The 72,089-nt window shown below is 34.2% G+C and overlaps 1 protein-coding gene across 3 annotated transcripts; it reads right to left on the bottom strand.

Moving 5' to 3' along the window:
* Window positions 1-34,611: 34,611 nt before the first annotated feature.
* LOC131053477 (cytokinin riboside 5'-monophosphate phosphoribohydrolase LOG8) lies at window positions 34,612-37,849 on the bottom strand. Of its 3 annotated transcripts, none has more exons than XM_057988099.2 (7): window positions 37,379-37,849; window positions 36,083-36,180; window positions 35,910-35,940; window positions 35,607-35,706; window positions 35,393-35,463; window positions 35,120-35,263; window positions 34,612-34,832 (listed from the first exon to the last, which is right to left on the bottom strand). In XM_057988099.2, the coding sequence occupies exons 1-7, from the start codon at window positions 37,544-37,546 to the stop codon at window positions 34,737-34,739; spliced, it is 708 nt and encodes a 235-aa protein (XP_057844082.2). In that variant the 5' UTR covers window positions 37,547-37,849; the 3' UTR covers window positions 34,612-34,736. The 3 variants fall into 3 exon arrangements, with proteins under 3 accessions (XP_057844082.2, XP_057844083.1, XP_057844084.1); XM_057988100.2 differs by lacking the exon at window positions 37,379-37,849 and adding an exon at window positions 36,389-37,322; XM_057988101.1 differs by lacking the exon at window positions 37,379-37,849 and adding an exon at window positions 36,284-36,306.
* Between the last annotated feature and the right edge of the window lie 34,240 nt (window positions 37,850-72,089).

Raw genomic sequence — 72,089 nt, 5'->3', positions numbered from 1 at the left:
AAGATGTTGCTTGCAACTTGTTTGTTCAAACTCTTCAAGGTTCAACATCACAATGGTATGTTAGTCTTTCTCCTAGCTTGATTTGTTCATGGAATGAATTTGAATTCCTTTTCTTAAGTCAATTGGATCCTTTCACAAGATTGGAAGATGTACTAATTAAATTTGCAAATGTGAAAAGAGTATCTAGTGAATCAATTGCTCAATTCAATCATATATTCTTGCTTATGTATCAAAGAGTTCAATCTACAAGCAGAGTAATAGATGCAAGATTTTTGAAAGGTCATTACTTTTTGGGTACTGGTAATACATTTGTAGAAAAGATTAAAAGTTTTGGTGAGGTCAATGATGTACATCAAACACTTGGAATAGCCTTAATCTTAGCACAATCTAGGTATGACATTGTGAATAATATTTTTTACCATTTTAATGAAATTGTGTTAGGGGGTTGTTCGTATGTGCAAACATGTGCTCAGGCACACCATGCCTATCCAACACCAAGCATTCAAAAACTATAATGTCCCAAATCTGCCCACTATGACTTCAAATAACACAATAGATTAGCCAAACTACAATCACCAAATGCAACTGTCAAATGTGAATGAAAATACTACACCTGCTAATGAAGTTTTTATGGCTGTAAATTATTTCTTTGGTCATGATTCAGGAAGAAAAATAATAGATCGGAATGAAGTTGTTGCTAAAGTTAATGATCAACTATACCACATGAACCGATTGCTCGAAAATGAGGAAGAAGTGGCTGCAAATTCTGATTACAAACATAAAATCAGATTTGGAAGAGATTCAACGACTTGTTTGGAAGAAAGTTGTAAGGAATTTGAAATATCGACAATGCTTCCCCAACATTGTTACAATGGAGAATCAACAAGTCAAAAGTTTCATGTACATTCTCATTATGATTTCCATAGTAACCAGTCACAGAACAAAGTTGAGAAATTTTTTTATTCCTTCAAAGACATTCTATTTGCACATAGTATCTTGAATCAGTGTCTGAAAGAAATGGGTGTTTCCAAGTGTGTGGTTGACAATGCATTATTAGATAGCTGTAGAATACATCTCACAAACAAGCACTATGAAGCTAATTGTTTATTTTTCCTTGAAAGAATGGACCTATGCTTGAAGGAGGAAAATAAATTTGTAAAAGTATTCACTCCATTGGAAGACCATTGGGACCTTACAGATGAATTCAAAGAGAAATTCCTATTTTACATATCACAAGAAGACTCACAACTAGACCCCCATAAGGAGTTGATTGACAAAGACCAACATGATAGAGAAATCACTATAAGCAAGGACAAAGTTGGTATGTTAATGACTGACTCTTCTTATCCTAATCAAATGAGTATTGAATTAGTTCCACGTGACAAGGTTGAACTCGATTTGCGTATGTATTCGATATGTAAAGAAGTTGATTCAATAAAGGATGATTTCTTGGACAAAGTTATGAATGATAATATTTCATGTTTAGAGGTTGATAATGTTGATCTTGGTATGGACTTCATAAGAAAGGAATGTGATTTTAGAGTAGATTTGAAAGTGATTGAAAATAATGATGATGAGTTTGCTTGTTTAGACAACGGTGATGTGTTTGAGAATTTTTTCATGACCAAGGATGATATGAGTTGCTCATTGGAATGTAAAAGTTGTGTTGATTTGGTCGAAGAGAGTGTTAATGACGGAAGGGAATTTAGTATATTCTTGGACGAAGTAGTGGAAGACATCTTCTCTTTTCATAACAATGACTCAGATGTTGAGACTTTTGATGCAAATGTGGAAACAAGTCAAAACCTCATTCAAACTTGCCAAAGACTTTTTGATGAATGTCTGGATAAAATTTGTGCTAGTCATGAGAGAGTTAGAAGTTGTGATAAATAACAATGAAAACCCATACATACATGAGACTGACCTCTTATTGAAACAAAGTGTTTGTGATATGTTCTAGGTTGAAGGAGTGCGGGGAAGTGCAAAGTGTATGCAAGAGACAAAGTCAAAAATGGAAGTGCTTCACCAAGACCAACAACATAAAATAGGGAACTCTTCATTTGATTTCACACATTCTAATGAACTTTCAGGAGAAATAACTTATTCATCAATTATTCATAACCTTGGTAATGAAATTGCTCATGTTGATGATTTTATTAAAGGAATTGATGTTGTACCTCATGAAGAGGAGATTCAAACTTTGCAAGTAAAAGATAGCATGTAGCCTACCTCAATAGAAGAAATGGAAAGTACAATGAATCTCATGTCGAAATTGGTCATAGAGATGAGTAGTTGTAGCTGCTTACGCAACATGTTAGATTTTGCAACATGTGATTCATGTAGGATTAATCCTTTGGAATCACATTTCGAGGTAAGTTGTCCAGACTTTGTAATGTCTTGGGAGATTGCCATGGTAGATAACGTTGAAGGTAAACATTTTGATTTTAATAATCTAGAGAATGATGAACTTAAAGATTTTCACTTACTAGAAGAGGGGTTTGAAGTAAATAGTCCATTGGAAGTTAAGTGTCCCAATTCACTGCTTGGTGTTGGTCTTCATGATAATGATGTCTTGAAAGTTAAAGTTAATGTTGATGACCAACATATCACATTGCTAATGGATGTTGTTTCTCTTGACATGTATGAACTTGAGCGGGAATACAAGTTGCTCCTTGAGCTGGGACCTCATAAGGACAAAGTCACTATGCGAGAGCATGCACCTACAACACAATCAAATCAGGTGGCTTCCTTCCTTTTCCCTCCATGTGTTGATTACTTTATATTTGAATATGAGGTGGGGGGAATACCAACATGTTTGTGGGTAGATCATGGTCATAATGAAGACCCACAGTTGTTGATCTTTAAAGTTTTGTGCACTCAAAATGAATTGAAATTGCTAAAATTTTACATTTCTGAGTACAAAAATGAATTTGCTAGACTTAGGACTTGGCCAAGTAAGTTGTTACTGTTGAACATAATGAAGAATCAATCAAGAAGTGGTCAAAATTTTTGTCATCCCATTTTGTTAAGATCAAGTCTTAAGTTGGTCTAGTGTTAGTTTAGGCCAGCTAGGTAGGATTAGTTTAATTTTATTTTTGTTTTCGTTGCTTTTCCTTCTTGTTTGGTCTTTCCTGTCTTTTGGTCTTCTTTTTTTGTCGGTGTTGCTTTTCCTTGTTAGTTGGCCTTTCCTATATTTACTTAAATATTTATGCATGTTATGATGTGCCTGCTTCCAGAGCACCATTTTGGAAATGAACCTTGAGTACCAGTTTAGTAGTAATTAATAAGAGTTCAAAGGAAGAGACTTGCATGTCAAATGCGACTCCTCTCTTTTTGTAATCCTTAATTTAGGCATGATGCCTTCCTAGAATGTAGGGTAAAACCCTATAAATTGTAGAATTTGGGCCATTTTGAGGGTCCGCAAATTCATGATTTGAGGTCCATTTTAGAGATTCCATTAGAGATTTTATGCAAATTTTCATAAGTTTAGAAGATTTTGTGTTACTTTTTGAAGTTTAATACAAAAAGCAACTTTTGGATTGCCAGATCCACTTGTGTTTTCTATATGGTTGTGTTCTTCGTGATCTGGTAACTTCTATCATCTGAATCAATGACTACTTCTTTTGGATGCTTTATTATTTGATGAATCATATTGTGCATGTAAATGGTATATGAGGATTAAATTGATAGGGCAATTATTGGTTGGGTGATATTCATTTCTGTTGGTGTGTAAAGTTGTTTGACTTTATATATTTTCCAGAGTTCATTATTTGAATGTTGATTTAGTGGTATTCATAATATTTGGATTACGAAATTCTAACCGTGTGGATCATTCAATTGTTATTGTATCAATTTCATTGTTATTTCCTGGTTCCCCTGGTCTATCTTTTGTTGTTTATTTTTTAGAAGGTGAAAATCAGAAAATACAAAAAAAAGGATTTTGTTTGTTTTGTTTCAACCAATAGGCCCCTTGAAAGGTACAATCCCATCAACCACTGAGTTTCCCATCACCGTCAAGACCTGACTATAGAGACCTTGGAGTGGTTAGTTTCCCAAAACTTACTGCTTTTCAGGAGAGGTGGTGAGTGTTCACATAAACTACCTAACTACTAGTAATTGTGTCAAAACACCTGTCAATAGGACTAGACTCGCAAATAATATGTTATCTTAATGTACATAAGTTCGTAAACAATTGTGATGGTGTAAATGTGGGACTTGTTGGACCGTGCAAGAGAAACCATCAAACATGTCATACCACAAAAATGATGCCCCAATATACACCAAACAAAGCATACCAAGATATAGGATGATCAAGGCAACCCTAAATATGGATAGGCATGGACACAAAATTAAAATCAAAGCGATAAGATCAAGCATGCAAATGACTTGCATGGCCAACAAACATCTCCTGCTAAGAGTAGGATGTGGATTTCGATAAATTGCCAGACATGAGAAGGATACATCCCGATGAGTAGGATGATAGATTTGGATAAATTGCCAAACATGGGAAGGATGCATCCTAATGGGTCTGATAGATTGATAGACGACAAAATATAAGTTGGTTGTGTGGGGTCTACAGATGGACGGATTTTCACTTGGATTTGGTTAACACATTGTGGATGGGTTTATGGATTACGGCAAACCAATATAAGCTCAAATAGATGGGAAAAAATCAGTTTTCTAGGGAGAAAGATCAATGTGATGGGGATCATAAATGGATTGGATAGGATGGGAGGAGGATAAATAATTAGATATGATAGGATTGGATTGTGGATATAGGATAAATGGATTGGGACCAATGACAAGGGAGAACCAAGGCATGGTAAAAAGGATGGAATGGATGTCCAAAGAGATTTCTTGGATAGAAGATGACAAGATTAAGGAGATGGATAGTGATAGGATATGGAGGACTAATGGATGAAGGATAGGAGAATGGAGATCCAAGGACTATGTTTCAAAGGAGTGAAATTCCAAATAGTAGAGATGCTGCAATTAAGGATGGAAGGATTGTGGATAAAGGTGTATGAGATGGAAGGATAATGTGTAATAGATATGGATGGAGGAGGAATTTAGTCTTGTATTTTCTAAAGCATGCATGGATATTATTTTGCCTTTATCTTGATCAAGATAAAACATATGAATGGAAGATGGATTTGAATAGGATGAGGGATATGAGATGGAGTATATGGATAGGATAGTCAATATCAAAGATAGGAAATGAGGATGGGCTTAGATAGGATGTGGATAGAGGATAAGGGATATAAAAGATGTGAATGGTAGGATGGTATAGATTAAGATTTCCCCCAAGTGTAGTGTTGGGGATTCAAATTTCCAAATAATTTCAAGCACCCTACTATTAAAAATGGTGGTCACTTCATGGAAATGACACATAATGGATGATTAATGATTTGAACAACTAAAGTAAAGGAGGATATGAATAAATTAATTCCAATGGACCCCATGAAAGACTAGTGTTTTTTATCTATAGAAAAGATGATATGAATGGAGTATTAAAATGAATGAAAAATGAAAACATAAGAAATACCCATTTAAGAAAATCAAGTTTCTAAGCTCTAGTATAAATATTAGATCTGTACAATGTGTTTTTGGCTATAGACCATACAAAAGACCGTAAGAAGGCTGAAAAGCCTGTTATTTCGACCTGCATGAAAGAAGATGTCGACTTGGAATGAAAATGTATGAAAATGTCAAATATGATGAAGGCCTATTTTAGAAGTGGATGTTTCCTACCACCATAAAATATTTCAGATTCGTATCTAAAGTTTAAGGCTGCCGACCAAACGAAAAACCCGAAAGATAGCTCAAAGCAAGGTTATTGACTACCTAGTTTGTATATTAATTTCAAAGGGTTTTGTTAATTTTAATGTAAAATGGTGACTTTTCACCCCAAAAGGGGTATGGTGCCCATTCAACCACCTATATAAGTGGCTAAAAAATGTAAATTAGAAGGGAAAGAAGAGGAAATAGAAGAGAAATATAATATAAAGTCTGGATAATACTGTATTATTTTTTAACCATCAATTCAATCAGTTGTTTTCCTTCGCATATGTGCTGTGGATTATCTCATTTTCTGTAGGCAGTTGTTTGTGATATTATCTAAAGGAGATAAGGTTATTTGTATTCTTACAGTGAAGTCTATGTTTCTATGTTATAAATTTGGATTAAAAATATCTACTCGTGGAATGCAATTGTTCCTTGTAGTTCTTCCTTGAATGGTCCTTTAAGGTTAGGGTTAAATTCATTCAGGCAGTTTATGATATAAACATTTAGCAGATCTCATAAGAAATAGTAACTGACAAATTTACCAAAGGGGGTAAGTTTAGAAACTGTCTCACAAATCATATATTAAGTCCTAGAGAAATATAAGATTTTGTAGCCCAAATAACAAGAAAGGCACTGGTCATTCACAAATCATAACTTTTTACCATATCAATTACCTTTACTTTAAAGAAATAGGAATAGTTGAGTAGGGAATATAGAATAAACTAGCAATAGTGTAAATATATAAATTTCTAGTGCAAATATCGAATAGCTTTCACAAATAACCATCTTGAACTTATCTAAAAGCTACCTATCCTAGGAACCTATGCCATTCTGAGACAGGGAAGAACTTAGATCAAGACACTCAATCTACTATAAAAAGAACTAGTCATCGAAAGCCACTAGTGAATAGGTATACCTGTCTAGGTCTTGCAGAGCCTAAAGTGAGAGAGTTAGTAACGAAATAGGTTCACTCTATAAGTTGGCCAAGTCAAATTGGAGGGTTTTATCATAGGAGTTGGCATTTCCTTAGAACCTATCCAATTTGTTGATTTGAGATCCAACATGTAGAGTGCAAGAGGATGATGGATTACACATGATACTTGTTTACCAAGTTTTCATCATGGTACTTACCAAGGCACCACAAAAGTGGTTTTCATCATTGGATGGATTTTTTCTCTTTACTTTTTTCTTTTTCTTTTTCTTTTTTTTTTTCATTTTTGAAATTGTTTAGGATAGTTGGGATGGGTAAGGATGAGGATAAGTGGATGTGGATAAGTGGATTTGTAGGATAGTGGATGTCTGAAAGAAGGATGGAGGAAGGACTCAAACATCGAGTTCCATAGATAGTATCCCTTAAAGACTCGTTACAATAGACCAAGGTATTTTGGAGGTATGCTCATAGACATTGGTAGAAATGAATGGGGAGATGGAGGAGGATAATAATGTTAGCAATAGTAAAGAAGGAAGATTGAGAGGGGGGGTGAATCAGTCTTCACCAGAATAGAAAACTTAATCACAAAATAAAGATCTGATAAAATGAAGTAATAACAAAGATAAGAAAATTGAAAGCACAACACACAACACCAAGATTTGATGTGAAAAACCTGGTTAATAGAAAAACCACGGTGGGAACCTACCCAAAGTAAGATGATACTCTTTAGTAGTATGTGAAAATATTGCAATAGGGAATGCACATGCATTCAGGAACACTCCCTAGAGTTCATTGCTCAAAAGATAATGGCTTGGAAGGATTCAACCCTCAGAGAAGTCTCACTGACTTACAACAAGATTCAGACTACAATCTAGAAGAAATGAACTGAAGGAATATCATCTCCAAATGTCCAATTATCGGTTAAGCACAAATGTCTAGCCTGCAATACCAAACTCTCGTCAATTACAACATCAAAGGATGAATCACTTGTTGACACATGAATCTCTTTCAAATAATGCAGACATAACATGAACACCAAATTACATGAATATGTCACCTATATATACAAATCATCAACCTCGATAACAAGGTCGACTAAACCCTCAAACCTCAATTACAAAATTACAACACACGATACAAAGATTGACCACCGGACAAATATAATGGTTTTCATAGCATAACATGGTCCTAAAACAAATTCCCAAATGCTCAATTCCACCAGAAACCACGCCAAGATCAACCGCAACATGCTACACCACCAGGAAAACCACATAACATAAAAATCATCACTGGTTCATAGAAACCACCAATAACTCTCACAACAATCAATGTAGATCACCAAAATAAATAAGGCACAACTAGGAAACAATAACAAGCATGCTAGAATCATCAAGAACGGCTGCACCAACACCACTTATCAAATCTTCATCAATCAATGTCTGAAAGCTCAAGAACACAACCAATCAACACCTGTAACGAAGAAAGATAACTTGTGGAGCACAAAATCACAATCCATCTAAATTAGAGATACACAAGAGCATTCCAAGCAATATCCCAAAAACTCAGCACAAGATCTGATCACACCTGAATATACCAGAGTAAATACTGAGCTCTGCAAAGTAGTGATCAACAAACCAAAACAACAAACCTGATCATAAGATCTTGCCAATCTACAATCATCGGAGCAGTACATAGGAATATGTTGACATCAATGACAACAACATATCTTAGCAGCAACAATGACTAGCTATATCCAACAATCTCCCCCTTTGGCATTGATGACAACATATGAATGTGAAAAAACAATCAACGCAAAGAAAGAAGATATCTCTAGCAAACTCCCCCTAAGATCAGGACATATAAAGCAATTTTTCACATGATATCTCTCCCCCTTTGACAACAATGCCAAATATTTAAAAACATAAAACCAAGCTTACTTTCCCTTGGAATAAGAAACATGAATCTCTCTCCCCAAAATAGAGATTACTCCAACAGAGGAGCAACACCAACTCACCAATTTGGATAAAAGGATAAGACTATGAAGTCCACCGAATTGATACAACTCAATGCATCTAGTTCTCATTAGGAGGGGTGGATACCCCTAACTTGTCTCTCAAATAGACAAATGTATCTATAGGCAAAGGCTTAGTGAAAATATCAGCTATTTATTCCTTTGTAGATACATACTTCACCTTCATCTTCTCTTCATTGACTTGCTCTCTCAAGTAATGATATTTGATTGACACATGCTTAGTCTTTGAATGTTGCACTGAATTATTCGACATGTTAATAGCAATGGAAATATCACATTATATAATAGTAGGCTCATTATAAATAACTCTGATATCCTTCAAAATTTGCTTCATCCAGACTACTTGAGTGAAATTACTAGCACCAGCAATGTACTCAGCTTTAGGAGTAGATAAGGACACTGAATCTTATTTCTTACTAGCCCATGAAACCAACTTCTTACCAAAAAAAAATGCTCCACTGATAGTTCTCTTCTGGTCATCAACATCACCAACCCAATCTGTATCAGTGTAGGCAAATAGCAAGAAATCATCATTCCTTGAATACCATAAGCCATAATTCACAGTTCCTTTCAAGTATTTGAATATCCTCTTCACAATAGTGACATGATTCTCTTTCGAATCAACTTGATATCTAGCAACCATGCACACAACATGCATAATGTCTGGCCTATTCTGAGTAAGGTATAGCAGTCCACCAACCATAGATCTATACAAACTCTGATTAGCTTTAGGAGATTCATCATTCTTAGACAATTTACAACTAGTCACCATAGGAGTTCCAACAGGTTTGGAGTCATCTAACCCAAACTTATTCAACAATTCCTTCACATACTTAGTTTGAGATATGAATATACCTTTTCCAGTCTGTGAAATCTGCAAACCTAGGAAAAATTTCATCTCGCCTATCATAGACATCTCAAATTCTTTCTACATATCACCGACAAACTTCATGCTCAAGTTATCATCACCTCTAAAGATAATATCATCAACAAAGACTTCAACAATCAGGATGTTATTATTTTCTATCTTAAAGTATAAATTACTATCAGCAATAGCTTTGCTAAATCCCAATTTCAACACATATTTATCTAATCTAGCATACCAGGCTCTAGGGGCTTGCTTCAGTCCATAGAGAGATTTATTCAACTTACATACCATATCTCCATCATCTGATAGTGAAAATCCATCAGGTTGCTAAATGTAGACTTCTTCCTCAAGATCGCCATTCAAAAAGGTAGATTTGACATCCATCTGATATACCTTGAAATCTTTATAAGTAGCATAAGAAAGCAACAGTCTAACAGCTTCAAGTCTAGCCACCGGAGCAAAGGTCTCCTCATAATAAATTCCTTCTTTCTGGGAATATCCTTTGCAAACCAATCTATCTTTATTTCTGACAACTTTACTGGCTTCATTCAATTTGTTCCCGAACACCCATTTAGTACCAATAACATTCTTATCTTTAGGTCTAGGCACAAGTTCCCAAGTATTATACTTTTCAATTTGATTTAGTTCTTCTTCCATATCTCTCATCCAATTTTCATCTTTGCAAGCTTCAACAACATCTTTAGGTTCAACTTTAGAAATCAAGCATACTTATTCAACAACTAACCTTCTTCTAGTCATTACACCTTTATTCTTATCACCAATAATCTGATTTTTTAGAATGATTTAGCCTTACATACCTTAGAGTCTTCTGATTGTTCTGATTATCAGGTTCTTGTACTTCTTCACCGACAACAACAACATCTATATTAATTGTCTCTATTGGATCATTCTCCTTGGGCTCTTTAGTTTGAATAGGTGTTAAAACAATATGTTGTCCATCATCATAACCACATGCTCTGATCTCTTTTCCAAGGTTCTCATCCATCTTCACATTTGTACTCTCCACTATCTTTCTCAGTCTCTTGTTGTAGCACCGGTAGACTTTTCTCTTTGTTGAATATCCCAAAAAAAATCCTTCATCACTTCTAGCATCAAACTTTCCTATATCCTCATCTCTCTTGATATAACATTTTCTATCGAATACTCTGAAATATCTCATAGCAGGAACATGACCAACCAAAGCTCATAAGGGTTCTTACCGATATCACCTTTGATGTGAAATTTGTTGAATGTATAAACAACAATGCTAATGGATTCTTTCCAGTAGATCTTCGAAACATTTCCTTCAATCAACATAGTCCTTGCAGCATCCAAGATAGTTTTGTTCTTCCTCTCAACAACTCCATTCTGCTGAGGGGTTCTAGGAGCAGATAATTATCTTCTAATCCCATGCTTCTCATAGAAAGAATTGAACTAACTAGAACAAAATTCTTCACCTCTATCAAATCTCAGACACTTCACCTTCAATCCAGACTCAGTCTCAACCTTTGCTTTGAATATCTTGAATTTGTCCAATGCTTCTAATTTATCCTTCAAAAAGACAACCCACATCATCCTAAAATAATCATCAATTAGTAGCATAAAATATCTATCACCCTGCATACTTCTAACATTTGTAGGTCCACATAGGTCAGTATGCACAAGATCTAGCAATCCATCTAATGTATACTATTTGATTTTGAAAGAAATCCTTGTTTGCTTACCCAATTGACATTCCTTACATACCAGATTGGCAGGCTTATAAAATCTTAGGCAGATCTCTAACAACATGTGTAGAACTGATCTTAATCATTGAATCAAAATTTACATGACACATTATCCTATGCCACAACTAACTATCATCTATCTGAGCAATCAAACAACTTTTCTCACTAGCATTCAAATGAAAAATGTTACCTTCATTCTTAGTTCCAGATGCAATCTCTATACCAGAGGAATTTAAGATCTTGCATTTTCCATCCTTGAATTGTAGATCATAACCTTTATCAACCATCTTCCCATCACTCAAAAGATTATGCTTCAAACCTTCAAAATACAATGCATCATCAGTGTTATTCTTACCATCAAAAGAAATAGAACCTCTCCCACGGATCACACAAGCTTTGTCATCTCCAAATCTAACTATTCCACCATAATATCTTTCCATTCTCAAAATATTTCTTTTATCACTGGTCATATGATGTGAACAACTATTGTCAATTACCCATTCATCTTTCTCTTCAACTTTAGCAGCTAAATATTTCTCCTCAATAATACAGCTAGTGAAGTCAATAGGTATAGGTTCATCTTCCTAAATGGAAAGAAATACAACTTCATCTCCTTCTGATTCTTCATCTGTAGTACCTTCATTAGAAAGTTCTTCTGATTTCTATACTTCTGGTTAGGCTTGTCATACATCTCATGTTTTTCATATCTATCATTCCTATCATGCTTATCAAACTTATCATGCCTGTCATACTAAGCCATTCTCTTCAGACATCTAGAAGCAAAATGTCCTATCTTATTACAAGAGAAACATTTCAAAGGCAACTTTCCATCATACTTACCATCTCCTTTAGGCAATCTTCGAGCAATCAATGCTTCAATTTCATCCACCTCCCTTTCTTTCTCTTCCATCTCTTTTCTCTCTCTTTCATATCTAGATATTGTGCACTCATCAAGATCATATTTCTGCTTACTAGATATAGATACAGATTCTTTGAATGCAACCTCAGACTTTCCATTTGATTCTCCAAACTCACTTAGCTTAAATGCAACAATATTTCCAACCAACATATCTCTTGTCACTGTAGTCACACTTTGGCTCATCAATAGCAACAACCTTATTTTTAGAAGCAGGAGGCAAAGATCTCAACACCTTAACAACAATTTCATCTTCCTCAATGGTTCCACCAACACATTTGATACCTAGGACAAGATCATTCACCATAGCCATGAAAGGGTACATATGTTCTCATCATCTCCCATCTTCAACATCTCATACTTTCCTTCAAACTCTACAACTTAGCAACCTTCACCTATTTATCACCTTGATACAAAATTTTAAGCTTCACCCAGATCTCATGTGTGGTTTGAAGTCCCATTGCATTTTTCATCTTTGAATTAGTCAGGGCACTAAGCAATTCTTCCTTCGCTCTAATCTTATGTTCATCTTCCTTGATCTCATCAGAAGTAGATGGTCCATTCAGAGGAACAATATAGGCATTCTTTGTAATCTTCCAATAATCTTCACCAAGACATTTCAAGTGCCCTTCCATTCGGTCTTTCCATATAGCATAGTTACTCCCATCAAATCTCAAACTATCCTTCTTAAAGATAACACCTTGAGCTGCCATCCCAGATCTCCTCAAGCGATTAAGCTTTTATTGGAGGATCTAGCTCTGATACCAATTGTTGGCAGAAGTCAGGAAAGAAGACTGAGAGGGGGGCTAAATCAGTCTTCACTGGAATAGAAAACCTAATCAGAAAACATAGATTTGATAAACTACAGTAATAAAAAAGATAATCAAATTGAAAGCACAACACACAACACAAATATTTTGACGTGGAAAACCCGATTAAGGGAAAAACCATGGTGGGAACCTACCCACAGTAAGATGATACTCTGTAGTAGTATGTGAAAATATGACAATGGGGAATGCACATGCATTCAGGCACACTGCCTAGAGATCACTTCTCTAAAAATAATGGCCTAGAAGGCTACAACCCTCAAGGAAGTCGCACCGACTTACAACAAGATTCAAACTACAATCTAGAAGAAATGAACTGAAGGAATAGAATCTCTGAATGCCTAATTATAGTTCTAGTTAAGCACAGATGTCTTCCCTGCAACACCAAACTCTCCCCAATCTCAACATCAAATAATGAATCACTTGTTCGCACATGAATCTCTCTCTGATAATGCAGACATAACATCAACACCAAATTACATGAATATGTCACCTATATATACAAATCATCAACCTTGATAACAAGGTCGACTAAACCCTCAACCCTCAATTACAAAATTACAACACATGATACAAAGATCAACCACTGGACCAAAATAATGGTTTACATAGCATAACATGGTCCTAAAACAAATTCCCAAATTCTCAACTCCACCGGAAACCACGCCAAGATCAACTGCAACACGCTACACCACTAGGAAAACCACATAACACAAAAATCATCACTGGTTCATATAAACCATCAATAACTCGCACAACGATCAATGTGGATCACCAAAACAAATAAGACACAACTAGGAAACACTATCAAGAATGTTAGAATCATCAAGAACAGCTGCACCAATACCACTTATCAAATCTTCATCAGTCAACATCTGAAAGCTCAAGAACACAACCAATCAGCAACTGTCACAAAGAAAGATAACTCGTGGAGCACTAAATCATGATACATCTAAAATGAAGATACACAAGACCATCCTAAGCAATATCCCAAAAAATCAACACAAGATCTAATCACACCGTAATATACCGGAGGAAATACTAAGCTCTGCAAAGCAGTGATCAACAAACCAAAACAACAAACCAGATCATAAGATCTTCCCAATCTGCAATCACCAGAGAAATACACAGGAATATGTTGACATCAATGACAACAACATTCCTAGCAGCAACAATGACCAATAATATCCAACAAATAATTTATGCAAAGGATTGGATTAAAGGAATGAGATTATGGAAAATGGATGTTGGACCATAAATGGGGTTTTGAAAGACTTGTGGATAAATGGATGGGGATGTTGGGAACATCAACATTGGCACACACCTTGAGGGATGGTGGAGTTGTGGAGTAGAGGATTTTGAATTGGATGAAGTGTCAAATGTGGATTTTGGGAAAGGAGGACCCAAAATAGATGAAGGGGATGATGGCCTTGGGATGGTGGATTTTGGGACATAAGGATCCAAACAGGATTATGACGATGGGGGATTGGAGGACTTATGAGTGGAGGAAGCTTTTGGATTAGCAATTTTGGATTCCAATTTGGATTGTACTTTGAGATACATTTATTCTATGAGTAGTTCGAGAATCCACCTAGTTTTTTTTTTCTTTTTGGGCCTTTGTAGCCTTTTGGATTTTTCTTTCTTTTGGATCATATTTTTATTTTTTTGAGAATGCCTTTTTGATGGGACATGTTGATCCTTAGATTTTTGGCTTTATGCATTTTCAATTTGGCATCTACTTTGTTTCCAATAGCAATGACACGGGTACATGAGGATGGATGATTTAGATATTTAATGGATGGTATTATGGAGGGAGAATGTTGGAAGAAATTCAAGGATGTGTGCCTTGGTTGATCTTTATTAGTGATTATTTTAGGTGATGGAGTGGTGGATGGAGGGATGTAAGGACCCAAGATGGATGGAAGGGATGAAGGGTCTAGCTTTGCAACATAAGGACCCAAACTAGATGTGGATGAGCTTGATTAATGTAGGAGCATCTAGGAGGCAATAAAAATATTCTACATAACAAGGAGATAAATGAAAACAATAGGTGGAAATTCACTGTGAAGAAACAAAATGACTACTTTGAAACTGAGAGCTAAATCGACTTGGAATAGTCAATCATAATGAGGATGAAACCTCATTTTGCAAAGAAAACAAGGGTTCAACAGTAGAAGGATGCAACAAAAAAAGAGGAGAATTAGCATTAGGAAATAAAGATAATAAACAATAAGATTAGAAAAATATAACAATAGAGAAAAACAAGCATATAAACTACCATGCACAAGGAATCCAAGGTTGATTTTTGACAATTTATTGAAAAGAAAAAATGATAGGGCAAAATAGAAGGAAATAACAAAATACCTCTAAAGGAAGAATGTGTTGAAGAAGAAGTTGAAATGTGTGTTGAAGAAGAAGTTAAAATGTGTGTTGAAGAAGAAGTTGAAATGTGTGTTGAAGAAGAAGTTAAAACGTGTGTTGAAGAAGAAGTTGAAATGACATATTTAAAGAAAAATGGTAGAGCAAGTAGAATAAGGAGGGGCATAGTTTTGAGGAGCAAGCTCATGGTCTATGTGAGTAACTTAGAAGTTGCACAAGCTTTAAAGATGATGAGAAGACAAATAACATATGCAATATTAATTAGAAAAGATTATAAAATAGGGTGGAAAATATCATTGAGGAGCTTTGGCCTACGTGTGGGTGTTGGTATTTTGATGATGATTAATTGTGATTGTCATTGACGGACACACATTTATTTGATGTATGAGTTATTCTCAACTGGTAGTTGTTCCAACTGGTATTGTATGTCATTAAATGTATAATCTTTATTTGTTGAAGGCTATCGGTGTTTTGCAGAAGATGCTTACCGGTCACAACATGACCGAAGACCCCAAGCGGTATGAAGATCTCAAGTGGAACGAAGACCCCGAGCGATAGTTAATCTTTTGATCGGAACACTATGTTCTAGTTTTCCGGTCTTCGTTTGTCAACCAGTAATCGGTATATTGTATTTAACCGGTATAATTGTAATGTGTGATGAGTTATCATCCACTGACACTTTGGCGGTGTTTCTATACCATGTTACCAAATGTGTCTAGATGCACTATACCTAGGAAATTGTAGTCTAATCTTATTGGACCGACATGAAATCAGGTACCCATATGAGGAGATCATGTCTAAGGTTTTAATGTTGTTGTTTTTGTTGTTGTGTGTGAGCGTTGGAGAGAAGATTAGGTTTGTGCAAGAAAAGGTATCTCACAACAGAGATAGAGAGTGCAAAATACAGAAGATTGAAGTAATGCTAGAATGCATTAACAAGGAGTTGTCAAGGATCTAATCAAGCATTTTGTGCTACTATCTAGATCATTCACTTGTTGATTACTAATATCTTTGACAAGTCTGAAACCCTTAACTGGGTAGGCCCAGCCAAGCCTATTGAAAATCCTTTAACAAGGTGGCTCATAGTTGTGGATCTGAAATCATCTAAAAGGGTAAAGTTTACCATGACTTATCTCCTAATAGAGATCTGGATTCCTAACAGGATCTATTTTGGTGAAGAACGTTGTAAGGCCTTAATCGGTCTGACCTTAATCGATCTAGTTACTATTCTGCAGATAGTTGACTTGTGAGTTTTACTCATCATGGTTTTTACCATTTGGGTTTCCACGTCAAAACATCTTGTGTTGTGGTGATTGTGCTTCTGTGGGTGAATGCTTTATTTTCTATTTGGCTTGTTTATGTTTTAACCAGTTTATTGTTTAATCTGCTACACTAGTCTGCAGTTAAACTTCTTAAGAGTTTGTTTAAGTTTTTGTGTATACTAATTCACCCCCCCCCTCTTAGTATTCATCAATTGGTATCAGAGAAAACCTTTCTATAAGTCTAACCACTTGGAAGGAGATATGGGGGAATACAACATGATGGAACTCACTCACCATCTTAATGAGTCTGAGAGAACCTATGATGAACTCAAAATCAAGTATAAAGCCTCTTTAGCCAAGAGAAGAGAACTTGCTGAGCAATTGATGGAATTTACTAAAAACAACTCTTTTGATGAAGCAGACATGGAGGCCCTAGTTGGAGAAGTGGAAAAACTAAATGAATCCAAAACTAACCTAAGGAGGGAGTTGGAAGGACTGACTATCAGGATGAGTCAGGATCTAGAAAACAAAAGAAAAGTTGAAGATTTGGTTAAGGACAAGAAGCATGAGATCTCTAAGTTGAAACAAGAAATCGGTACCATTACCGCCTATCTAAAGGAGGGTAAAGAAGAGAAAGAAGAAATACAAGCTGAACTGAATGCAGCTATTTCTCAGAATGAAACCTTGATGGAGACCAATGTTGCTCTTTCCAAGGAACTTGCTGAGACAAAGGAGATACTTGCTAAGTTCAACTGGAGTATTGCTAAGTTGGAACAAAAGCTGGAATTGGTGAAGCCATCAAAAGATACCACTGGACTTGGTTTCTCTAGATACAAGAAAGGTGAGACCTATAGAACCAAGAATGATGCACTAAAGAAGCAATCAACACCTAAGAACAACAACAGGAGTAAAGGTAAGAAAAAGTTTAAACCCATTTTCTTTAATTGTCTTAAAGATGGACATACTACCAATGTATGTAGGAGCAAGGCTTACAATAACTTTCCTAACTTTCAAAACAATGTGACTAGATCTGGTAGATTTAATGGTCATTGTTATGCATGCAACAAGTTTGGGCATAGAGCTTTTGAGTGCAGGTTGGTTATGAATAACTCTGGAAGTTATGCACCAAGATCTAAAGGAGTTTCCTCGGAACTTCCATGAATCGGAACCCAAACCAGTACAGAACCTATGATCACCAGTCAAATGGTTATGAAGTGGCAACCAGTTGGAGAGCAACCTATTTAATCTGTCGTGGTAGTGGTCACACTGCTGCAACATGCAGAAGGAAGAATGGAAATGTGAACACTGGACCATGGAGAACACCTGGAATGATATGTTATCATTGCAACAAACCAGGACACACTGCCAGAACATGCAGACTGAGAAAGAATCCATCAGGAGACATATCGATCAACCCAGAAGGGAAGATTGATGTTGAAACCATTCAGGCGGACATGGATAAAACTTGGAAAAAGAAATCTGAAGAGAAGCCACAAGATGTATTAGTTTCTGCACCCAGTGTGGAAATCCCTGAACTGACAAACTAAGCTTCGAAAAAGCTTAAGGGGAACATATCGGTAAAATGTTTGGAACCCCCGGAGTATATCAGTAAAGTACCTTTATTGGTATTTGTTACCTGTCAACTGAAAGAAGAAATGAAGCGGTAAAAGGTAAAATTAGGGTTTGAGCTCTAATGGTGATGCATTTATTATGGTAGGTGGGAGCGTTTAAAAGTGACTTTTGTCATCATTTTTACTTACCTATTTTCAGAGAAGAATTTTTTTTCTAAGCTTTAGCAGTGCAACCAGAGCGATTCATCTTGCATTTGAAAGAATTTAGAAAGGAATCTTGCACAAGATTTTGCAGCCACTTCAAGCTATCAGTGTGGAAGTCAAAGTGGTAAACAAGCTTCCGAAGAAGTGTGTTGTGCTCGACATCGACAAACCCTAGTTCGGAGTGTGAAGGTATTTCTCGTTGAAACATTCTTGTCATTTGGAATCTTCTAGATATAACTTCTGCATCTAAAATACCTTCTAGTTCTACCGAACTTGAGGAAGCACCTGAGTTTCTTAAAAAGAAGATGAAATATAATGCCCTATCTCAAATTCCCATCGGAGTCATTGTCGAAGGCGATGTTTTAGGATATATTGATTGCAAACTATAAGACCTAGGGTCTCTAGTGATTCACTCCCAGCTGAGTCTGTTATGTGGAGACGATAAGAAGATTAAACCTAAAGACAACATAATAGAAAAGAAGAAATTACACAATGCACTATATTTTCTCGAGGAATTTACAGAAGAACACATTAGGATTATCCTTAGTAGGGTTCATGGTGATAAGATGTACCTTGAGTGAACCCATGATATTACACCAAAGGCAATTCATGTCATAACCGGTTTTTGCAAAGTTGGGGAAGTCCTTGTTCTTTAAAAGATCACCAAAACCAAAGTGATAGAGCTCATCGGTTCTGTGAGTGACCAACAGGCAATGACTGTTACCACCATTAAAGATGACTTGGTGAAATATGCATGCATGGTAATCGGGTATAGAATATTCTATGCTAGCAGAATGAATTATGTTCCTACAGCTGCGGTGCATGTTGCTTATAGGATGATCAAGGAGAATGCACAATGTGACTTATGTACCTGCATGCAGAAACAAATCATGGATAACCTAAAGTTGATCAAATTGGACAAAACTCTGAGGTTTAAGTTTAGTCAACTACTTGTTGGTTTTTTTTTTTACTTTCAAATATATTTTCTTGGAGTCGATGATGTTCAATGGTCAACTGACCTACCAGTTTCCAGACAAATAAAGGAGAGTCTACAAGTAGTGGGAACTGCATATCTGGAGACTCTGAACAGGTATTTTGATGAGTTCAGACTAAAGATGAACCAGCGAATGTGAATATCTGGTGATCTAGTTAAGAATTATGAAGATGACATTTGCTTTACAATCAAAACAAATCACTACATAATGGAAGCAGTCGAACCCAAAGAAGATGTAGTCGAGCCTATGGGCTATGAAGTGGTAAATGATATACTGATAGGGTATGCCTCTACCCTACTTGCTTCACTACTAGATCCCAAGAAGAAGAGGATCGGTACTTACTTAGAGAGGATCAAACCTATTGAGGTACCGAAGCATAAAAAGAGTAAAGTAGTGTCATCGGCATCAACACCGGTTACATATGTTGTCAGTCCTAAAGTGACCAAGAGGTCACCAACTAAAAAGAAACTGAAGGCTATTCTGCCTAAGGTATTCAAAAGGAAGAGGAAAACCAGGAATAACTCACCGGATTCAGAAGACATTGAACTGGAGGTAGAAATGAAGATGACAAGGCAATCAAGCAAGAAGACAAAGTCAACCAGTAATGTACTAGCAACCTTTGCACCGGTAAATTTAGATATTTCCTCTTACAAACCTATGACACATTGTCAAAGGACCATAAAGAATATTAGAAGAAAAGTTCTTGATGATTTAAAAGAATATTTTGATGATTTCAATGATAGTGAAAAGGAGGATGTTGAATGAGAACTTATTAAATATTCATGTATTAATGATCGGTCACCTTCCGATATTAACTCAGTTACTTCTAAATTTTTGTATGATTCTTTGGACAAAAAATGGCGCATTTGCATTGAAAAGGAACAAGACATCATGGAGAAAGTTTTTGCTCAATATTTTCCAGATGCCTCTAATTTAGAATTGTTTGAAATTATTGATAAGTACAAAGGCATTTTCTTCATGCGAAGAAGAAGACTTCAGCTACTCAGAGGCAAAACTTATGAAGTGGAAAAAGACACCCATCTGCAGGTTAAGGCAGCTATCAACATGCAAAAAGTATCTGAAGCTAATCGACTGGCTGAGCAAGAGCCTGACCTATCCACAACCAAACCGGATGAAGTCTTTGACAGTCTGGGTGAAAGAATAGCATAACAAAATGACCCATTGATGTTGATGCACTAGATATTGAGGATATCACCCCAGATATAGAAAAAGTTGAAAAGGAGAGAATGGAGAAAGAAAAGGATGGGAAAGCGGAGAAAGAGAAATAGGAAACAGAGAAAGTGGAGAAAGAAAAACAAGAGAAAGAGCAAGCAGAGAAAGCGAGACAAGAGGAGAAGAAGAAGGAGGAAGAGAAGAGGAAGGAAGAAGAGAAGAAGAAGGAAGAAGAGAAGAGGAAGGAAGAAGAGGAGAAAAAGGAAGAGGAGAAAAAGAGGGAAGAAGAGCGGAAGAAAGAAGAGGAGAAAGTGAAGGCCGCCAAGGTAGCCCAAGAAAAAGAAGAAGAGGAGAATAAAAGACAAGTGGAGATCAAGGCAAAGGAAGGAGGATAGACTCCTAAGGCAACCAGAGATCAAGCCAAGCAGGTTGATCCCACTGGTCCCACTGATCTGACTCTTACCTGTCTAACTCAATCGGTTGATGAGACTGAGCTACTGCGGAGCATTCAACTAGTGCTTGAGAGATTGAAAGAACTAAGGAAAAAGAAAGAACAAGATGTCATTCACTTTGTTGTTGACACCCTTTCTAATCTAATCCTCAGTACTAACCTCCCCAGTACCGATTCCTCGCTGGCCAAGCTCAAACTTCTTTGCATAGTAGTGGATGATCAGGTACAATGTTTGGAAGATGTTGCCCAGGCCACTGCAAAGAAAAACCATGAAAAGGCAAACAAAGTTGCCTTAGTAAAGCAAATGGATGAAGATAGGGTACAATTGCTTAAGCAAAAAGATGATATAAGTTCAAATATGGGTGAAGGTAACCTACTCTTGAGTAAAATCTGCCAACCTCACCTATTTTGTGAAGATGCTCTGAAACAGAAGACTCAACTCCAATCAGAGTTACAGAAGTATATCGGCAACTTTAAACTACCCTATGATCTGTTCATAGTATATGGACAAACTGTTCATACTCACCAGCATTAGATTACAAAGCTTGACTCAGAGATCTGCAATCGGACTCGTGATCTGCAGGAGCTCTAGTTGCTCCTATTGCCAAAATTGCAGGTTCTTCAGACATGCTTCCTAAACTTGGAGGCTATTACTGTGACACAGAAGATGAGCACCATTGATGCAATGGAAGAATTAGCCTTCCAGATGAAGACTGGGAGTGAAATTTTTGCCTCACTTCTTGAGTCATGGTCTTCAGACATGAATTTTATGCAAAACTTTAAATCTCTTTTTGAAAAGTTTTACTCTTTATTATCGTGGACATATACTATGTTTTTATATTATGCAAAACAGGAATATTTTGCATTACTTTGTCATTGTTGGCAAAGGGGGAGTAGTGTATATGCACATATTTCATGCACATACTTGTAATTTTTCTTGCAAGGGGAGTAGTGTATATACTTAGGGGGAGTAATTTTGATTATGGCATCTATTTTTGTTTTGTAAGCAATTAGATGTCAAAATTTTCCTAAGTGTTGCCATAAATGCCAAACAGGGACATTGTTGGTATTTTGATGATGATTAGTTGTGATTGTCATTGATGGACACACACTTATTTGATGTATGAGTTATTCTCAACCGATAGTTGTTCCAACCGGTATTATATTCATTAAATGTATAGTCTTTATTTGTTGAAGACTATCGGTGTTTTGCAAAATATGCTTACCGGTCACAACATGACCGAAGACCCCAAGCGGTATGAAGATCTCAAGCAGAATGAAGACCTCGAGCGGTAGTCAATCTTTTGATCAGAACACTATGTTCTAGTTTTCCAGTCTTCATTTGTCAACCGGTAATCGGTATATTGTATAACCAGTATAATTTTAATGTGTGATGAGTTATCATCCACCAACACTTTGGCGATGTTTCTGTGTCGTGTTACCAAATGTGTCTAGATGCACTGTACCTAGGAAATTGTAGTCTAATCTTATTGGACCGACATGAAATCAGGTTCCTATATGAGGACATCATGTCTAGGGTTTTAATGTTGTTGTTGTTGTTGTGTGTAAGAGTTGGAGAGAAGATTAGGTCTATGCAAGAAAAGGTATCTCACAACAGAGATAGAGAGTGCAAAATATAGAAGACTGAAGTAATGTTGGAATGTATTAACATGGAGCTGTCAAGGATCTAATCAAGCATTCTGTGCTACTGTCTAGATCATTCACTTGTTGATTACTATTATCTTTGACAAAAGTCTGAAACCCTTAACCGGGTAGGCCCAGCCAAGCCTATTGGAAAATCCTCTAACAAGGTGGTTCACAATTGTGGATCTGAAATCCTCTAACAGGGTAGTCTTTAGCAGGACTTATATCCTAACAAAAAGATCTGGATTCCTAATAGGATCTGTTCTGGTGAAGAACGTTGTGAGGCCTTAACCGGTCTGCTTTTCTGCAGATAGTTGACTTGTGAGTTTTACTCGCTGTGGTTTTTCCCATTTTGGTTTCCACATCAAAACATCTTGTGTTATGGTGATTGTGCTTCTGTGGGTGAATTCTTTATTTGCTATTTGGCTTGTTTATGTTTTAATCAGTTTATTGTTTAATCTGCTACACCGGTCTACAGTTAAACTGCTTAAGAGTTTGTTTAAGTTTTTGTGTATACTAATTCACCCCCCCTCTTAGTATTCATCAGCGTGGAGGAGTAATGAGGTGAAAATATACAATAAGAGAGAGCATTGGGAGAGAGAGGCAATTAGAAAAGGGAAAGAAAGGCAAGTGAGGAGGTGATTAGTTTTGAAGAGTTGCAAGAGATTAAAAGGTAGATTGCGAATAATGCAGGTTTAAAACTATGTTTAACAAGGCATTATAAGATGTCTAGAAGGTGCGAGGAAGTTTGGGAGGAAAGGTATTGGCCAAGGAAGAATAGTGTGTAGGTGGTTGTGCAGATAGGAGAGGCAAGTACATGGAGGAGGAGCTGTGTGAGAAAAGACAAAGCAGACAAGAATGTGCGTAGGAAAGAGGAGACCAATCCCATACAAGGAGTAACATAGAAGACCTACATAAGGAGAAAGAATGACAAGTGGTTGTGAGACTTTGTAGATTTGAAGGGAAATGGCAGATGTGTGGGTGAAATAATTTGTTCGAAATTACAAATAAAATAAAATTGGAAGAGTAAGTGTAATTAAGAGAAAAGCGAGTATTTATATTGTGAATTTGAGAGAGGCTAAAAAGAGGCCAATTTCTTAATAATGTAATTGCAAATGTGAGGAGATTAAAATTATATTTCTTGTTGCAATCTAAGTAGCAATGAGTCTCTTCATTTGTTTTGTTGTTGATTTTGAAATATGAAGGTAGGAGGGAGACCTCTTGCATCAATTGGTATCGGAGCTAGAGGCCTTGAGCATGTAGAGTCTACACTAGGACATGCAGGTGAAGTTTGAAGGAGTAGAGTTGTTAGAGAGGCTCAATAGAATTGTTATAGGTGTGTGAATAGTCTTAAACAATTAAGAGCTGAGGGACAAGCCATGGAAATATATTTGAAAGTGTGAAGTAGTTGTTGAGAGATGAAAATAATTGTTGCAAGTATGTGAAGTCCTAAGTGATTGAGAGCTTGAAGCCACACAAAAAAGTGAATGCAAGTGAAAGATTGCAGAAGATGAGAAGAGGATTAGTTCAAAGAAGAGGATGAGGTGGGTCATGAGGAGACTCGTGATGATTTTAGTTTTGGAACAATATTGGCAAGAGAGTAATGGGCTATGGAAAATCCCCTTGAGAAAGGACAATTGCAGCTGGAAGGAGAAAGACGTGGCAACAACCAACACAAGTGAAAATAGGAAAATAAATGAGGTGAGAAAAGAAGAGTGAAGAGAGGAGAAAATGGTCATAGTGTACGATCAGTTAATGAATGAAAGAAGAGTGTGATGGAGGAGAAAGTATCCCACAGATTGAGGTAAAATATGAAGCTAAAAAAATGGATTTGGAGGTTGTAGAAGAGGTTGACATAATGGATCTTGATGGTACTAAATACGATGAGCATATTGAAAAGTTGAGGATAGTCTCTTATGGAATTTAGAGATGGAAATAATAAATAATTTGTTAGAAGGAGTTTTGATTGTTGAACACAAGGATGAAAATCTTGAAGATGAAGGTATATTGGAGGACACAAAGATGGTGTTGACAATAGGTGACGAAGAAGAGGATGTGAAAGTACAAGTGAATTTTTCATATTGGTTTCAGAAGGTGAAATGTCTACATGTGGAAGTAGTAGAGGATGTTGTAGGTGAAACTTGGTGGAGGCGGTCGGTTTGTGATGGATCAAATTCTACAAAAGAGGAAAAGAGTAGAGGAGAAAGACTTTAGTGGAGGGGGATGACAAATGGTGCATTCAAATCCATGAGAGGAGAGCGTGATTAGAAGAGTTGTAGAAGGATGATGATATTTTTTCCAGTGATATGTTGGAATAGGAGGAAAAACATGTGATTTAATGTACCTGACACAATGATGGAGTTTGTTGGAGGTTGTTTACAACTTGAGAGGGTAATTATATTACCTAAACCATTTTGTGAGTTGTACTCACAAAAAAATTTCAACGATGCAAGAGCATCCAGGAGGTGGTAGCAGTATCTTGCATAACAAAGAGATAAATGAAAATAATAGGTAGTAGTTCTATGTGAAGAATACAAAATGGCTACTTTGAAACCAAAAGTTGAATCAACATGGAATAGTTATTCACGATGAGGATGAAACCCCATTTTGGGAAGAAAACAAGGGCTCAATAGTAGAAGGATGCAACACAAAAAGAGGAGAATTAGTGTTAGGAAAGAGATAAATTAAATATAAGATTCAAAAAATAAAATAATAGAGAAAAGATGACGTATAAACTACCATGTGCAAGAACTCCAAGGTTGATTTTTGGTAGTTCATTGAAAAGAGAAAATGATAGGGCAATGCGTGAGGAAAGAATGAAACACCTTTGAAGGAAGAATGCATTGAAGAAGAAGTTGAAATTACAAATATAAATAAAAACAATAGAGCAAGTAGAATAAGGAGGGGTGTAGGTTGGGGAGGAAGATCGTGGATTGTGTGAGCAAAGCAGAAGTTGCACAGGCTTAGAAGACAATACAAAGACAAATAAAATTTAGAATAATAATTTGAAATGAGTATAAAATAGGGTGGAAAAATGTAATTGAGGATCTTTGTCCTATGTGTGTGTAGGAGTAATAAGGTGAAAATCTATGATAAGAGAGGGTATTGGGAGGAGGTGATTAGAAATGGCCAAGAAAATCAAGTGAGGAGGCAATTGGTTTTGATGAGGTGCAAGAGATTAAAAAGAAAAATGTGAATAATGGAAGTTTAAAACCATGTTTAACAAATCATTATAAGATGTTTAGAAGTTGCGTGGATGTTAGGGAGGAAAGGTATCAACCAAGGAATAATATTGTGTGGGTTGTTGCATAGATAGAAGAGGAAAGTACAGGGAGGAGGATATTCACATGAGAAAAGACAAAGGAGAAAAGAATATGCATAGGAAAGAGAAGACCAATCTTGCACAAGGAGTGATAGAGAAAACTTGCATAAGGAGAAAGAATGGAAAGGTTTATTTGAGACTTTGCATATTTGAAGGTAAATGACAGATGTGCATGTGTGAAAGCATTTATTTGAATTACAAATTGAATGGAAGTTGGAAGAGTAAGCGTAACTAAGAGAATAGAGAGAGTAGCATTAGTGTGAATTTGAGAGAGGCTAAAAAACGCCAAGTTGTTACTAATGTAATTGCAAATTTGAGGAGATTAAAATTCTATTTCTTGTTGCAATCTAAGTAGAAAAGAGTCTTTGCATTTGTTTTGTGTTTGAGTTTACATTTGAAGGTAGGATGGAGACCTCTTGCAAGTATAACTTTTTGAAGGAGAAGGTGGAAGAAAATGAAGTTAGACTGGTTTATGTGAACACTAAAGAACATATTGCAGATATTTTTACTAAATTGTTATCCAAGGAATCATTTGAGTATCTGAGAGATAGATTAGGAGTTTCTGCCCCTCTAGTAGAGACTTGATTGATACAGTTTGGCATCAGTCCGACATGCATTATTTGAGATACTATTCATTCCAGCACTGATGTGGGATGCTACTGCTCAGGGGGAGTAGTCAGCTTTGAGATTCAGAGGCTTGTGTTTTTGCTTTGATTTTTCTATCAGATTTATGGCATTGATGTCAAAGGGGGAGTGATATTGATGTAAAAAAGTAAATGTCAAAGGGGGGGAGATATTGATATTCAAAGATATATGCGGGTCATTGTTGGTTGTCTTCCACAAGGGAGACTTGTTTGGAATCTCTTGGTACTTAGATGTTTTTCACATCTAGTGTTGCCATCAATGCCAAAGGGGGATATTGTTGGCCATTTGGTAGAATTGATTATGTGTTGCATTGATGTTTTGTCATTGATGTCAACACTAGTTATTTGGATGATTTACCGACACCCTTCTGGTCTCGGTAGGATGAGTTCTTTCTGGTTGACTTGTATCCAGGATGATCCCGCAGGCTTCGGTATAATCTAGTGATGGAATTGGCTTGTTCATGATACTTATACTCATATTTGGTCAGTTGATTTTGGTCTAGTGATTGGATGCTATCCTGCTTTCTTAGAAGATTGGTTTCTGGTTCCGACGAGGGTTTCATCGGTAGAGCTTTTGGTGGAGATCTTTGATGAATTGTATAAGTGTTGTTTGTGTAGCTTCTAATGGAGTTTCAAGATGCTATTAGTGATCATATTCGAGACCTGGCAATTGAAGATCATTGTTGAAGCGTGTGCACCTATACTTGGTCCTGGTTGATCTAGGTTATGGACCGACTTTAATGTAATTTGTGGATAGGACCTATTGATGTATTTCCAGGATGTCTTATGTGTTGATATTAGTTTCTTGGTCTAAGGCCAACATGGTTTGTAATTATGTAATCGGTTTATTGTTTGGTGGTCAACCTGATTGTTTATGGTCAAGGGTTTGTATAAATAGATGTAAGATCTCATTGTAGATCATCATGGTTAATGTAAGAGGTCATGGTCAAGGAATGTAATGTGTGAATAATGTAATATCATTTAGGAAGAGGAGTTGGTCCATCATTGGAAATCGAATTGGGTTTATGTAAGAGGATTTAGTCCTCTGGTATTGAGCTTAACCAAAACTATACTCTGGCATAGGAGATGTTATCTTTTGCAGTTCAATACTTCTCCGGATTGTTGTCTGGATTTCTATGTAGTCAGTGAGGCTCTTTTTGTGATCAATAGTGTGCTCTAGGTTGTTGGCCTTCCTGCAAGTGTAGGCCCCTTCATTGTTATTCACATACTTACTACAAAAGTATTATCTGACTGTGGACATAAAAAGTGACGTTATTAAAAATATTAAAAAATCATTGCACTAGAGGATAGTCTTTGTCAAGCCTCTTTTGTTTTTGTATTTTTGATAAATAGGAATCAAAATGTGTAAAATCTCATCAAAGCGCTTGTTTTTTTGAACTTGCAACTTAAAAAATCATTAGAAAATAAGTATGTAGAAAAAAAAAAAATCCATGCATCAAAGTATCAAGTTAAAAATATGAAAATGAAGAAATATGTTACAAATTTCTCAATTTCTTGTCTACCTCACTTTTAGCAATTCAACAAAACTCATAATTAAATAATAATAATAATAATAATTTATTGAAAAATGGTCATAAATTATAGTAAAAAAATTATATTTAAATAGTCTACACCTTTTCAATATTCAAAACATATATCTCAATTCTAGGTGCTTCAAGCTAAATAACTTAGAGCTATCAATTTAGGTGCTTCAAGCTAAATAACTTAGAGCTATCAATTTAGGTGCTTTAGGCTAAATAACTTAGAGCTATCAATTTCATATGGTTTACTTCAAACATATGATGAAATACATTTGCTAGTTCTATAGGATCCTTTGCATTAACCAAATTAGCCAACTCATTGATTAAAATTTTATTGCCTACATAAGCACTATGATCACATGGAATAAACGTCATGTTCATTGATTGTTCCATACTGGGGTTTATGTAAAGGCTCCTTGTAGAAGGTGCAAACAAAGGATATGAAAATAAAGCTCAAATATCTACTTTCATATTATAAATTTGACATATCAATGGTATATAAAATATAAAAGTAAAACACTAATATATAGCCAAGGGTAGGTGGATGGGTGAAAAAGATATACAATAAGTTTCTCAAAACCTAATAGAAAATGATATGTCAATAAAGCATAAGGATGCCAAAGGAAAGTTAGAACTAAAAACAAAATGTAATCTAAAAAATGATGCTTTTATGTTGATAAAGTGCCTTAGTGTCTACACTAGATGTGATTCTTATTAGAAGATGAGTTCACAAATATATAACAATCACAATCATAGATATATATCTTTTTAGTACAAACTCATTTTATAAATTCACTTGATTTATGACAATTTTCTATTATTTTCTTAAACATTTGAGGACTTGGTAGTTTTAGAAACACATTGAGGGTCATTGAATCATCGTAATGACTAGCAAGTTCTCTTATATCAACATTAAAAAGTGAAAAATTATTAAAAGTAATAGGTAATCACCTTTAGTATGAGGATTTTTCACTTCTTTTATTAGATTGAATCAAAATGAGTTGCTATTAATTGCTTTAGAATAAATGATTATTTTCTTTTGAGATGATTGGAATCAATGCATTAAACATATTTAAATATTAATATAACATCAAAGTGTGCCCAACATGTTTTTTGTTGGCTCAAGGTGCGACGGTGAATTGGGCTAATTGACCAAATTTAAATTTTAAAATGGAAGGGGACAATTTTGTGACCATAGGATTGCCCCTACAATCATGGATTTGTCTCAATGTTGGAAAATAGTTAAATCGAGGTGGTAATCATATAAAGAAGGTAGCTACATATGTAAGTTCATTAGCGGGCTAATAAGACAAATTTATAAGTGTACAATAGGATAGGGTATTGAATGTCTTTAAATATTAACACAACATCAAATTGTGCCAAAAGTGTTCTTAGTTGGTTCAAAGTGGGAGGTTAATGGAGCTAGTTCACCGAATTTAAATTTTAAATAAAGGGACAACTTTGTGACGATGTGGTCACCCCTATAATCATGGATTAGTCTTAGTGTCAGAAAATGGTTAAGATGAGGTGGTCATAAGATAAATGAAGATAGGTACATAAGTGTGTGTGTTGAGTGAGATGATAATGAAAATTCTTAAGATTATGTGTTAAAGGATATGTTAGGACCAATTGTATAGGGACATGCGTGTGTATGAATGAATAAAAGAATATGGAAGAAAACCCAACTTTATACAAGATCATGTCATTTGTCATTACATAGAGATCTCAAGATATTTCCTTAAAATATGCATACATGGGAAATGGCATGAGCATGCTAATTTCACAATTACAAGGAGCTATATAAAAAATTAAAAAACATCCATATTTAAAAAAATATATTTACCTATTATTTTTTTAATAAATATTTTGTATTTCAAGACACGCAAAACTAATTTCCGTCCAACAAATTACTTAAATTCACTTGAAATTATATAGCATATGTTTTAACTTACAACTCTCAAGATAATTATCATCATTTTAAACATTTCTTTATGAATTTAACATCTTGTAGTGTCACAGATTGTAACCCTACACAATTTACACCACCTTTTGTGCCCCTACTTTAGCATGTCCTATCTTAGCTCTCTACTAGGTCCATTTCTCTCCTTTTTACCTTGAATCTGATGTCATCTATCCAGATGAAGAACTAAATTTGTGTCTCAAGCTGTGCACTTTGCTTTCCCATTGATTTGCCCTATTTTTGGTGGACCATGGTGTCCAGGGCATCCTGGTCCTAAGACCATTGCGCCTGGGGTGTCTTGGTTCTCCTTAAGTTGGACCTAAATTAAATGGTTTGGTGCACTTCCCCTCCTCAGTGATTTCGGTTCTTGGTGTCTCAATTTGACCATTGGAGGTTGTCCTAATTGGTAAATTACCTTGGGAGCCCTATATATGAACATTCTTCCTATTCATTTTCATCTAACAAGTTTTAAGACATCGATCCATCCATCAAGCATTTGTCATCAAGCATTCAAGACAACATTTCATCTCACCATATCCTTCAAGCATCATGGAGCAACAAATTTACAACAATCTTCATGCAAGTATTTGTGTTTGATTAGGTCATTCATGTTCATGTTATGTCAAGTAATGTTATTGCATCAACACTTGTGATCACACCTAAAGAGCATTGCATCATCATCCATTATCAATTGTAGAAGATCTAAGGCATATCATTTAGCATTTACTTCAGTATTTTAAGTTCAATTTCAATTCAATTAGGGTTAATTCCAAACTTAAGGTTTTGACCTAAGGCAAACCCCCATAAACAACACCATTGTTCTTCTTCTGTGTGTAGGTGATAGATCCGAGAGCCACAAACAAAGATTCTGATAGACAAAACAACAACAATCAGTTTTGAATTTTGTAGAGGCAAAAATCAGAGGACCACGTCACAAATTGCCAGACGGTCTTGAGAATTTTTGATGAACATCTAGGAACATATTATGAGCTACATCTTGATTCCTTAAGATTCATTTCTACCTGCATTTGACATCAGAGACTAGGTCGCTAATTGCCACACAGTCCCCCACTTTCATGCTAAACTAGCTATCACAAGTGCTCTTCAATTTCTTCTACTCAAACTTAGTTTTGTGTTTGCATTATGTGTTTGCAACTTGTTGTTCCCATTGTTTTATGTCAATTCTCTATCATTCACCCTCGATCTAGCATTCAAATCAATTTCAACTAAACAAAGGAAAAATAACTTGATCTAGATTCAATCCTTTTTACATGAATCAATTGAGTTCTCCCTTCCTTTAATATATTGTTTAAAGGTTAGGTCATTTCCTAGTTTACAAAGCTTAACTTATGTAACCCTAATTTTCCATCCAATACACATCTAATATATGCTCATTCATGTTTCTTCTAGATCTCATGTTGTCTAGTGTATTATCTTTGTCATCCTAGATCCTTTTTGGGTTTATCATGTCAATCCTCTTCTTCTAAGTTAGTTCATCATCTTTTGTGCTCCCCACTCGTTAATGTGAATCTATTACCCTTAATTTGATTTGTTTTATATCGAAAGTGTTGGCATATGCACACTCCAATGAAACATTGTAGGTGATTGAAGGTTTTTTCATTGATGGTAACCTTACAATCCTATGACATCGATAAGGCATTCCACCGGCACTAGCAAGATTAGGCTCTACATCGGCACTCAGATCACCGGCACCAGCAGTGAAAGGAAGCATATTGACACAGAGGCCGACAGGATTTTTGTTGTAATATATTATGTTTATTATTTGTAAAATCATTGTAAGTCGACTTGGCAAGTTGTAAAATGACTCTTATATAAGAGAGATCATTGTAGAACATTTTGTAATGAGAGATAGAGGAATGTAATTAGGCGAAATAAGGTAGACCTATTATGCCAATTATAGGTTAAGGGTTTATGTAAGAAGCAGAGCAGAAACCGGTACTGGATCTGGCATTATAGATGCTATTTTAAAGCAGTACAAGACACTGGATTTATATAATCCATTTTGTAAGTCAGTGAGACTTCCTATTTTGTATTTGAGCAGTGAGCTCTAAGCACTTGGCCTTCCTGCATGTGCAGGCCTCTCTTATAGCAATAATATTCTCTTATTGGCCAGTAAGCAAATATTGTGGGTCACAAATCCCACCGAGGTTTTTCCCACACCGGGTTTCCTCGTTAAAATATTGTGTTATAGTGTGTTTTTCATGTGGTTGCTTTTATCTATGTTTATTGCATTACTTTCTGCTTACCGGTACATAGTATTAATATGCTCTACATGTTTTAAGTTAATAAAATCTTATAACTGGTTAGATATTGATTCACCCCCCCCCCCCCCCCCCCCCCCCCTCCTCTCAGTATCTGTGGGAATCCTAACCGAAAGTGGCACCTAACCCTACAAGAAAAAAACAAAAACAAAAAACATCTTATTGTTAATAGTTGTACTCAGAAATTAAATTTATAATGTCCAGTAGTAGTTGGTTTAAATTGTGTATTTTTTAGCAAAAACCATACACAATGTAAACCAAAAGCTTGCACATATTATTTCCACTAATTCAAGACAATCACAAACCAATTTTACATGAATTCATTTAAACTATCTAATTGTTAATAATTGTACTCATAGATATGAAATTTGTAAATGCCTACTAACTCAAGACAATCACAAATTAATTTTACATGAATTCAAAGAGAGGTCACATGATGGAATCTTGCAAAAAGGGTGTGGCATGTGCACCTCGTTTGTAGTATAGTTAGATGCCTCCTACAAGAAATATGGGGTAGTCTCATATAGAACTGGCTATGCAACCAACTATTTAGCAAGTTATATAAGAAACTCATCTCTTGATGCATCTTTTTTCTTTTATATGACTTGCCAAATAATTGATTGCATAACGACTTCCATCTCATATTATTATAAACCATTTATAAACCAAAAAACAAACTGCAAAATACTCTCAACTATAAAAAGATTCAATTCCCATTTACATTGCCATTGCCATTGATTTGAAACTATGTAAGGTACCATTGGTCTTGCTTTCTCTTGTTTTCTGCCATTTGATTCCCACGAGTACAAGGGCGAACTAAATGACACAATTCTGGAGATGAGAGCCCATGCTTGAATGCAGATTTCACGAGAGAACGTCGTATATATTTGTACTTTTCACAGACATTCCTCCTATTCCCTTGACAGTCTGTAACTACAAAAGTAGAACTGCAACAACGTATGGTCTATAATCTAACACAGTTTACAACCATTCCCCATCTCTGCCTAGTAATTGTATTGTCCGTGCAATCATTCCCAATCCACCAAGTCATCAGCTTAAGATACGTCACATAAATGGAAGTTGGAATTTGAGTTTTGTTCAAAATTCATAATAGATAATCTATATCGAAAAGAATGTGAAAAATGTTAATGAAAGATCTATCTATTATTATCTATTATTTTGTATAGATGCTATTTCTGGATTATTGTATGATAATTCATTACATCAATGTTATAAATCACATTATATGATCTATTATCAAAATTTAAAAAAAAATATGTTTATTTTATATTTCTTGATTTCTTAAATTCCATGAAAGTTTTTCTGAATTCAATTCTGTAAATATTTTTATTAACATTTTAAATCACTAGAAAACATATCATTAAAATTCCTTCATTCATTCCTTATCCTACTAACATTAGGTCTCCCTTCATCAAACTCAAACATTTTACGGCCACATCTTTGAGACCTGGATCCCTTCCTGACACTATACACAGTCTGGCGTATACACAGTCCTACCCATTTCGACAGTGATGAAAAAAAGACCGTTGTAAGAGACAGACGTGTATTCTGTGGATTATATGTAATATTCATTACGCTAAGTTTGTCTTGTGTTTTCTGATGCTAATCCCGATAACCAAGTTTTATATATATATATATATTCGTTGCTCCTCAAATAGAGCAGCTAACATGTGCAGAGATTCTGTACAGACTTTCTTGTGTTTATGTCGCTTTTGAACGTACATTGTGAATTTGTGGGTCTCGAGGTGTTTTCATGGAACATGATATATTATATGGAATACCCATGATTTGTCTCAAATCTGTTCTTATATTTTTATTATTCTGAGTTTTTCACAGTTTATATATTACTATATAATTGTTTTTGTTTTAAATGAATATATTTTTTAATCAATACTGTATGATATCTCTTTGTTGTAGAAAAACTTGTTCAAAATATATTTTTAGTCAAATAGACTTCTATTACCAACATTTTGAATCAGATTTCATAAATTTAATGTTCAATGTACCTATAAAATTATGTATATATATTTTTGAGAACAAATATAGAGGAGACACAAGATTTGGGCCAATATGAAAATTAGATTTGGGCCAATATGAAAATTTCTTTCATTGACATACTTTGTAAATGACGAAGTTGACAAATTTCTGTACAAATGATGCTATTGTAATGATCACTGCACAATATACATAAAGGAAATAAAATCAAGGGTTTTCAGGAGCAATGGTGGCTGAACTGAGCTGTTGGTCTATTTCCCAGCTTTGTTTGGGTGCAACGCAATCATGAATTGGAGAATAATCCTGCAAAATATAGAATCCACATCAAGAATTGAGCGTGTTCAAAGTCCATATAGATAAGTTTGTAAACCATAGTTTGAATTGCTTTTAGATTTGACTGTTTGAGTTTTTCTTCCATGTTTCAGATGAAATTTTATGATTCATCATTTTTCTTTTCTTGTTTTCTACCTCTTGATTTGATTCAAAACATGGAAAAAAAAAGAGTTTCAAATCCAGAAATGATTCAAACGAAATATATAATCATTATCACATACAAATATTAATTTGAAAATAGATCTGCAAGGTCTTACTTCCATCCGTTGTATAAGTTCCTTGGCTGTTGTAGCAGAAACAACAATATTCAAAGCAGATGGCTTGATAAATCCTTCTTCCACGCCTTTATTGAACAAGGCAAGCAAGGAATCATAATACCCATCGACATTCAGCAGACCAACCTGTAAGCAGATCCAAAATCTTCAGAAAGTTTTTGGATCCCTTAAACTTCACTGGTAAACAAAAATCAACTGTACCATAAATTTCATGCGAACTACAAAGATGGTCTTGTAGTTGTGTTGAAAAAATACCGGCTTATCATGAATTCCAAGCTGTGACCATGTGATCATCTCCAGTAGCTCCTCCATTGTGCCATAACCACCTATCTTAAAGGGCGAGCTAAAAGGGTTAAAATATCATCTAATAATGATGCAAATTGCAACTTTCTGAAGTTAGCTACTGGACCTTATATTCTATGTTTTTCCAAAATAATGAGAAATTTTAATTCAAGTGCATCACACATACCAGGTAGGGCAATGAAGGCATCTGCTTGACGAGCCATTTCAGCCTTCCTTTCATGCATGGATGAAACTGCCATTACTTCACCAACTGCATCTCCAGATATCTGCAACAAGTTTACACCATCTAAGTTTGCTAATGAAAAGAAACACAAAGTAAATATGAACACCCAAAATCGTCTTATCTTACAAATCTGACTAACTATAAGATAACAAATACCAGACAGAAACTTTCTATACAAATGCAACAGAATGAGACCCAAAGCACAACAAGTCATTACTTTGCATTGCAGAGTAAAAGTAATGGTACCTTGTGAGGCAGAAGGGCTGATGGAATAATACTTCCAAAACACCAATAGCAAAGCAACAAGAACAGAAAGTATCAGCACCTTAAAAAATGAATGATTAGCTAAAAAACTTAAGGCCCTTGCAATCTAGACTTCAATGGCACAAATATGAAAATTTAAGGAAACAACTCTATACCCAAGAACATGGCAGCCACCATCATAAACAGCCTGAGAAATCAAGCCCATCAGTCCAACACTTCCTCCACCATACACCAGGTCAAGTTTTCTTTCTACCTGCGCCCATGCAATACATCAATTCAATATAATTGAAACCCACTTCACCAATTCAACAAGTTATCATCCTAAATGTAATGGAAGCATCTCAGTGCAAAAACACCTAATTAGAATCTGAATTCCAATATGTGACAAGACAACGTTCACAGCTTGATAAATCAAACATGTTTCCCTAGGTTCCCAAAAATTCAGTGCAATGTACAGCTACCCATGTAGGCTGATATGAATGGCACTTCTCTCATTGGTCTCCCCAGAAGTCCCAGAGCCGGTAGAAATTTAGTGGGCAACAATAGATATAGAAGGATTTATTTCACTAGCTTGATTTCCAGCCCTTTATAGTTTTAGCATCACCTAATATAATGAATATCAAGCTAATAAAACATTCTTATTGACAGAAAAGTTAAAATATCTGGTATTAAGTTCATCAATAGGACATCCAAAACTACAAATAACAAATAACGTGCTAACAGTACATGTACTGTTCATGTTTACAACTCAGTGAAAGGTTAAATGAAAATGTTGAAATTCTACACAATTGACATGTTAAGTGGAAGTCTCTGGGTGACAACTGAAACCCACTACTTCTTTATGACCATCATTGTGCTGTTAAACTTTTCATGGACCAGTTAAGATTGGAATCTAATATCTGCCATTTACTGATGGGTGCTCTACAGGCAAGAGGTTCATTCAACTAACTAGATATTGGTTAGATAAAAATTAACTGGAGAATTAGGCACTCTACACAATTAAATCCTTAGAATTACATATATAAAATGGGTAACACAATAGCTTGAAGGGGGCTAAATTGAAAGAAAGGATCTGAGATGTTTGCAAGTGAATTGACAAGAACAAGCTTTGAAGTAGCTCTAATTTGATTCTACAGGCATGACATTGAGTTTTAGCAGGACAAGCAAGTTCCAACACAAGCAAATCATCATCACCCTCTTGAAACCCCCAGACAATCAAATTATGTACACTACCAACCTATGACAATACCATAACCTACATGAATGACAGAGGATTTTCTTCCCTCTTTTGTGTGAACATTTCATGCCCATAAACCCCTCACCCCTTCCCTCAGAAAACAAACTTCACCAACTAAGAAAAAGAGGCACTGGTATACAAAGACATGAACAAAATCAACATATATATACCCATGAATACACAAACACTAAGCACAATATACTTATTTCTGTACCAATTCCTTGCTTAGATCAAGGGCAGCCTGGCTGAAAACTGTTTTGTACCCTGATCTACTCCCACAAAACACACAAATTCTCTTGAACTTGCTCTTCCTGCAGACTTGCTCAAAATCCCCATTGCTGCAAACATGATTACTGCTGCAATCTTGAGAATCCTCCTCCATTATCTCTCATAAAAAGGTGGGAAAGAAGAAGAAGAAGCACAGCAGCAGAGGAAGAAACGAGTAAAGCCAATCAGATTGCTCCGACAAGGTCTTTTTTTTTTCCTTGCTCTCTTTCTCCACCTCCCACTTAAAAGCGTACTTGCTGTTTCAAATAACCCCAACAACAAGAACAAGAAGCATTTGTAATCATTCGTCGGCCACTCCACTCCATTCAATTATGTCTCATCGTGGTGTCCATCACTTTCCCCTGTCGGCCTTGCCCGTCCTTTCGCTATTACAACACAAACTCCTTAGCAAAACAAAACTTTCACTGCTTACCTTCTTCCCACAAAATGCCCATCTATCTATATACTATTTCTTAACCCAATCAATATACTGATTAACCCCAGGTTTGATCCCAGGTTAACCTATTGCAAACGGAATCCCCTTAAATTATTGTTATTCCAAGTTTTTTTTTGACAGGTACAGCCAAGACTTTACATCCCATTGGTACATGTGAAACATTTGGAGTGGCCATTCCTAAAATATCAAATGTTTCAATAATTAAAGGTTGGTGGTGATTGTTTGTCACTATGTTATGTAGATTTGAGGTTTTTTTAAATAAATTTTATTGACTTATTTAATTAATGAATGGATAAGAGGTACAAAGAAGTTCACTCAAATTGATAAGGAGAAATTATTTTATGTATTATGTCAAAATTGTTATTAAGTCATTAAATGGTCGAAGGACACAAAGGGTTTAGTTATCTGGTTTGAATGGTCTTAGTCATCTAGCTTCATCCCATTGGTACATGTGAAACCTTTGGAGTGGCCATTCCTAAATATCAAATGCTTCAATAATTAAAGGTTGGTGGTGATTGTTTGTTACTATGTTATGTAGATTTGAGGTTTTTTTCAATAAATTTTATTGGCTTATTTAATTAATGAATGGATAAGAGGTACAAAGAAGTTCACTCAAATTGATAAGGAGAAATTGTTTTATGTATTAAGTCATTAAATGGTCGAAGCAAAAGTTATCTGGTTTGAAGAGTCTTAGTCATCCAACTTCATCCCATTGGTACATGTGAAACCTTTGGAGTGGCCATTACTAAATATCAAATGCTTCAATAATTGAAGGTTGGTGGTGATTGTTTGTCACTATGTTATGTAGATTTGAGGTTTTTTTAAATAAATTTTATTGGCTTATTTAATTAATGAATGGATAAGAGGTACAAAGAAGTTCACTCAAATTGATAAGGAGAAATTATTTTATGTATTATGTCAAAATTGTTATTAAGTCATTAAATGGTCGAAGGAGGCAAAGGGTTTCAGTTATCCGGTTTGAAGGGTCTCAGTCATCCAGCTTCCCCCATACTTTAAATGGTCAAGGAGGCAAAGGGTCTTAGTTATCCGGTTTAAAGGGTTCTAGTTATCCGGCTTACTCCATACTCCTGTATGACTCTCCAAATGTGATCTCGTATCCACCCACCTTTTTTTTTTTAAATGTGTATTTTATTTTCCAATTAATAGATTGTGCTGGTTTGTAATGTCGCTTCTTGTGGTGAATGCAACTTTGTAATTTGTTGTTTGGACAACCCATCTTGTGTTATTCTTGGGAGCCCCTTCTTTGTATAATTTTTGCTTTTCTTCAATACAAAAAAAATTAATAGAATGCTGACACACTTATTCATAAAAAAAACTAAAGTTTGTTTGGTTATTTAATTAATCAATGGATAAGAGGTATAAAGAAGTCATTCAATTTGATAAGTAGGAGTTGTTTTATACATTATGTCAAATTTGTTATTAAGTCATTAGTTGAAGGAGGCGAAAGGTCTCAATCATTTAGACTACCTCATAGTTTTGTATGACTTTTTGAGTGTGATCTAGCATCCACTCATTTTTTATTTTTTTGTGAATATATGTATTTTATTTTCTAATTAATAGAATGTTGACACACTTATTCATAAAAAAAATTGTTGTTAAGATACAACTACACAGTTTTTGAGTTAGATTTATTGATCCATATTTCATGAGTAGAAGTTCACAAGAATCTATCTCTCATGATAATTAGTGATCCACATAGCATCCATTGCATCTAGGTGATGCTCATAGAGGTGAAGTATTGGAACTCCCTTAGAGGCCACTCATCCTAATACTACTCTAACTCAAACATGCTTAATCATGGAGTTTTGACCATGATCAAGCCCACTTAGCTTGCTACTCCATTTGTAAAACCTTCAAAAAGTGGTGTGCCTTATGAATCATTCATTTTAGAGCCTCTTCAACTCATCAATTGATAAATAGGAGTTAATTTATGCAGTGTGTCAAATTATGATATTGTTATAACTCAATTTTATAATTTTTAATGTACGAAATCTAGTTACTTGTCTTAAATCTATGTTCAAGATGTAAAGAGATTTTTTTTTTTGAAGTGGCTAATTTTTATATAATTCGAAATTTAAGTGGAATGGAAACTTTTAATGACAAGAATGCTAGTTTATTTAAGTGTTATTTTGTTATTTAAGTAGAAGATACACCTCAAGAATGATATCTCTTGACATCTTGAATATAGATTTTTCTCATTAATCTCTTCACATCATTTCAATGCATTTTTCTATTGACAAGCACACTAGCAACTAGTTTATTTAAGAGTTAGTTTATGATTTAAATGGAATAGACATCTCAAAAATGATATCTCTGACGTCTTTTATGTAGATATTTATTATGACAATATGCTAATTTGTTTAAGAGATTTTTAAATGGATAGACATCTTGACAATGATATCTATGTATGCTTATTTATTTGAGAGTTAATTCTTGATTTAAATAGAATAGACACCTTGAAAATGATCTTTACTGACATCTTTTACTTAGATATTTCTAATATTTAAGAATAATTTATTTATCTAAAAAAAATTTTATTAAAAAAAACAATTTAAAATAAAACTAAAAAAATTACCAATAAAAAAAACAATTATGTATTACTTTCAAATAATATTATATATAAGGAAGATGGGTTAGTGAATTTTTGTTTTTTTTCTCAAAAAGGAGGCGTAAACAAGCTTTAATTATAATCTAGATTGGGTCGTGGTTGAGTTGCGTACAAGCTGTCGGCGTTGAAGTTGGTTTAACCCTTGGTTTTAGGGTCAATTTTGTTTTATTAATTTAAGGTGACTCGGATTCCATAAATCCCTCTCAGTTTCATTGTTGTGGGCCTTTTCTCAAAATAAGTAGATTTTATTACAAGTGGGCCCTTTCAAATTACAAAAGAATTTATATATATTAGTAAAAGACAATTATTTTTTTTGGGTTAATTTAGGTTAGTTAAATTATTAAAACAAATATTTTTAAAATATTTATTTAAGATATATTGGATTCACTTAAGTTTAATTAATCAATTTTTTGCACCAATGAAAAATGATTACTGTTTTTGTTTTCAAAATAAACTTGATTTTTATAATGTTGAGACTTATATTTTTAAAATAGAAATTATTTATCTACAATATGATTGGATGAAAATTTTTGGTCTTATAGGAGAAATTTATAGGAATGATAGATTTTATAGGCTACTTTAAGATTTCTTTTTATTTAAAAAATAAATGTCTATTTTTAAATAACATTTTTCATTTTTTATTGATAATCTTGTAAATAGAGTGATTTTTATAAATATATAAATTTAAATATATTTTTTATTTTTGAAAATGTAGGTAACAAAATCGATTAACTATTGTACATAGGGATTTGATTCACACCATTTAAATTAAATAAAACTAGCAATCACACTTTGGTGTAGAATGGGTACGTCGAAGAGGTGTGGAAGGTCAATTATGGAAAATTTTGGTGTATTTAAGTTCAATTGGTAGGCCATTTGAAAATTGATGTTGTTTGTGCAACCAAGGTCTTAATCAATAAGTGATAGCTTAAAATGAACTATGCATCTAGTTATAGGGATCCAAACATGACTAAACAAAACTCGAAATTAGGAAGATAACTAGATTCCATTACCAACGGGATCGTGTTATGTTTGCAATAGGTGGAGAGGGAGATAAATATATGAATAGGTAGGGAGGGAGGGAGAGGAAAGGAGAGAAATAAAGAGAGGAGAGAGAAGAAGAGAGATATAAAAGGAGGGAGTGATAGAGAGAGAGAGAGAGAGGGGGGGGGAGATGGAGACATAGAAAGATAAAGATACGGGAAGTGATATATAGAGAAAGCTAGAAGGATATACACAGAGAGAGTAGGGGAGAGAGAGAGAGAGAGAGAGAGAGAGAGAGAGAGAGAGAGAGAGAGAGAGAGAGAGAGAGAGAGAGAGAGAGAGTGTAAAAGTGTGAGAGATATTGAGATAGAGATGTGGAGGAGTAATGAGGAGTGTGTTCAAGCAATATTTCACCAAAATTTAGAGATATAGAAATAGGGAGAGATGGGGATAGAAAGAGGGAGTGATAGAGATAGGCATAGTGTGTGTGTGTGTGTGTGTGTGTGTGTGTGAGAGAGAGAGAGAGAGAGAGAGAGGGGGGGGGGGGGGGAGGCGGGGGGGAGGAGGAGGAGGAGGAGGAGGAATGTGGAGAGGGAGAGGGAGAGGGAGAGGGAGAGGGAGAGGGAGAGGGGAAGATAGAGAGTGACAAGAGATAAATTAAATGTATTACACAAATTAAAATAAAAATTCAAAATATAGTTGTTCTACAATATTAATTTTCTTAAGATAACCATTATAGATCAAAAAGCTTTTAAAAAATGCTCCTACCTGTTTCTCTCGCCTGCTCCCCTGTAGCTACTCTCCCCGATGGATCAGATCTAGTTGCTATCAATCCTAGTCGTATAGGTCCCTCCTGGGCGTCGGTGGTTGCTAGGGGCACTCGCCCTGGCTCTTCTCGGGTTTCGCGAGTTCCATCTTCAAATTTTTGTAGAGGGAAAGGAAGAGGGTTTATCCCTATCTTCCGTGTCACCTCTATCAATGTGAATAGGGATTCCGATCCGTAAATAGAGAACAATATGAAGGTTTTTACGGAGCATAGTGCTATATGTAGATTCAAGGGTATTTGGCCCAGTCTTCTGGAGCTGCATAAATGGATCTCTCATCATTGGGATCCTCTCATTTCTGGTACAGTTCACATATACCCTATGGCTAAAGGTTTCTTTGCTGCTAAATTTAAGAATGCTAAGGATAGAAGAAAAATTTTGTGTGAAAGCTTTTTCTATGAGAAAGATAATATGCCACTTTTGGCCAAACCCTGACACTTTGATTTTAACCCCCTTTCTGAGAAGTTCAACAAAATTTCGGTTTGGGTTCGGCTTCCTTACCTTCCTCTCCATTTGTGGGTTGATTCTCTCTTTGAGGAAATTGGTGATGCTATTGGGAGTTTCATTATGGTGGATAATGATTCCTTTGAGCTTTATCATACTACTTTTGCTCGCATTCTGGTGGAGCTAGATGTATCTAAGGGACTACCAGCTGAGATTGCCATTAATTCCTCTTTTGGCAGCTGGGTCCAAACTTTGGATTACAAAGGTATTCCTTTCAGATATCATAGATGCTTTAAAACTGACCATGAGATTGGGAATTGTGGGCTTGAGAAGAAAAATATTGTGGCCTCATGGTGGTCGGGGGCCTCATTCCAGCATTACACGATAAAGAAATCTTTGGATTCTTCAAAAGAGTCACTGGATGATGCAATTTCTACTATGGTTGGTTCAGATTTTTTAATGGTGAAGGAAGATTCTTCGAATGCCACAAAGGATGTTTCTATGATTAAAGATGTTGTGATACAGGATGTTGTTGTCTCTTCTGCTGAAAAGGGTTTGTTGTCTCTTACCCCATCGGCTGCTTCACCATGTGTTGACACAACTATTGCCCCATCTACTAGATGTGGTCCTGTGTCCGCGATGGTTGTTGCTCCCTCTACTGATGCTCTTTCTTCCAATCCGGATAGATCGGTGTTGGGCTCTTCGGATTGGTCTGTTGCGGCAGCTAAAGTTGAAGAAGGATGGATTATTATAAAGGGGAAGCATATAAAGATGTCCAAGCCTTCTTTTGATATGACTCTTCGTTCCCACAAGGCCAATTGTAAATCTTGCTCGAGCCCTTGTAGTTGGTTGTTTGGGCTGGTTTTTCTGGCCCTGTCTTTGGTTGGGTTGCCTGTTGTCTTTCATGGCAGACTTTATTTTTTTGGTTGTGGCTCTCTCCTCTTTGTTGAACAGTCAAGTTCTATCCCTTGTTTGATTTGTAAAGGGTTTCAGGTCCCTTCAAAACCTGTTTTTCATGTAATCAAAACGTAATATTTTTTTAATAAGATAAATAATTATAAAGTAAATTAATTCTAATAACTTTTAATTATTATTTGTAGTTTCATAAATAGACATAAATAATCAAAAATAAATTTTAAACTTAAATCTAAAATAGAATAAACTAAACGCAAAGTCAAAATAAATGAAAATCCAAATATTAATAAAAATTATAATTTAATATTCAAATTTTAGCTAGAATTACAACCTTTAGACTTAATTTTCCTTTTCAAACTTAGAAGGGGTTTGGAACATCATCCTCATTAACTCTTCAAAGTTAGCCTTATCCTAGTGGATTAACTTGGAGTTCCCCTCCCCTTTAATCGAAAATGCCTAACACACAAATCATATGATTAATTATATTCTAGTAATTAAGATTCTTGAAGGCATCCATAGTATACCTCCATCCCCAGTCAGAGCCATTGTTGAGTATTGAATTTAAATAAATAGAATTTCATGGTTTCAATTGAAGCTACAGAAGTTTTGTTAAAAAAAAAAAGAAAATGAAATCAAGCATGCCCTTAAGAATTTCGATAGAACCCTTGGCATTTCCATCAACATCAGAATCCTAAAAATAATCGCTCAAACCAAGGTCATCGGATATACATACTAATCCATCACCGAAACGCCCAGTCTGACCGAAATGACTCTATCAAAGAAGCTTACCATTATCCTATCGATAAAGTGACTTATCGAACAAATCTTGGCCGCAATGAACTTCCAAAAGGATTCATCGAAAACATTAGTTCCATCGACACAAAATACATCAAGGAAATCAGGAGTGGTCCCATCGATGAAAGAAAGAATTTCAATGAAACCACGGTATCAATGAGACATGTGAACAGCTCGTTGAGGGAAGAAGTCTAGCCAAAAGAGTGATATCGAAGGAACCAATGGATATTTTATCGACGAAGCTATTTCGAGGAAGAGAGCGTATCGAAGAGGCACAAAAGATGTTGACCAAAGAGAGCTTTCTCATCGATAAGACTTTTCGAGAAAAGGAAGGTGTCGAAGAGGTGCAAAAGTTATTGGCCGACGAGCACAGTTCCATCGAAAAACAAAAAGTCATAGGAGGATATTTTTCTTTTGCTGACATAAAAAAATTTCATCAATGACCTGACCGATAAGACGGTTCCAAAACACGGTGATGAAAGGATTCCCGCCAAAAATGGGGTTTCGATGAGCCAATGGAGGATTAAATCGACATAAACACGTGAGGTAGAGCCTTTCGATGAAAGTGAAGAGATTGATGAAGCCACAAAGCTCCTTAACGATGATGGTAGTTTCATCGAAACTAAGGAGACATCGATGAAACATGAAATTTCAAGGGAAGATAAAGTTAAGCCACTAAAGTTCATGATTCCATCGAAAAAGGGTGCAACCATAAAATTGATGAGCATCGATGGACGATATGAAGTGCTGCTAGCTGAGTGATTACTTTCTGCCGTGAGGATCAATACAAATCTTAATAAAGTCACTTCATCATAAATTCAAATAAATGCCTTCTGTGATCATTGTGCAACTGATAATGGTAACTAATAAAAATCAACATGAATGCTCGATAAATTGACAAAAGAGGAAACACTTCTGAGCAACACTTGAAGAATTTGCAGGCTAGCATTTTTACAAAAAGAGGTATTTTTAGAATATGTGAACAACAACAAAGATCTATCATATCAATAATTTCAAATCTTAATTGCACCGACATATCACCCGAAATCTTAAGTAAACTGAACTAAGTGTCATAGAATCATTACTCCTTTTCCTCGGTTTTGCTAAGCAATCGATTCTCCCCTTATTTAATAAGAGCTCTTAGACCGACCTTCCCAACTTACTCAAGCTTATTAAAAGTGAATTTCAGCCATGGATACCCAAGATAGATTGATAAGTGTTAAAAGACAGATGGCCTTCTGCGGAGTGATCACAAAGGATAGGTTGAGTAGGATTATCCGTCTCCCTCATGAGGTGGTAATTTATGCCATTGAAAGAGTTTTAGGGCATGAATATATCAATAATGAGGACCGCACTAGGGCCAACCAAGATATAGCGGCCATGTTCCTAGTTGTAACAATGTATTTTGACAAGGACAGAGAGGTCACGACTGCCCTATGCAGGGATGTCTTCAATGCAACCATTCTGGGGGAGATGGAGAGGGTTCTTGTCAATATCAGTGACGAACTAACCATCCCAAGGCCTAAGAATTATGACATCTTGATCATTAACAATAACTTGGTGCTCAGGAAGCATATTCTGGTTATTGAAGACCCACCCGCCTTCAATGCCAAAACTGATGAAATCTGTAGGATCCTTGCGTTCCTCCTCTGCCTTTTTCACCTTCGCACTCCAAGAAAGGACTCATGGTTTGAAGATTACTTGAAACTGCATGGTATTGAGCTGGATGGGGAGCCTGTTAGCTTAGACTCCCAAGGACAAGTGGATTAACTCATCGCGTTGCCTCCTTGAAGACCCATAATTTTGTTTGATATGGGGATATTCGGTTTCCACCACCCTGTTGTTACTTTTCTATACAAATCCTTTCTTTGGTTCGGTCTAGGATATAGTATAGTTGATACAGAGGTCTCTCTAACCTATTAGCCTCCTCTAAGTAATATGGGAAAGATATGCTTCGTTGGTTCTTATTTTTTTGTTGTGTCTGCTACATTTTCAATTTTGATTAGGTAGTAAAGACATCTATGGCATCCAGACCTTGATAATTAATCGAACTGTGTTTTTTTGGTAGGAATAATATCCCATTGGATTAATACTAAAAATTGTATAGAATGGGGTTTTTATGAAAGATGAAATACAAGAATTATATTCATATGAAGTTATATGCTTTGTACTAGTCACTTGTGGATGAATGGTCTATGAATCATAGCTAAAATTATATAATTCTCCTAGTCCTGGGATAATTATGTGACCTGACTGGAGCATTTTCTGATTATCATCATGACATCTGCTATAATATGGCGGTCCATTTCAATGTGTTGCTTGATTTTGGACTAACATATGCTGACATGGTAATTCAAGATGTTTGCAGACTTTTTGAGTGCATGGCGTTGTGTGTTTTTTTGGGGATGGTTGGTTTGTTTTGCAGGGCAAGGATACCAGGAGGGAATGATAGTATCTTTCTAGCCTCAACCCAGGATCTATATCTGAGAGAAAATATAAAGCTTCCAGAACTTTTATAAATTCCACAACATTTGTATAATTTTCACGTTTATATTTTAGTGGCAATATTGCCAAGCAATGTAAGGTAGAAATACCATCATAAGATTCTGTACTTTTTCTAGGAAGTTAATCTTCCTTGGGCTAGACTGGAGGTTTTCTTGCCTCTGTTCTTTCCTACCAGTGCCCACACTGAACTGAGATGTAAAACACTTTAAATCAATAAAATTTTCTGGCCCTTGGCCTATTACCTATCAAAAAAAATAAAATTATAATTTAAAAAATTTATAATTAATAATAAATATCTTAAATTAAAAAATAATTAGATTAAAAATAAAGCTAATTTTTTCAATTATTAAAACTAAAATATTAGTAAAATATGTACCTGAAAAATATAATTAATAGATTACAAACAACACTACCATTAATTAAATCACAATATAAATCCTAACCTTAAGATTTATCATATCTCAAATGATGCATTATGTAGTTGGTTAGGGTAAGTTCTTGCATTATTTAGATTAGATATTTGGATATTGTATTGTGTCTAGTAACTTAACTATAATTTATATATTGTGCTTCTAGATTTAACTATGTAGAATTTGTTGCATCAACATTTCGAATCACACTCCGTTATTCATCATCAGGATGGTAGAGTTGTAGGAGAAAAAATTGATAAATTGTAGACCCAAGCCAGTAAAAAGGATGCAAGGGAGGAAGGGTGGCTTAAGTCTGCAATTTATCCATTTTTTCTCCTACAACTCTACCATCTTGATGATGAATCATGGAGCGTGATTTGAAACGTTGATGCAAAAAATTCTACACAGTTAAATTCAGAAGCACAATATATTAATTTAGCATGGACTGTGGAAATCTTATCTCTCTAATTAACTATAATTGTGATTTTTTCTTTTTCAATTGGTTCAGTGTGCACCTTGGGCTAGAATTAAACCATAATTAAGTATTATAAGGGTTATAGTTAGGATTATTATAAATTTGGCATTAATAATAAATATTTTAAGTACAAATCTATTTTTATGTGAGATTAAGTATTATTGAATCTTAATTTATTTATCAAATCACCACAATATTTTTTAGGCTTACAATTATCTCTAAAATTATAATAAATTGTAATTTTCAAAATTCATAAACATTTGTTTTTGATTAAGGTAAAAACAGGTTTTGAAGGGGCCTCGAAACCCTTTACAATAGGAACTTAAAAGATAATAGCATTAAGAAACCATAAGGAACAAACCAATGAAAAGCCAGCAAAAAACCATAGAAAACCGACAAAAGCCCCAAAAAACCAGCAAAATCTAGCCAGACCTGAGATAAGAAACTAATTGATATTCTTCAGGGCATTAGCCAGGGTATTGCTAATCCCATATAGGTCTTTGATATTTTCCCTAAGATTAGGGATTTCCTTGGCTGAAGCAGCTGCAACTTTCTTGACACTAGCCCTGGTCCTCTTTGCAGCACCACCTGAAGTAGTTTCACCACTACCAATCTCGATAGTGTCATCATCCATTTCAATGTCCACCACTGGTTTAGGAGAGCTGGAATTATCGAGCACCTTAGCAATATCCTCAAGGTTTTTAGTGACAACTGACAGAATATTCGGGATTATGCCCAACAAATTTTTCATAGCCACATTTCCTTCTTCCAGTGATTTAACCTTCTCCTCCATATCGTGCTTCCATTTTATCTGATCCCTGTCATAATCCTTCCTTTTCTCGTCCATATGTTTCCCCTTTTTTTCCAGGTTCTTCAAAAGTTCATATGTCCATTTATCATAATCCAATCTAGCCTCAGTGAGTTTTTTAAGGTTATCCAAGAATACCCTTTACCAACACTTTCCTTATCCTCACTTAAGCTGTCCTTAGTCATATCCTTCTTAGGTTCCTTGTTCTTCTCCCTCTCAAAATTCACATCTTTTTCCTCATTATCCTTATCTTCCACATCCACCATTGGTTGGCTGTTGTCATTGCCAGGGCAAGCACTTTGGACTGGGCTGTCATTATCAGACTCATTCTCACCATCTTCATCCTCTGCACCCACCTCCTCATCTTTCTAGCTGTCTTCACCCTCAGAATCATCCGTATCCATATCACTGCCGTCTTTTCCAGTTTCCTCTTAAACATTTTTTTCTTCATGGGCTTCCGTCCCAGAGGCACTCTTACTTTTTTTCTCCTTGCTGGATTCCCCTCCCTCTAGCTTTCTCTTGCCTTTCCCTGGAGAAGCAGATAACCTCTTGTTTTCCAGCATGGCAAGGGTTTTACAATGCTCATAAATGAGCAGCAAAAGCCCGCAATGGAGAACCGGATTCGAGGGATTCTTACCATGTTTGTTCATAAACATTTGTTATCTAATACAAATAAATTAAATTAAATTAAATTTTCATTTAAAAATAAATCAATAATGACTAATTATAATTTTATAATAAGTTAAAGACTAAAATCTAGATTTAAAACTAACTTTCAATTCTAATTAATTCCTTTTTGCATGCAAATCATTTCATATTATAATTTTTAAATGATTAGTAAATTAAATAAAATTAAATATATCAAATACCAAATAGATATATATTAACTAAAAAAAAATCTATTTTATTTAAAAAATTACTTTTAACAAGAAAATCAACTTAAAATAAAAAAGAATTTATGTATCTAATTATTAAAAAAATATTTTATTTTATCAAATGAAATTATTTTAGAATAAAATTCTAAGATTTAATATATTCACTAAGTTTAAATAATTTTTTGTGGGATTTTTTTGCTTTTTCATCTAACGACTATAAGCATTTCAAACGTCTTGCACACCTCTAAGATGATATCAACTATGGATCATCTAGTTGAGCTTGTAAAGTTCACATAGGGAATGTGTTCAGCGTAATAAAAATTTAAATAAATAGTTAAACTATTTCATTAGAAGCATTACACAACAAATATTTATATTAAAAAAAATAAACCCAAGTATGTATCTTTTATAATTATAATTTTGTATAATTTTTTTAAAACCATTTTATTTTTTATTAATACTTCTTGAAAATTATAATTTTCTTTTTAATCATTTAATATATACAATATAATTTTAAAACATTTAATCATAAATTTAAATATTTTTCATTTAGTCGTTAAAAAATACCTATTTTCATATTATTTTTTATATTATATAATTTTATAATTATTAATTGTTATTTTATTAAGATCAATTATAATTAATATTACATAAATATAATTAAAAATAATATATAATCTTAAACAAATCATTAATAATTAAGTTTAAGATTAATTTTATTATTGTAGCTATAATTATATAGATTTTATAATTAAATCAAAATTATATTTTTAAGAAAAATGTATATTTTCACTATAGTGTTTATATTATATTATAATTATTAATATCATTTTATTAAAGTTGGAGTTATAGGTAATATTACAAAAATTTAATTAAAATAATATATTTTAAAATAACAATAATTTAAAATTATAATAATTAAGAACTACAACAAAATTTTTATTACAATACTATAAAGGCACGTACTTGCCACTACGTTGCACTTGTGTGTTAGATTTTACCCATATTCTATATAATATCTAATGATTCGCTCTAGTTTGTAAAACTTCAATAATAATAATAATTAGATAATATACTTTTAACAATTGAATTTAATATGGAAGATGATACTTAGTTCAATAATTGAATAATGGAGACTAAATGGATGATAGTCTGGAATATGTTGGATGATAGATCTTCAAATAATGCTTCTCTACCAATTTATTTCTAAAAGTTTGAACTAGTTATTTGCTTTGTTAGAGGACAAGTTCATGTGTTTGGGATAATTTTGCAATTGAAAATGAGTATTTTAGCTCTGACTTTGTCTTATTAATCAGTGATGTTATGTTCTATAAATGTTTTTTTGGTATGTTACCTTTTTCTTCACTCTTTCTTAATGCTTGGAGATAGATTGTATTTAAAATACCTTAAAGGATACTATACTTTTAGTAGTTGGATAAGATGGAGGATGAAAGACTAAATGGAAGAGATTCTAGAATGAATTTGATGGTAGATCTTCAAATAATTCTTCTCTATGAATGAGTTGCCTAGAAGTTTGAACTAGTTTTTTACTTTGTTAGAGGACAAGTTCATGCATTTTTTTTATTATTTTGCAATCATAAATTAGTATTTGAGCTCTAGATTTGTTCTTTCAATAAGTGATGTTATGTTCTATAAATATTTGTTTGATATGTTACCTTTTGCTTCACTCTTTCTAAATGCTTGGAGATAGGTGGTATTTAACATACTTTAAAGGATTATCATTATGTCACAAGGAGCTTTCACCTAAATGAATCCTCAAAATTGAACACCATCGAAATCAACAAACAAACACCTAACTATGTAAATACATTTTTCTTTTCATTGCACCAAATTGAAGTGTACACCATCATTAATCACTATCTAGAATAAATAATTGCCAAGTCATTTTGTGACGTTTACCTTGTTATACTTGATTATTAAAATGATTGCATAAAATATCTTTAATACTAACATATGGTGTTAAGTTGCACCAAACATGTGTTTAGTAAGTTCAAGGTAGAAGTAACTAGAGAACAACTATGGAAGCCTTTTGGAATATTGTACACATGGCATGACATATAAGCTCTCCTCTATAGCACTAACATCCATGCACAACCCTTGTTTGCTATTGCACATGACTTTACACATTGTTTGTCATACACTGCCATCCATGATTGTGCATAATTTTGTACAAAACATGGTGAAATTAGAAAATCTACATATGGAGAACTTTGACCATGTAATAGAATGCTAACCATTAACAAATGTAGCCAATAGCCATTTAGAATGTCAATAGTACAAGCTATTATAACTTCAATATCTTTTTTACTTTTCTGCATGGGATTCTGCATGGGAGGTCTAAGTTTCACTTTATGATAGCTTTCTTGAGGATTCATATTAACATAAGGGTTCTCTTTTTAAAGCAAGAATTCTAATTTGACATCAATACTTGAACAAAAGTCTTCTATGATGCTTGCAAAAATTTCTTCATCAATATCCAACTTACACATCATGTTATTATCCTCCATGGATACAAAATCCTTGCGTTGCTCTATTGTTGCTTGTGGTAAATTGCAAAATGCCTAATAATCCTAAGTGCTTTGAATGAAAAATATGATTCTAGAAAAACATGAAAGAGTTTCTTCAAAAAAAACTTAGAGGCTCTCATAGTTTGACCTATCGCTGACAATGACACCAAAAATGTTGAGGCTCCTAATTCCAATTAAGATTTAGTGTTGGTCTAATAGCTTTCCTAACTCAGTGACAATTATCCAATCTAAGCAACCCTTCATGGACTAGAAGCTACATTTAATTGTCAACCCAAGGACATGTACTTCAAATAGGTCAGCACTATATGTGCACTACATGATTCTCTAAGCTATCAATGTGTATAGGAAATTAGTTAAAAGCAATAAGCAAAACAAGAAACATAACATTGCTGAAATAAAATCTAACTGTATAGCAGTGAATGTAGGAAACTATGTAATAATACAATAGTTTCCTGTGGGTTTTTCTATTATTACTATCAAAGGTGTAAAATATCTTAAGTGGGTTTTGCTTAGATAATTCACACTCCCAGTGGTCAAGTGCACAAAACTTCATACAAAAGTAACTTTCTTCCTTGAAAATGCAATATGTTGCTTTTATTAAAATTACTGCTGCTATAGATTTGTAGCTAAAGAATGACAACTCTCTAATCCTAATTACCATATAATACCCTTTTCTTGATTACAAATTCAAATATATAAGCTAATTGACTCTCTAACAACCATACAATATGTGTCCCTTCATTCCTTTAAACAAGGAAGATGATTATTTTTCTAAGAAACAACAAAACAATGACTAAGAAGTAGAGTCCTATTACAACTTGTCTTCTAACTAATTGGAAAAAGAGTTTGTTTGGACTCTTTTATTACAAAGATAATTTGTTGGAGGTTTGTTGGTGTACATAAATAGATTACAATTCATATACAACCTCCTTTCAAGTTGAAACTTGAACTACAATAAATGAAAGAGACTTGACTAAGTATGTTGCCTTTCCTCTCACCACACCAGTTTTGTCTTAGTCAACTTCTGATGAATGGTGCTCCTTTATTAAATTTTTTATACCTTCAAACCCTTTGGTTTGTTTTTGTGCCTCCTTTTTATCTTTCTAAACCATTTTGAAAATCTAAATTTTATTCAGAAACAAGGGAGATATGCTTGTTTTATTGAAACTGGCTTCTGACATTTTTTGCACTTCCAGTCAACAACTTCATGGTGACAATTGTCAACTAGCTTCTTCTTCTTTCCAAGTGCATGAACTACTTGAATCTCACATAAAAAACATGTTAAACCTTCTAAAACACTTAATATTTAAGAATCACCATTCATCTAATAATTTACCATTATTTAGTCACCAACTAACTAAACATACAAATGTTTATTAATCATCATTTATCACAATCAATGCTTCATGGAAATAAGGTAAAGTATGGAAATTTATTGGAATGACATTATAAATATGGACTAATGTGACATAAATAATAAAATAAATAGGACAATTTATAGGCTCATCAATGGTCATAATGCTTTATTATGAGAAAAGTATTACTATGTAAGAGACCATATGCCAATTCATCAACTACGTACATCCATTTTGTCTAATAATGGCTTGAGATTCATTAACATATTATTAAAATCTTTGTTGGAGAGATTGGATATATAGTTTTATTAATCCACTACCTTTTATCTATAATAGATGGCTCAGTAGAGGTAGTGAACTGCATGATTCTACACATATTTTTTAACCCTATAATTATCCACACTTGCCCACTTGAGATGAAAACCTAATTTACATCCAAAATTACTAATGAAGCATAATCCCTTTTAGACATGTATTGGGTTCTATCTTGTAATACCCCTTGATATTGTTACAAGTGTGGTTGTTCTTACACCAAAAGATCGACCTGTTTATGCCCAATACAACCACTAGACTTATAGAATCCGTAGGAGGTGGTTAAGCCAAGTCACAAACCCGAGCATTGTGTTGTACAACACAAGGAGACCAAGGGAACACACCTTGCAACAATCCCCCCCCAGTACAAGCAAGGGTTTTGAACCTGTGACCAAGCTTTGATACCACTTGTTACAAGTGTGGTTGTTGTTGCACCAAATGATTGACCTGTTAATGCCCGATACAACCACTAGACTTATAGAATCCATAAGAGGTGGTTAAGCCATGTCACAAACCCGAGCGTTGCACTACACAACACAAGGAGACCAAGGGTGCACATCTTGCAACAAAAATATCATACTACACACCACCTCACCTAGATTTATGAACACGAAGACCACCATGATATGCTTCACCCACCTCACTTGTTCAAGGTTGGTGAAAAAAATAGCTTGCACCTTTAGATATAACACTCCAATTATCCATACCAAAATATGAAGACTCTATGCATACATTCTCTAAAAGTAACATGGAATTATAATAAATCATGTTTGAGGTAAGATGATTCCAATTATTATAGCCTTTTACATTTTCAAGGTAATCAACAAAGATGAATTTTAATGCTTTTAGATCTAACTTTCATCATTTTTTCATAAGAATGTCAACACAAGTCTTACAACTAAATACCCTTTAATGTGAAATATAAGGTTTCTTAAGTTTCCAAATTAATAAGGAGTTTTACCAACATGAGCTAAAAAATGATAGATCAATTAATCAAGTAACAAATAATACTCACAACCTCTACCCAAAAGCATCGATCCAACTGTGTACTACTCATATACTTCTATCTCTTTCTATCAAGGTTTAACAATACTATTTTGTTAAGTGTCTAAGGAGTTATCTTCTAATAAATGTGTACCTACTTTATGCATAGATCATAAAATTCAATTGAGCAATATTCAATGCTATTGTCATATTGAGCAACATCTTTATTTATCATCTAATTATTTCTCATCCAAATCTTTAAAATACTCAGATAAAACTTCATATTTATATTGCATAAAGTAAATTGTGTATCTAGATTAATCACAAATTAATGTAACAAAATACAATATTATCCATTAATCCAACATTCATTAGACCAAACATCTAAGTGAACAACCTCTAATAATCTCTTTGTTCTATTATTTTTAAAAATAAATGAAACTCTATTCTACCCACCAAACACACAATGTTCACAAAAACTAAAACTCACTAGAGTAAATAGAAAAACTATCAACTATCAATTTATTAATAAGATCCTAAATTTTGGTGCCACAACATACTTGTATTTTTAGAATCACTAGTTATAGCAATAGAATTACATAATGTGGAGGGACCAATCCTAAATAGAGTCCCACACCATGAGACCCTTTCTACCACTGAATTCCCTTTGAATAACCTACAAAAACAAAATTAAAATTTCAAATGCATTCTAAAACCATTCGATTTATATATCAAAAGTAGGTTTATTATGTCTTAGGATGTGCAAAACATTGTGGAGATTTTTTACTTTATTGTCACTAAAATACAACTATACATTTTCCTTACCAAAAATCTTATATAAACTATTGCCACCAAGAAAAAAATATTCTCCATCATAATATCACCAAGATAAGAACCGCTCCCCATTGAGGATTAATATGGTAGGAGCAACATAAATCAATGAGACAATAATAACCAGTTGCAAAATTAGCATGAATTATTAAAAAATTCTTATCATCATCATTAGAGGATTTCTTGGTGAAGGAATCATCATATTTTTTCTTATAAAATTATTCTAACCACAACCTTTAAGATTTCACACTATGATATTACTACTTGTGTTTGTGCAAAATCTAAGAGCAACAATACTAAGATTCAACAAATAAAGCTTTGAGAAACAATGGGGATGAGAAAAATGTTTGCGCGAAGGTAATATTATTGTGATAGTTAATGGTGTAAGCATTCATTTTTATCTTCATTGATAGACTAAAATTACTTGTAGATGTTATTGGTTTTTGTGGTTGACCTAATTCATTCCTCCAAATTATGATTTGCACATAAATCACTTGAGGGTTGGTGCTAGTGCCAATCCCGACTTCAATATTCCCATCTAGTGTGTTTTCAGTTCTTTCTTCCTCCTTTTTATTTCTTTCTAAATGTGTGCCATCATTTTTTTACCTCAACTACCATTTCTTATTATCTTACCATTGTATCGTCCTTATTTTCTTAAAATAGATCTTTTAATAAAATTCTATCTAGGGGATTCAAGGTCTCAATGTTTTTGGTACTTTCATCCACCATTTATAGATTTTCTAGGAATGATTCTCCCGTGTTTGGAGGGAAGGGTTCCAAATAATTAAAAAGGTTTAAGATATCATTATGGAAATGATACTATTCTAGACCATGTATTTCTCTAAATCAATCTCGACAATCAAATTCTTAAAAGGGATAACCTCCTCTAAACCCCCCCAAAAAAATTTTATTCCTTTGGTCCTATATTTTGGACCAAACATTAGTTTACCAAATGTACAAACTATAAACAATTTTAGACATAAAGCCTTGAGTTTTCATAAATAATTTTTGCATCCACTTTCTAAATTTTGATTGTAAAGTGATTGAGTTTGGAAGCGACCTATTCACTTGCACATTGACATAAACCCTAGTAAAAATCAATCATGTGTTTTAGTTTTGTACCTTTTTCTACTATAAGTTAGCGCCCAAAATAATTTTGCAATACCCATGAACAATTGTTCATCCTATAATTCAAGAGGTAAGCCAAGGAGTCTAATCAAGATATAAGAAATTAGGTTTCCACTTATGAAGGGACAAGTTATTTTTCCTCAAAAACCAAGGACACTCTATTGAAACCATTTTGAGATCCTAAAAAAAGAGAATAAAAAAAGGAAGAGACCCTAAACCATAGTACTAGCCACAACACTTATTTTCACTTTCTAAAGTTTCAACCTATTTCCTTACTAAATCAATATTAGCTCAAGTTGAGAAGAACTTACCTATCAAAGCATTTTCCATTTAAAATATAATATTTTTTACTAATTAGTCAAAGAGATTGAGACTAAAGCCCTCCTTAGAATGAATCGCTTAAGAAGAAGCACCCAACACATAGCCTATTTGACTATGCAAATTTCCCACCATCCTTTCATCCTAGTTAACTTTATTTGTCATAGAAAGATTTTGAAAGCCTCCCCTTTGAGGAATATTGAAGTATAGGGAGGCCTTAAGGAGCCCTCATCCCTATGATGAATAATGATGAACAACAAATACCCTAATTGGTACTGAGAGCGGGGGGTGAATCAGTACAGACAAAAACTTCTCAACAATTTATCAAGTTAAAACAATGATAATCGGTTGTCTTCATCATTGAACTTAACCATGACAATACCAGTTAAACACAGTAAGACTTCAGACAACAAAACCAAATAACATTCAACACTTGATAACTACTTCACCAACATACATATGCATGTGTTGTATCAATAATACCATAAACATTAGCTTTGCATGCATATTCACCTAAACAAAGACTGCTTAAACATCACATGAAAAATGCACAACTCATGACACATATTTTTCACGTGGAAACCCAAATGGGAAAAACCATGGTGGGGATGAATACCCACAAGCTTGTTTTTGAACTCTTTTGAAGCTCGATCTGTTAGGAGCCTAGTCCGGTTACAGACTTTACAATAAGGTTCTGTTAGGAACCGGTCTTGTTAAAGATCACCCGGTTAAGGGATGGCTATATACCCTATTAAAGGTTGAAACCCTGTTAAAGGTTACCTTGCTAGAGGATTTGAAGAACTCAATGATCTTGAGTCACCTAGTTAGAGGATTTACAATAAGCTTGTTAAATCTACCTGGTAAAGGGATTTTCCTACTATTGAAATGGTTGGAAGACAAAAGGTAAAGCTCTGATATGATAACAACACTACATGCTAAGGCAGATCCCTTTCAGCTCCTCTACTCTGCAATCACACTCTATAGTTTTCCACTCACTGGTCTGACAAGTATCTCATCACTCAGATACAAAACACAACATTTGCCAACACTTACAATAAAAAACATCATCGACCTTATAGACAACAATTAGGTTGGTATCATAAACCCTAAACCCTAAACATTTTAGGTTTACAATTATTAGCGGTCCAATCTTAACCGTTTAAACACTTTGCATAGAATAAAGCAATCTCAAACAGATCACAAGTCATTCTGCATCGTCCATTCTTCACTGCATATGGGAATCAGTAACCCATCACGCTCTCTTCACATACCTCTAAGAAGACTGTTCATTCCCGAGGTAGACATTTAATGCAATCGATCTTCACATGAAAGATCCTCAAGGGAATCCTTCACGTGCACAAAACTGACGTGGCATCTCGATCTCATCCTCATCTCTTAGCTAACTCATCACAGGATGTCACCGGTTGCATCGCACAAGCTAGATTGCCAAATCGGAAACCCTAGAGCTGAGACTACCAACTGGTAGTCACACTTAGTGAAACCCTGACACCGGTTCTCCAACTTGAACATCAATAACAACTTCTTCCAATCTTTATACCAGTTCACCTGTACTTATTGACATCAATGACAACATACATTATCATCATATCATCATACTACCAAATACTTTGATATAACACTTACTACCAAATACTTTAAAATAACTCATAGTGGGAGTCTTCCCGGTCCAGTACTCATAAGGGGTTTTAACTTTACCTTTCTTGATGAGTACCCAGTTCATAGTATAGACTGCAGTGCTCACTGCTTCTCTCCAAAAAGTGTGAGCAACCTTTCCTTGGATCAACACTGTTCTGGCCGCTTCAACTATTTATTCCTTTCTGCTATGCCATTCTGTTGTGGTGTCCTTGGGGCAGACAACTACCTCTTGATACCATTCTCTTCACAATACTTGTTGAATTCATTAGAAGTGAATTCACCTCCTTGTTCAGTTCTTAGGCATTTTATCCTTTGACCACTTTCCTTCTCTACTAATGCTCTAAAGGCTTTGAACTTTCCAAATGTCTCAGACTTGTCTTTCAAGAATGTGACCCACATCATTCTTGAGAAATCATCAGTAAGAATCATGAAAAACCTATCTTCCTGAATACTTCTAGTTTTCATTGGACCACATAGATCGGTGTGCACAAGATCAAGTAAGTTCTCTGCTGAAAAAGACTTACCTTTAAAAGTTGAGGAAGACATCTTCCCAAAATGGCATTCTCTACACAAAGAATTCTCTGGTTTGTTTAGCAAAGGCAATCCTCTTGCTGCCTTGATCTTACTGGCTTTTACAATATTATCAAAATTCATATGACAAAGTCTCCTATGCCATATCCAACTGTCATCAAACTTCACCATTAGACACTGACTAATCTTGGCATTCAACTAAAACAAGTTACCTATGGTTTTCTTATCGGTGGCAATAAGTTCACCACCCTTTCCAGCTATACTGCAGACTCCACCTTTGAACTCCAGAATGCATCCTTTGTCATTGAGCTTAGCAACACTCAAAAGGTTATGCTTGAGACCTTCTACCCAATAGACATCATCTGCACTGCTCTTTTCATTCAGTGAGATGGATTCTTTACCTTTTACCAAGCATCGTGCATCATTGCCAAACCTGACAACACCTCTATCATATTCTTCTAGAGACAAAAACTTTCTCCGATCACCAGTCATGTGGTGAGAACACCCACTATCAATAATCCACTCATTTGAGCTGTCAATGCGAGAGACAAGGGCTTTCTTGCCAGACACTTCTTCCTTTATAGCTACAAACACTATGTCTTAATTCTCTTCATCCTCAGATTCTTCATTAGTAACACCTTCATCAACTGCAACAAGACAATTTCTCCTACCTCCTCCTTTATACTTTCTAAACCTCTCTGATTTATCCTTATTGTCATTGTTAGGACAGTTAACAGCTATATGTCCTATCTTATTGCAGGAAAAACATTTTAAAGGAAGCTTACCTCTATATTTTCTGGTGCCTTTTGGAAGTCTCTTGGAAAGAAGAGCTTCAAACTCCATCAAAATCTCTTCATCATCCATATCTTTGCATTGCCTGGATTCATAACTGGTACTTACTTCTTTTCCTTTTTTGGTTGGTGTAGCAGATGCTCTAAAGGTTGACTCAGTCTTCTGAACACTGCCATCATAGCTATATGTAGTCAAATTTGCAATGATAGAGTCTAGGGATACCTTGGTTTTGTCGATAGACCTTAGCTCTTGAATAGCAGCAACTCTGATTGCATAGACCGATAACAATGATCTCAAAACTTTACTGACAACAGTGGCATCATCAATTGTTCCACCAGTGCTCTTGATATCTCCAACCACAGTCTTGATCCTTATGCCATATTGTTGAATGGTCTCTCCTTCAACCATCCTCATGTCTTCAAATTTTACTCTAAGGATTTCTTCCTTAGCTTGCTTGACATGTTCATCACCGCCATAAATGGTTTCCAATGTGTCCCATACATCCTTAGGAGTGTCCTTATCTTGTACATCAATGAACTCAATATCGGACATGCTGCTAATAAGGGCTTCCATGACTTGCCCATTTTCTTGAATCTCTCTTTTTTGATCATCGGTTAGAGTGTCGGTGGGGATTACATAGGCATTCTCAACATAGCTCCAGTGTTGAGCACCCAAACTCTTGATATAGATCTTCATTCTGTCCTTCCATATTTTGAAGTTATCTCTATTGAACTTAGGACCTTCCCTTTTCATCATTAAAGTAGGATCTTTTACCTCAAGCAATTAAGCTTATATCACCGAGGACCTGGTGTTGCTTTGATATCAATTGATGAACAATGATGAACAACAAATATCCTAACTGGTACTGAGAGCAGGGGGGGGGGGGTGAATCAGTACAGACAAAAACTTCTCAACAACTTATCAAGTTAAAACAATGATAACCAGTTGTCTTCATCGCTGAACTTAACCATGACAATACTGGTTAACCATAGTAAGACTTCAAAGAGAAAAACCAAATAACATTCAACACTTGATAACTACTTCACCAACATACATATGCATGTGTTGTATCATTAATACCATAACCATTAGCTTTGCATGCATATTCAACTAAACAAAGACTTCATAAACATCACATGAAAATTGCACAACTCATGACACATAGATCTTTCATGTGGAAACCCAAATGGGAAAAAACACGGTGGGGATGAATACCCACAAGCTTGTTTTTGAACTCTTTTGAAGCTCACTCTGTTAGGAGCCTAGTCCGGTTAAAGACTTTACAGTAAGGTTATGTTAGGAACAGATCCTGTTAAAGATCACTTGGTTAAGGGATGGCTATATACCCTGTTAAAGGTTACCTCGCTAGAGGATTTGAAGAACTCAATGATCTTGAGTCACCTGGTTAGAGGGTTTACAATAAGCCTGTTAAAGCTACCTGGTAAAGGGATTTTCCTATTGTTGAAATGGTTAGAAGACAATAGGTAAAGCTCTGATCTGATAACAACACTACATGCTAAGGCAGATCCCTTTCAGCTCCTCTGCTCCGTAATCACACTCTGCAGTTTTCCACTCAATGGTCTAGCAAGTATCTCATCACTCAGATAAAAAACACAACATTTACCAACACTTACAATAAAAAACATCATCGACCTTATAGACAACGATTAGGTTGGTAGCATAAACCCTAAACCCTAAACATTTTAGGTTTACAATTACAAGCGGTCCAATCCTGACCATTTAAACACTTTGCATAGAATAAAGCAATCTCAAACAGATCACAAGTCATTCTGCATCATCCATTCTTCACCGCATATGGGAATCAGTAACCCATCATGCTCTCTTCACATACCGCTAAGAAGAATGTTCATTTCCGAGGTAGACATTTAATGCAATCGATCTTCACATGCAAGATCCTCAAGGAAATCCTTCACGTGCACAAAACTGACGTGGCATCTTGATCTCATCCTCATCTCTTAGCTAACTCATCACAGAATGTCACCAGTTGCATCACACAAGCTAGATTGCCAAACCAAAAACCCTAGAGTTGAGACTACCAATCGATAGTCACACTTAGTGAAATCCTGACATCGGTTCACTTCATCTCTTCATACAGGTTCTCCAACTTGAACATCAATAACAACTTCTTCCAATCTTCATATCGGTTCACCTGTACTTATTGACATCATGACAACATACATTATCATCATATCATCATACCAGTTAATCATATGCCAACACCCTAGGCCCAGACATGGTGATTCCTTCCCAAATACTAATTCAAATTAACTTAAAATATAACTCTCTCACTCCATCTTTTATTATGTAGTTTTTTAGACTAAAATTGTTTAAATCACTAGTAAAGTGCAATTGGATTTGAGTTGATTAAGGTAGGATACATGAGGATGATGATAGACTATAAGGTGATGAAGTTGCATTGCAAAAATATGGGTAGATATATTCCCACTCATAATGAGGGGAAGATATGAACCCACTCAGAAGTGAAGGTATATGAGTAGTATGATATTTCAACAATATGTGGTAGTAGAGGCTAATACAAAAAGGTTGAATGAGGTGATTAGATGACTTAAATGGACACTTTTAGTAGAAAAAAACACACTAGATCTAGGAGAAGGTAAGCCACCTACTAGGATGAGGTTTACAACTCACATCAAGAGTGAGGTATCATAGGGGTCCTTGATTTTACCACTTCATGTTTATATTCTTATTTTAGATATTATGATTTTATTCATTTTTACATAATATATAATAACATGAATTTTGTTTTATTGGCTCATGACATGTATTTTTTTTATTGTTTATATGCTTTTAATTTTTTATTTATGCTCATGTGTGCATGCAAATAACATACAATACACATGCATTGTTCATTAATGATTAAAACTAAAAACAATAATCAAATCACTAACAAAAGATAAATCAACCACTGTATAAGAAAAAACCCATGATCAATTGTATTTGAATCACTAGATGCAGATGACAATATATTATTAGTAATGATATATAAACGATGTATTAAGGAATCTCAAATTGGGATTGTTTACAAAAGGCCCCAAGAAGTTGAGGCTAATTTGAATGCAACAACCACTGAGCTCAAGGGAGACTTTTTAAATGATAAATTCTAAGTTATATCTAATGCAAAAATTTCTCAAGAAAGGTTCATTGGTTTGTGAGGGAAATTTATTTTCTCTAGAGACTCCACCATGACTACAAAGATTGTGTAGTGAAAGATCACATTATATATCAAAAGTGAGTACATTCTTTTCTAAAGGTGAATCTTTCAATGACACCAATCCAAATGAAGCAACAAGATGAGTATTTCTAAATGGGATTTGAAGTAGAAATTAATTTTTTCTAAGGTCACAAACATGTAAAAAATATCCCTCACACACACAAAAAAGGATATCAATAGCCCATCCATTTATTATGTTCCTACATAAAATTTCATAGAAGACTACTAGAGTGGTAGATAAGATAAAGTTACCTCCAACAACAATTATGCATCCATTTTTTCCATGTCCTTGTTTAAAGAAAGTTATTGGATAATCAATTCTAGCATGTACACTATCACCTAAACATAACAAAGAGGGAAACATAATATTTGATTCTAAATAAATTATCTAGACATGCATAAAGAAGTTGAGGAATAGGTTTAATCATAAAGTACCTCATCAAGTGGAAGTATTCATCTCTAAAAGATGCTACACAAGAAGATTAATATTTCATGCACAAGAATCTACAATTGATCCAAATTGAGGATAACACTTATTTGAAGTAGGGGCATGCTACATCCTTAACCCATTAAATGCATTAGGATATGTGATAACTAATTGTGGCTCACATAATCCTTATTCTAGTAAGCGATTAGTCACTAATTGTATTTATTTTAATCTAGGTCAACCTCATTGGGATTAGAGAATTATATTGTCCAACAATGTTTATAAACAAGAGATAGTGAGTAGCCATTAAACATTGTATTTCATGTTCTCTTATTGTAGTACTTTTAGATGTTTCCTCCTTGAATTTGATTTCTATAATAAAGTATATACATATTCTATCTCTTATATTCTTCTCTTGTGATATGTAGTTTCATTATATGGTCTATGAATAGGTGGATTACATGCATTGTGGGGAAAAACAAGTTTATACTTGAGTAAATTAGGTACATCATGGAACACAAGAGGTTTGGGATAAGGTGAATTGGGTGCATCATGGAATACAAGAGGTTTGGGATAAAGTAAATTAGGTGCATCATGGAATACAAGACATTTGGGACTAGGTAAATTAGGTATAGCATAAAATACATTAAACTTGAGCTTACATGAATTTGGTATATTTTACACTACAAGAGGGAAAAGAGATGTAGACATTAAAGGTATAATGGCCCTCATAAGTTTGTCAAACTTGAAAAACCTAAGGCTTCATAAGCATAAATGTATAAGACATAAATACTAGATGAAGGAGATGGACACGACTCTAAATATGAAACATTAAAGAGCACAAAAGCAGTAAAAATCACACTTAAAATCAGATACTCAAAACATCTAAACAAAATAACATAAAACTAACAATACAAATACAAATTATATATTTTTTATCCATCAAGTAAGATTACTTCTCCCATCTTCCCTTACTATATCCTCTTATCTCTAGCTCAATCTACCTTCTCTTCCTTCCCAATAAACAATTTTATTTCACTTATATATACAAACATGATAAATATGTCTATTTTACAAGCTTATACTATGATATGCTATAATGATGGTTAAGAGAAAGCTATATTAAGAAGCCTGCTTACAAAATCACTTGCTTCATAGGAACATCTCTATCTATTAAAAAATGTTTGGTCAATACACAATCATATGAAAGGTCTAGTTAATGATTAGAACACAATCACATGAAAGATTTAGTTGATTAATTATATATAATTATTAATAAGCATTCACATGAAAGGTCTAATTGCTCAATTATATCTAATTATTAATATAGATTCACTCAAAAAGTCCCCTTGTTTAATCATATGCAATGCTTCTGACCAAATAGTATGTAACATCAACCAAACTGAAGGACATACAATATTAATTCCCATATTATATATATATATATAAAATGAAGTTAGGGTGATATGCCTTAGTCTCCACCACAGCTGAAGTTTCCTTTATACAACCACTCTATATAGTTTATGTGTGCGTGTAGTGTGTGGCACATAAAATAAGGTGGGGTCACATGGGGAGATAACCATATCCATGCCAAATCATAGAAATAAAATTAATCTAAAATTGACAAAATATAAAAAATGAATATTATCAAATATTTGCATGATCACCCGTGATCTTTGGACAACCACTCTATCCTCCAAGGAATATTAATATGGGCCTAAGAGAAAAAACATTCACATGGAATTTGTGTTAGAATCTCTTCTTTTTAGTTCATTTTCAAATTATGTTTTCTTTTTAAGATGCCCATATAGTTAGTAAAAGCTTTGAAAGTATTATTCTTATGTTAGAATAATAAATATAAAAAAGTACATTTTTTAGGTGTTGATTGTTTGTTAGGATTTAGTCTCATTGATATGGTAAGTAAGCTCATTTAATTATCTAATTAATTAATGGATGAGCATTTGCATTTATACATTCTTTTAATTCATTATATATATATATATATATATATATATATATATATATATATATATATATATCTGTGTGTGTGTTTTTTAAGGTTTTGGGTATTTTCATGTAGGTCTAAGGTTTGACTCTCGTTGATTGGGTTTATCCTATGGTTAGGTTGTTTAAGCCTGCTTAATCATCTATCGAGATATTCTCATCTTAGCTTATCCCCTTCATACCCCAAAATTTGACAAAATAAATAAGAACGAGGCAAGGTACGGTTGGGTTGCTGGTTTGGATTGCTAGATAATCTCATGATATCAAAATAAATAATAAATAAATAAATAAATAAATAAAGATTTTAGTAAATAATAAAATTACTTTTAATATATAAATAAAAAATCTATATTAAACAAAAAAACAAAATATTATTAATCTATTTAATTTGGATTTTTCTATTGGAAAATTTAACCAATTAATAAATAAAATGGAATTGTATTTGTAAGAACAACTATTCTTTTATCACATGTATGTTTATGTGTTTATAATTGAAACTACTAAGTCTATTACTATAAATCAAGGAAAATTCAATTTGAAATTTATAAAAAAGATTAAAAAATTATAATATTTATCTTTGATTTTTTGAAAATTTTCTTTTTCTTTGTTTTAACAAAATATTATTAATATATTACGTATCTGGGGTTGACTATAGACATAACATGCTTTTTCTTTGTTTTAACAAAATATTATTAATCTATTTAATATATTATGTATTTATGAATAAAAACAAAGATTTTTTTTTTCTTCAAAAAATCAAAGATAAATATTTAATTTTTTAATCTTTTTCATAAATTTCAAATTGAATTTTCCTTGATTTATAGTAATAGATTTAGTAGTTTCAATTATAAACACATAAACATACATGTGATAAAAGAATAATTGCTCTTACAAATACAATTCCATTTTATTTATTAATTGAAAAATATTGATTAAATTTTCTAATAGAAAAATCCAAAATATCACTTTCACATCATTGAAGTGTCATAAAACATTTTAGACTTCCTTACATTTCAATGATTCTTGCTAACCTCTCATTACATTTATCCAATTTTAATTATTATTTTTATTATACTTTACCTAAACCCTACCATACTTTGGTAATCATTTCACCAACATTTATTATGACCCACATTTCATTTTATATTACCAAAATAAAATAAAACCCTAGAACATGAAAAACTTGATGTAATGCAAACTTTATTAAAAATGTTAGTTCAGAATAGGTATGCAACTTTATTTTAAGATTTTTTTGATCTTAGATATTCAAACTTCGTAGGTGCTCATGGAGAGTGATTACTCTTAATTAATAAATGAAAAATAAATAAATGGGGTTTGTTTTTAGTGATTTCAAAGATTTCAAAAGTACAAATAATGCATTTTTATTATTTTATGTTTTCCAACAACTATGCGCACAAACATAATAGAAAAAGATGAATGCATGTGTTGAATAAAGATCTTTGAACTAATTATTAAATATTTCACATTACCTAATAAATTGACTTGTTCTCTGGCTTTTGATTATTGAGATGCCCACTTCCAACAAGTAGTGGTATATGACATCATGATTGACATAACTATTAATGTGTCACCATGCTTATTTATATGCTTGTTAGCTGTGGCTTTAATATTTTAAATCAAATCATGAATACCCTTTTTATAATACTATATTAAAGTCTATGAAGTGACAAATTATTCTTTTATCACTTTATAATAAAAAAAATAAAAATAATGTTAAAGAGAAGAAAATTGCATATTTCGTATTTTTTATTAGTTTTATTATGTATTTATTTTAGTTTTGTCAATAAACGTGTTATTTTTATATTTATTAATAAGTGTCACTCTTATATTTAATTTGGTCGAATCTAATATTTAGGTTCAGGAAATCTAACCAGTTTTAGTCTATTACTTGATTCAACTCATTAGTTGAATGAAACTTAGATATTGTTTGTTTCAACACTTTGGTTAGAAATAATGGTACGATTATGTGTCTATGATAGAATTGTAGTCATGGTGTCATCTACCTTATTCATGACCTCTAAAAATTCTTTTTATATATTAAAAAAATTAACCATTTGTACTATGTGTAAAATCTTTCAAATTAACATCTAGGATTGTGCATTTAAAGCCAACACTTATATTGTATTATAATTGTCCATCTAAACATCTCATATAATTCACTTCAAACATCATAAGAGCATTTCAAAATATTTAGACCAAACCAATCAACATTACTAATAATATTTGAAACATTGTACACATCCTGTATTACATGTGTACTTAATTGTTTTTTTGAATAAACTCATATGCAAAAATCTTTTCATATTTTATAAGGTGATTAATACAGATTTAACCATTATTCATTAGCTAACATAAATTATTGTTTTGAATTAATGCCTTGGATTACATATTTAAAGGAAACTCCCACATAATTTATAATTGTCCATCTCATAGCATTCATTTTAATCACCATAAGAGCATTTTATAGAATTCAAACTAAATAACTTTGCATTAGAAATATAATTTTCCATGCATCTTGTATTGCATGTGTACTTAAAATATATCTATATTAGTTGAAAAAACGTAGTAAAGGGGATTGACTTATGTTCAATAAAGTGTCACTCTTCAATTATAACATAGAAAATTATAATTGGGAAAGCGACGCGTCTCTCCATGAGGGAGAGAAAGTGAAAGAAGTAGAGCAGGGTTACAAATAGTGAAAGCTTAGCCCAATTCTTTAGAGGGTGTGAGGAACCGGTCAAAGTTCATGGTGGTTTTGCTTATGCTAAATTGCTAGACCCTTGGAGTGAGGTTTGTCTAACGCTAATGAAATTTTTTACCTTAGAAGGAAGATTGAAATTTTATTACTACTACCATCCTCCTTTTCTTAACCATTTTCAAAACCATGACCTGCTTTCTCTTTTTCTTTTTGTGCTAACTTCTCTTGAAAGTTTTGTTCATGACATTTTGGACATAGCCAAAAACCAAGGCAAGAACCTATTCCCATCCACCAAGGCTTAATCTTTCGCCTGTACCACTTCCACTTGACCCTTTACCTTCTTAGCCAGCTCTTGGTTTCTGAAGCCCTGTGCTTTGACTTGCTCCCTATAGCTAAAATTTGTTGAATGTCCCAGATAACTGAGAGGGGGGGTGAATCAATTAGCAATTAAAACTTATTAAATTTCACAACAACAGATCTGGCAAATATAGATTTCAGATGCAAAACCATAAACATATGATATCATGAAAAGAACACACATAAGAGACACTAGATATGACGTGGAAAACCCAAGAAGGGAAAAACCGCAGAGAATGTTAGTTCTCAATATAAAAAACACATGTTAAAGTGACACCGGTTAAGGTAATTATTACAAGATGGTTCACTGCCATAATTGCTCACTACAGGTGGGCTCATTGCTCGACTAAACCGCCACAAAAAGGAGGGCTCACTGCCCAGAGGAAGAAAGAAAGAATCCACCACAAGAGGCACAACTACCACTCTGTTGCAATGCCAGAAGAAACCTTAGTCTCACTACCACCAGTACCCAACAATATCAACAAAAAACTACACTGATCAACCACTTCTCACTACTAGAGATAGATCTTCCTTTTACAATCAACTTCCTTCTGCCAAAAACCTTCTTCTTGATTTTTCATTACAAGTGATCTATATATATAATACCAATCTCCAAAACATATCATTCAAGTCAGTCAAAGGAGATGATAAAACATAATTCAAAAATAGGTCTCAACTAAGCATTCTTGTAGTGGAAAGGAATGAAAAGTAGACCACACCACAATGCAACAACACGCTACCAAATGCCACAAACATCAAACAAAAAAATAGAACATCCAGGGATAATTCAGATCGAGAAAAATTATGATCAGAAACATATTTTTAGAGCACAAAAACATGTGTCAAGACACAATAACATAGACACATGCATGAATATTATAATCCCAAATGCACAACAGGAAAACATAAAATGCGGAGCAATCCAGACCTCTACAAATCTCAAATATTTTGATTACTACACAGACTTTCAGAGCACTAGAACTCTCATATTGCCAATACATAATCTTATCTTCTATTGTTTGCACAACAACATACATACCTATCTTCTACATCAAACTGGACCAATCTGCACCTCCAGATTGACATTAATGACAACATAGACAAGTATTTCTAACAATCTCTCCCTTTGTCATTGATGGAAAAACATTTGACAAGTATGTTCAAAATAATTCTTAAACACTTATCCCCCTTAGAAAGAAAAATTGCATACTTCCAAACTTCTCAAGCACAGACTTCTCCTCAAATTTCACCAACTTCTCCCCTTTGAAAGAAAAATTGCATACTTCCAAACTTCTCAAGCACAAACTTCTCCTCAGACTTCTCCAGCTTCTCCCCCTTTGACATCAAGGAGAAAGGTAGAGAGAAACACAGCTTAGAAACCACTCGGCTCCCCCTGAGAGGAAGCCCTAAACATTATCCCAAACAGAAGTGTCCATGAATTATCTTGGACTAATGCACTATCAAATGCACTTAGTTAAAACTAGGAAGGGTGTTGGTATTTTGAGTTTGGTGGCATTTTGCATAGAGATTGCATTAATGATATGTTGTCATTGATGTCAATTGAACTGGTAATGGTAATCATGTTATTGTTGATATTGTTGTTTTTGATATTGGCTAGTAACTGGTAAGAAGAGCTTTGTGGAAGATGTTGTAAACCTTGTAAACTGGTATGTAAAGTTTGTGAGTTGAACCGGTGAACTAGTATAAAGGGTTAAACCTTTCTATGTAATGTAACCGGTAAACCCTATTAGCTGTTAAACCCTAATCGATCAAGTTTGTTAGTTTATTATCTGATAAGTGGTAATTATGGAGACACGTGTGATCATTGTATGAGGGTATGTTCAAATTGTTTTGGCGCATTTGTTTTTTGTCTAGGGAAGGAGCAAAGTGGATTGCATCTAATGCACAACGCGTGATGAGTTACAAAGTCTGATGAAGTGGTGATCATGGAGCAGTTGGAATTTTCTTGAAGAATGTGGAGAGATTGTCATGATTTCTAACGGTCAAGATTGTACCAACTTGTTTGTAATCTCGATGATGAGAATTAGGTTTTTGTTGTGTTATCGCCCTAATTGATTTGTATTTAAGGTTGATGAAGTTGTTTGTAAAGTGTTGTTGGCAAGATTGGCATAAATCTGTTGAGTGTGTAGTTGCCTAACCGGTGAATGGATTTGCACTTTGAGTGAAGGAGATTGAAGCTAAGAAGGATCTGATCAAGAAAATGTAGTGCTACTCTGACAAATCAAGAAAACCTATTGTTTTCTAACAATTACAGCAGAAGTGAAATCCGTTAATCGGGTAAGCTCTAATAAGCTTGGTTACTCATTAAATCCTCTAACAAGGTGGTCCATTAGCTTGGATTCTTAAATCCTCCAGCGAGGTTACTCCTAACAGGGTACTGTGCTTTTCATCAAGACATATTTGTAAATCCCTTAACCGGGTGATTCCTAACTAGAATTAGTTCTTAACAAGACTTATTGTAAAGCTTTAGCAGGCTTGGCTTCTAACATGGTGAACTTCAGAAGAGTTCAGATAGCTATCCTTGTGAGTCTCATCTCACTATGGTTTTTACCTATTTGGGTTTTCCACGTATAAACATTTGTGTCAAATGGTGAATTCTTTTGTGGTTGTGATCTTATTTGTTGATTTGGTTAACTTTTGATAAGGTATGTTAAGTAGAAGCATTGAGAGATGAATATGTTGAGTTATGATTAGGTATTATTGATGTTTACAAGATTGAAGTTGTTTATTGTTAAAGTTGTCATAACAATTAAACCGGTTTATGTCAAGTATTCTTATAAATGACTGAGATATGTTTACTTTGTTTGACTGAGTTTGAGTTTGGGAACTTTGTATCAGTTTTTCAATATACTGATTCACCCCCCCTCTCAGTATTCTACCGGATACTTATTCTTTCATCATACCATCAATTGGTATCAGAGTGTCTCAGGTCCTCTTAATCTAAAAGCCTAATGGCTTGAGGAAAATATCTTGTAGATCATGATGAAGAAAGAAGGTCTGAAGTTCAACAAAGATAACTATAAAATATGGAGTGATAGAATGAAGATTTACATTAAGAGTCTTGGTAGTCAGTATTGGGATCATATAGAAAATAAGTATACTACACCTACTGGACCCCTGATTGATGATCAGAAGAAAGAACAACAAGAAAATCACCAAGCATTAGAGGCTATTATCAGTTCACTGTCTGATGCTGAATATGTAGATGTTCATGGTCTTGAAAGTGCATATGATGTATGGAAGAAATTAGAAGAGATTTATAGCGGTGATGAACATGTTAAGATTGCCAAAGAGGAGAGT

Source organism: Cryptomeria japonica, chromosome 4 (assembly GCF_030272615.1).
Source record: "Cryptomeria japonica chromosome 4, Sugi_1.0, whole genome shotgun sequence".
Classification (NCBI taxonomy): Eukaryota; Viridiplantae; Streptophyta; class Pinopsida; order Cupressales; family Cupressaceae; genus Cryptomeria; species Cryptomeria japonica.
This window is presented reverse-complemented; position numbering and strand designations above follow the sequence as displayed.

Excerpts from the sequence above, each read along its gene's own strand:
- LOC131053477 (XM_057988099.2), bottom strand. The coding sequence starts at position 37,546 with ATGGAGGAGGATTCTCAAGATTGCAGCAGTAATCATGTTTGCAGCAAT. Across the intron at positions 35,941-36,082 it reads GGTGGCTGCCATGTTCTTGG|TATTATTCCATCAGCCCTTC; the intron begins GTATAGAGTTGT and ends GTGTTTTGGAAG. Across the intron at positions 34,833-35,119 it reads AACTTATACAACGGATGGAA|GATTATTCTCCAATTCATGA; the intron begins GTAAGACCTTGC and ends TATATTTTGCAG.